This window comes from Protopterus annectens, chromosome 5.part0 (assembly GCF_019279795.1).
Source record: "Protopterus annectens isolate FY-2018-M chromosome 5.part0, PAN1.0, whole genome shotgun sequence".
NCBI classification, from domain to species: domain Eukaryota; kingdom Metazoa; phylum Chordata; order Ceratodontiformes; family Protopteridae; genus Protopterus; species Protopterus annectens.
Window position 1 is genome coordinate 1,499,914,116 of NC_056735.1, and position 72,089 is coordinate 1,499,986,204.

The window sequence follows — 72,089 nt, forward strand, 5'->3', positions numbered from 1 at the left end:
CCTAATCTATATTGGTTCCTAGGAAGTGGAGTAGGAATAGTCATAAAACACCTAGATTTTATTTCCAACAATTATAAAGGAAATCTTATACTGGGAGGAGACTTTAATTGTACCTTAGAAGCTTCTGAAACCACCAATAAGTCTTTTCTCACTGCAACTATTTCAAAATCCTTAAAAAGATGGATTGATTAATTTCATTTAATAGACACTTTTAAAGTAAAAGATGATAAATCCTTATTATTTTACCATAAAGACCATAGATTTTTTAACACACACCAAAACAGACAAATTATTCCTAGTTCAAGATTTACAAACAAAAATCCTCAACTTCTCAATAGTTCCATGCCCCTTCTCAGATCATGACTCTCTGATAATGAAGCTCCAAACAGAGTTTAAGCCTTTAATCCTCTCATCTAGAATTCCATCATATATCACAAAAATTAAAGACTTCAGACCCTGGATGTTGCCAGAACTACAATTATTTCTTGAAATGAAATTATTAATACAACAGAAATCAGTAGAGTCATGGTTTGGGACCCATTAAAAGCATATTTATTTGTAAAGACCCTTAGCTGGTACAAAAACAAAGTTAGAGAGTGGGAAACTGAATAATTAGACTTGCAAACCAGACACTTGACAGCAAAATCTAAAAAAAAAAAAAAAAAAAAAATCAGAATTGTCCAGAAGTCAAAAAAGAAATAAAGGAATTAAATAAAAAAAATAATGAAATTCTAACACACAAAACTTGCCTAGCCTTGGAAATTAAAAATAAACTCATTAGCCATCTCCCCCAGATATCTACATAACTGATCTACAAGAAATAAAATACAATCTAAAGCAAATAACATTGGTAGTATATACAATCTAAAGCAAATAACATTGGTAGTATATACAATCTAAAGCAAATAACATTGGTAGTATACATCATGAAAAGAAAGGGAAAAAAGTATCAGCTATTGGAGACATCCTTGAAGCATTTATGTTCCATTATATGGAACACTTCTAAAAAGAAGGGTTAGATACCAACCAAATAAACTTAGATACAAACCATACCAATATAAAAAAAAAATCCCGAAAATTTAAAACTAGACCTGCAAAAACCTATATCCTACAAAGAAATTGTTGACAAGATAAAGTAAATAAAACAAATCTCCAGGGATAGATGGTATAATTGCTGAAATTTACAAACTCTTCCCTTCAATAGTAATCTCCCTTTTTCATAAAACTTTGCTAGAAGTCCAGTCAGAAGCAAAATTACCATCCTCATGAATATATTCTCTCATAACACCAGTTCTAAAAGAAAATAAACCATCAGATCTTTGCACCTCATACAGACCTATATCATTACTGAATAATGATTACAAAATATTCATGTCAATCCTAGCTAACAGAATGAAAATCCCACTTTCAAAGACAATTAATAATGATCAAACTGGATTTTTATATAACAGGCATACCCATGATAATATTAAAAGGATACTTACTCTAATAGATTATGTGAGTAAAGAAGATAGAGAAACACTTGTAATCAGATTAGACATAGAAAAAGCCTTTGATTCCCTCAACTGGGAATATCTATTTAAAACTTTAGCATTATTTGAATTTCCTCATCCCTTCATCTTATTACTAAAAAATATATATATTAATAACTTAGCCTAAATTAAATTAGGTCCTTTCACCTCAGAATCTATCCATATAGCAAAAGGTACTAAACAAGGATGCCCCCTTTTCTCCTATTTTATTTGCTTTGACTATAGAAATACTTGCAGAAATAATACACAATAATCCAAGAATAAAATGAATAAAGTCTATGACTAGTACATATCTAAAATAATGCTTTTTGCTGATGATATTTTATTAACCCTATCAAATGCCAGAGAGTCATTAGGAGAGCTAGAAGAACTAATGGAGAAATTTTATAAGATTTCTGGTCTACGCTTTAATAGATCAAAATCAAAATTTCTATTTTTAAATAAGAAAAAAGAACTACAAGTTACAGATAAATCCATCATAGGAAAACAAGAACTTATGCTAAATTATTATTATTAGGAACAGTGTTATGCAAAAATATAAACGAAACAATATTAATAAATTATAAAAACATTATTGAAGCAATAAAAATATATATAGAAAAGTGGAACAAAATTATATTAACTTTTGAAGACAGATTGCAATTAATAAAAATGGTCTTATTGCCAAAAATACTATATGTAGCATTAGCAATACAGTTAATTCCTGAAAGATGCATTCTTAAAGAAATAAACTCATGTTTAATAAAATTTTTATGATATCCCAAAAAGAATAGAGTAGCTCTAACTCATCACATTAGACCCTAGAAACAAGGAGGATTGACCTTCCCAGAAATAGAAACATATATAAAAGCATCTGTGCTTAAAACTACAATAGACTGGATAAACCCAAATTATTCTGCTAACTGGAAAAAATTAACAACAGCTATATTAACAAATGAATTTAATCTGTTAAAAAAATGTTTAATAGTAGACAAATCAAACAAATCCTGGTACATACTATGCATAAGTATACAATATAATATAACAAAACCTTCTAAAACAACACTGATTAATCATTACATCAATTCCTTTAGTAAACTTATCAATGCAAACATAGATCTAAAACTTTGGTTTGACCTTTTAACCCCATTTACCATCACTAAGAACTTTCCTCACAAAATATATAGGGAAACAATAACCTCCTGGGAACAAAATGGATTCTTATGCTGGTTTCAATGTTTAAATAAAGTAAATGTTTTAGATATACATATGATAAAAACTGCTTACAATATTCCAACATAAGACTGGTTAATCTTACAAAGCATTCTAATGTACACTCAAGATTTATGCAGATTAATAATTCCTCATTTAAAGATATTCCAAATCTAATACATTTTCTGTATGCATTTATATATAATAGTTGTGAAAAGAAAAATTCAATTTCAACTCTATATAAAGAGTTAAGAACATATAAAACAATTCCTAAACCATCATACTGGCAGATCTTAACAAAAGGTCAGTCACTGCAGTTAACAGAAGAAATTAAAACTAATATCTTACTTTCAGTTAATTACACATCTAATACACAGTACTGGAAAATATTTAACTGAAAATACTTACATAGAGCATTTTTAACACCAAATAGAATTAAAAAGATCAGTACTACTACAAATGTTTTTTGCTGGAGGTATGAAAAGTCAAATAAAGCAGACTGGATTCATGTTTTTTTATGAATGTAATAAAATTAAAGCATATTGGAATGGAAGCAATCATTTTTACAAGCTTTATTTAATGAATCATTTACCTTAACTAAACTATTGATTATACTAAATGTAAATGAAGGTCCCTACCTGAATAAGACAAATATGTATTTGTTATAGACAATACTTGCTATATCTAGTAAATGCATAACCAGAAGGTGGAATTCAAATACACTCCCGACCTTGGAAGAATTCTACACTTTACTGAAGAGAACTGCATCGATGGAAATAAAAATCAAAGAACTACGAATCTATCCCAGGCCATTGGTAAATAATCCTTAGAAGAAAGTTATATCTTTGTTGGACACTCTACAATAATCAATATTGCATCTCTGATAACTGATCTGTTAATTCTGTATTTAATAACATACATTGTATATAACTGAAAGTCAGGCTATTGTAAATATTGTATATAGTTGTTTAAAATGGTGTTTAAAAATATTATGTAAATGTTATTTTAACTGAAAAAAAAAATATTTGAGGAAAAAAAAAAGGGAAATGCGATTAAAGTGTAGAACAGCTTTATTAAGAGGGAGATACTTAAGGAAGCCTCAGTTTGTGGAAGTGAGTCTGTTATTGAAGGTTCCTGGATTGAAAGAAGAAAGCTTGTGACAATCTAAAATGCTGGAATTTGGGTATTTGGAAAGAGTAATATTGGATTTGGATAGGGAGTTGAAGAGCTATTCCAAAGATCATACAATGACCATAATGTACCACCAACCACACACACAGCAGTAGACTGAGCTTGATTTGAACATTACACCTATGTAGACATAGAATATGAATGCCATGCAATGTCACAGTAGCAACCCATATATATATAACTGTAATACTGTCACATTGCACTTTATGGAGTATGATAGCCTCATCACATGCTGAGAAGAACATGTTGGAAGGAGCATAAGGCATGCATGTATAGTCAATTCCCTGTGTGAAATTGTCCCTAAAAGCGATAGATGTATATATAGACATGTTACCAGCTGTCAGATTACAACACCTATATGTGTATATGTATAGTTAAAGTAGTTTGCAAACGAAGTAGTTAATGTTACTGCCACAGCACAGGTTTGTCTTGAATACTGTCAAAGTGCATGTTACCCAGAATGACATAATCATTGTATTCTGTTACAACAAGATGTTTGGAAGAGGGTTGGATATAGCTATGTACTCACATATTGTTCTAAAAATTGTTACCCTAGTGATTGTTTAATGCATACATACATTGACTGTAGTGAGAACAGAACCATTACTTAATTATTTACTGAATGTAGTACTTAATCCAAGCATACTGCACAATTCTGTCTTTTATATTGCTGGAGAATACTTTATAGTTGATGACATCAGTAGGGTCTGGTGAGAAGAGGACAGTAATAGCACTGCCTCACATGTAGGTGTGAAATGGTCTTTTGAATGTCAACCAACTAAACAAACAAACAAACACACACACACACACACACACACACACACACACACACACACACACACTACACACACACAAACACAACAGTGAGAACAGAATTAATTAAGTACACTGACTAGAGAGCTCAGTATTTAATGCAAGTGCCACAGAACAAGTCTGACGTTTCTAATGCTTCAGGACAATTTATAGTGGACAACATCATCACTGGATGTTGGAGAAAAGATGTTGGGAGACCTGAATTAAATGGATTTGTAGGCATGTAGAATTCTTAAAATATTTGTACTCTGTGGGATTGTACTGATGACTGCAGTTTACACTGTTATGCTCTTCTGACTAGACACACACGCACACCAGTTGACTGCAGTGAAATTAGAACTCCTATCTAACTTAGTACACCAACTAGAGAACTCAGCACTTAACATGAGCACTACAGCACAAGTCTGACTTTTGCAAATCTGTAGGACAATCTATTGTGGATGACGGCAATGGATGTTTGAGAGAAGATGTTGGGAGGCCTGAAAGAAATTGATGTGTAGGCATCTAGAACTGCCAAAATACTGGTTCGATATGGGATTGCATGATACACAGTTATGCTCTTCTGATTAGATCAACACAAGAACACACACCAGTTGACTGTAGTGAGATTAGAACCCCTACCTAACTATACCATCAAGAGAGCTCAGTACTTAATGGAAGCACCATGGCACAAATAAGACTTTTACAACACTGCAGAACAATTTATTGTGGATGACATCACCAGTGGATGTTTGAGAGGAAATGTTGCGAGGCCAAAATGAAATGGATGGCTAGCCATGTACAACTGTTGCAACATTAAAAATCTGCATATTACCAGATTGATGAGTGCGCAAAGTGTAGTATTTAGTGTTGTATATCCAAGCTGCAGGTATACCTTAAAAAGACAGCTTTGCAAACTATATGCAAATATCGGGCCACATCACTACAATTATTGGAAAATCTGAATGTGTATTGTCAGTATAAAGATGTACATGGTATATAAGAAAGCATTATTTTATTTAGTTCTGTAGTGAAGTTTATATATTTGGGAACAAGTAATGAGAAACCAAGTTTAAAGTGCATGGGTGCAGGTAATATATGGTTACAGTGTAAATATGTGTTTTTTCCTTTAAAAACTGTCGTCCCTTTCTTTGTCTTTTCGCATGTATTTTCATTGGATGAAGATTAAATAGGCAATAAACATATGCAATGCATGTTAATGTGCATTTTCCAATGTTTCCAATGTGCACCAACTAGCAGTGGGTTTGTGCAATTGAAGGCAAAGTGGACATGCAAGGTACACATTTATACTGCTTTCCCCATTTGTGTGTAGTTAAAAGATGAGCAAACACAAGCCTCTGCTTTCCTGATAAAAACTATGAGAGTTCTGTTGGTTTGCTTAACTCTGCACAAACTGATGAAAATGAAAAAGACTGTCAGCAGTTAAATACATACAAATCAATGCACCAAGGTGTAAAAAAACTCACGTGAGCCAAAAATGGTTAGCACTTTCATTTAATCCAATATTAAACTTCTTCAGACAACACATACAGTTCATGACTTTCATTAAATAGACCTAAAACATTACATTGGCTAAGATAATTATTTAAAGTGATTAAGATAATTATTTAAAGTAATACTTCCTTAAAAAAATTTTCAATAGAAAATTTGTCCCTATTTATAAGAACATAAGACATCATCTCTACCTTAATAAAGTTGAATTATAAATACATATATACCCCATAAGTAGATATTTCTTAAAATTCCTTGTCGTTTAAAATCTAATAAATATTTATTCATATAGTTATACTAAAACCTTGCTATTTGATCTTTATAATTTCTTTCTTTCTAAAACCTTTAATTTTAACACTGCAGAAATTGAGGTATGTTCATTTATACCTGGCCATGAGTCTGCTTCCAGCTGCAGCTACCATTTTAATTCCTTTAATTCTAATTGCAGTCCCCATGGTTGTTTGTCATTTATAAGTGCATGGTCAATAATAATAAAGTAAAACTTATAGCTTGGAAATTCCATAATATGTTTAGATAAGGCATTATTTATGTTGAATTTTCTTATGGCATATTCATGCTCATAAATTCTTTGGCTAATCTTTCTCTCTGTTTTTCCTATATAAAATGCAGTGCATGAACTGCAATGTGCCAGTTAGACCACTGCTTTAAGAGTTACAATTGTACTTTCCTTTTAACTCATACTTATAATTTCTTATAGTGAAATGTTCTGTTTCTCTTATTTTGTTATACCACGTACATGCACCACATTTACACATTCCACATTTATTATTATAGGCAATAGCTTGTCCTTTCTTTAACAAATCTTTAAAGCTCAAGCCTTTTTTATATACAATGAGGTGTTTGTAGCCTACATGTTGTCTAACATAAGGGTCATGTAACAAGATGGTCCAGTTTTTCTGGAATATGGAAATTAAGAACTTATGATCCACACTAAAAGTAATAACTAAAGCTTTTGTATAGTCTGACTGTTTTTTGACAGTATCATGTATCACATTATGATTACTCTCATTTTTATCTTGTATAGGAGAAAGGGAAAGTTCTTCCTCTGTTGCTAAACTAATGAGCTGATCATTGCTACTTAAAATGGGTTTAAAAAAACTCTCATTCTTTTACGTTGTACTTCTTGAACTAAATCATCTAGTAGGTCTACTGGGTAGGCCCATTGAATGAACATAAGTCATAACGTATTTATTCATGAATGAAGTCTTCCATTCTAGAAACCATTCGAGCTGCCCTAACTAACTGAGCTTTAACCACAGATTTTTTTTCTGATGATACAGGTGGGAGCTGCTAAAATGCAGGAATGAGTTGGAGTATGTTTGCTTTCTGTATATATTAACAGCATATTTAGTACATGTATAATCTTTAAATAAATGTACATCCAAATAATCCATATATTCAGTATCAATTTTCCATGTGAATTTTAAAAATGTAGTTGTAGCATTAATATATGATAGGAATTCTTCCAGTAGATTCATAGGTCCATTCCATATTATGTTTATGTCATCTTGGAACCTATGATAGGTTTTAATGTGAATCCTGTACTTAGTATTAAATACAAAATTCTTCTCCCAAAAGCCATTACGGTATTAGCATAGGCTCCTCCGCAAGGCATGCCCATAGCTATACCTCTCTTCTGCAAGAAATATTTATGGTCAAAACTAATGAAGTTATTGTTAAGTACCAATTCAAGAAGTTCTAAAATAAGTATTGTTGTTACATGCGATACTTTAACTCTGCACAAGCACTTTAAGAGGAGAGGTGAGGCAGTCAGCAGTGTAGATAGTAGAGTATCAGAAACACACACACTGCTTAGCTGCCTCTGTGGCAGCATGTTTAAATGCATTGAGAGGATTTGTTTTTGAGCCCAGGTGATGCAGGGTTCAAATCCTGGTGTATCTAATAGTTTTAATATGTATTTATAATGCAATTAAATAATTATTTATTCTACTTTCACTGTGTGCTAGCTTAGTGCAGCATGTTTAAGCAGCATTGAACAGAGGTAACAACACCACTGAAGAGTCATTGACTGTCGGTCAGCAATGGTGTGTGATGTCAAACTCTGTGCAAACACAGAGAACAAAAAGTGAAGGGCTTGACTGGCGATTTATTATTTAAGTGTGTGGTCTGTGATTCTATTTTTTGACCAGATTAACTGTGTTAAAATGAGGTAAATAGGAAAGTGGTGAAATGTGAGGCAAGTCAGGGGAAAACAAAGGGAAAGCAATATATGAACATATGCAGGATGGCGGTAGAAAAGAACTATAGCTACCTACTTCTTCAACAGTGTAACATGAAAATATTTACAGAATATTAACTGAATTTGGGCTGTCATCTCAACAAAGAGGTGTGACAACAATGCAATCATGTTGTATAGCTAATTGGACCAAATCAAGTGTGTCAAGAAGACACGTGTGTGAAGAGGAGAGCTATCTATAGAACAAATTGTTTTTTTTTTGGCAGGTGCCCATTTTTTTTAACTTCAGTAAGAGAAGAATGTTGAGTAAGGGTAGGAGCAGTTTCTGGGTCAGGTAATTAGGGTAGGTAAGGAAGCAGATGCAAACAAATGCAACACACAAGACAAGACACAGGGATGGTGAGGGATATGACAGGTTGGGGGACACCACAATTGGAGTTAGGTTGGGGACAGGGGATGCCCATGCCTTTCAAACATGGGGACAGTGAGAATCTAATCCTTACCTGCAGGACTGTCATCACTGTCTCCTTACTCTGCTGGCTGTTGGAGTGCTTGACATCTTCTCTTATGGACCATAAAAGAGAAAATCATCTCTATCTGGCAGAGGTGTGCACCAATTGTGCTGTGGATGACCCTACACACCAAGCCTGGTAATTCTTGGTGGGTGATAAAATCACCACTCCCAGAGAGTACCACTGTACCAGCTGCTGAGGTAATGCTACCTGATGTGGAGGGCCCAGGTAGGACATGGACAGCAGATGCAGTACTGCCAAGTTGGGTCCCAGATGTGCTGTGTGTCAGTGGAGGAGCCATTGTATAAGAGGCAGGCTGCACCATGAGGGTTAGCCTACTTCTCTGTGTTTAAAGCATTTTTTGATTTGTCAGGAATGGATGACATGGAATTGTTTCGACAAAACCTAGAAAAATAAAAAAGAGAGATAAGTGTTGGGGTAAGAGAAAAAAAAGATAATTAGTACGAAAAGAGATAATTAGTACCACCACGTGACATACAGTGCCTTATCGCAAAAATAAAGTATGTATCTCTAATTTTACATTTAAGTATACTACTTAACAACTACAAACTATGAGTGATGATTGCTCAAATAAATCCTTGCAATGTGAATACATTGCACATATGCTTGGCCAAGTTATACAGATTACGTTAACAGCAGGGCATTTATGCCACTTCTGATGAAGTTATACTATGTAATATGTTTAAAGTATTTTACTATATATTTGTAACTTGTGGTTTTGGAACCCACAATGTCTGACTACAGTATTAGACTTGGCTCATAAAGTTGGCTTGTGCTACAGACCGAAGCATGCATGCTTGCTTTTAAAGTTAGGGTATGCATGCTTAATTTGCTGCTACTGTATAGAAGAACAGTACTCTAGCTAAAATCATAGTTATGTTGTCCTGCATACATATCCCTTGCTTCATTCAGTCTCACTAGATGCTCAGCATCGGCCTCCCTATTCACCATAATCTCTTGGTCGGCTGCGGAATAAAAAGAAGAGAACAACAGAAGAGCATTAAGCATACCAGTCTTGAATATTTGCAGCTGCCTATCTAGTTTTAATTCTCTGTATTAGAACACTTACACATCTGTGGGATATCATCAGTCCTAAACTCATCAATCCAATGGTTCAGTGTCTCCTGCTTGTGGCTTTTGAGGTCATTATAATGGTGCATACATTGCTCCCCAGTGCATGAAATGCCAGTCGCACTGGAGACAGCCTTGGTCAGACTATTTCATTTCTCAGACTTGTACTGGGAACAGGTTTAGTTCCCATGGAAGATACTTCAGCTGTGATGTTTTACAAGGAGTCCATTGGAGATTCTGGATTCCTCAACATCCCACATCTGCACCCTAAATTAGGCACCTTCTCTTCTGCATCCAGACATGCCTGACCAGTGAATAAAACAATAATTAAAAGTGAGTTCCTGCCAATGCATGTCATCACATTTACTACTAGTGAGAAAACCTGAACAACCATGCCAACCAAGTCTGCACAAATTTAAGCAGAGAGCAACACTGGCAAGCAGAGAGGAAAGCAGTTTATGAACTAAAAAGGGTAATGTGACAATTGGAATTAGTTTTTGGTTTGGATGCGGATGTACCTGTTACTTCATTTAACTTTGCAGATATGTATTGGGGGTATAAATTATATGATCTGACACATTTTTGGTGTAGCTTTACACACTAATAAAATTAATGTGTACAATGTGAGATTTAAATGTATGCATTAGAGACAAAAAATATTTTTTACACATAGGCATGCCACAGTATCTTGAGATGAAAATACTGTAAGTTAAAAGCACTAACCATGGAAATTATCCCAGGGAAGGTAAACACTTGCTCAAAACTACAAACAACATACCATACCATCATAAACCTACATAGGTGGGGGGGGGCTACACCACCCACATCCCTGATGTGGGGGTCAGTGCCACCAAACTATATATACCAACTCGAGGATTGTACTACTGTGGGGAAAAGGGCATATCTCCTCACAAAGGGCGAGTGTTTACGTGCCCTGGGATAAATTCCATAGTTTCTGCATTTCACTTTCACTATTTTTGTCTCAAGATACTGAAATTCAACAATTTCAGTATTTCTGGTTTGGAAGTCAAACTGTATATATATATATATATATATATATATATATATATATATATATATATATATATATCTGTGTGTGTGTGTGTGTGTGTGTGTGTGTGTGTGTGTGTGTGTGTGCGTGTGTACATATACAGATATATATATATATATATATATATATATATATATATATATATATATATACACACGATTTCACTTCATAAGCTCGAACTACTGAAATCTCGAATTTCAGTAACTCAAGACTATGAAGTAGAAAGTGCAAAATCATGAACTATCACAACCCCAACACTCACAATCCTGTACCCAGAACACCGAATCCCAAAATCTCCAAATAAGCATGGTATGCTTTATTGAAAACACAAAAGTGCCAGTTCCATGACTTGTAATGTAAATGTCCACAATACCATCATAAACACATCCGTACACTGGTGCTCGTAGCAACCCTTCATTGTAAACTGTTATAAACTTAAAGGATAAGTAAGAAAAAACAAAACACATGTTGTAGGTAACATAGGCACTTTGAAATAATGAAATAATGATTGCGAACATACATAGCATATGTAGCTTCCAAACACTAAAGCCGTCCGTGCCTAATAGTAGTAATAAAGCTCACCACTGTGAAAGATATATCGGAACTGACTTCAAAACAAAACCATGATGTGATATATCCTCTCACATGTCCTGCTGTAACAGCCATTATGAAATGCAGTACAAAAGAAAACTATGCTGTCAGATATCTCCTTACATTTTCAGAAGCCTGGAAATTGCCATCACAAACTCCAAACAGGTATATGATCCACTATTCTTCAGTAGAGCCTCAACAGACCCGCGGTGGTGGCGCTGCGGTAGCGTTGTCACCTCCCAATAAGACACTGTCCAGTTTGATTCTCAGCTAGAGCGTCTTCTGTGTGGAGACATGCATGAATGGGCGTACCTTTGTTGAAGGTTGTGCATCAGGGCTGGTAACTCGGCATGTAAAAATCAACTACCAATCATTAGAGGACCAGAGTTCTGCTGTGTTGACTCCTAACCGGGAAAAGCCGAAAGACACAACATTCTTCAGTACAGCCTCAAACTGGCTATGTCATCTAATCACGTACCATCTCATAGGGGAAGGCAGGTTTCCGCAAGCCATATGGACTTGCAGTTCAGCAACTCTATCTTGCTCTCTGGCTAATACAGTCATCAATACAGCCAGATCTGTTGCTTTACGACCTAACAGTGGTTTTAAGAGGTGATGCCATGCTTCTACATTGTTCTGGGTCTGGGGTAGGAATAACATATTCAGTTCATGTACGTTCCAAAAAGCAATAGGGAATAAGGGGGGAAACCTAGTACAGCCAGTAGTTCAGAACTTTCATAGCTTCCCCAGCAAATACCAATCAGAAAAGTATGTCAATAACTCCTTCCCCTCAATTGGAAACACCTGCTTCAGTTCATGAAATTAGCTTAATAAATTACTTTCTGGCAGGAATGCTAAACCAACCAAACATTTACAATATATCTGGAAACCCATATTAGTATTATACAAATGTGCTAGACCTAACTGTTGCACTTTTCTCCAAATGTTCTGAGCAAAGTGGAAAAGGCAACCTTTAGCTGTAACACCGTGCAAATTTAAAGCAACACTGCACTTTGCAGCTACCTCAAAGTCACTCAGTATGTATTTAACATTAATCTCGTACTCATGTTCGACCAGCAATTGTAACACACAATTCCACATGAAGTTATAGGATTTCAAAGACTTCCTGCTCATCAAACAATACAGAAGTGGCACACTCTTGTGAAAGCCACCGTACTTTAATACCCCGTGTATGCTGTAGAGTTGTCAGCAAATGATTCCCTTGTAAAAGACTGTACCGTCAACCAATCAGATGGTTGCAGTACTCAGATCTAGTAGATTCTGACTGGTTGTGAACCCTACAACTGTTGTTTCAGTTGCCACATCAGTTATGACTTTGCTAACAAACACAGCTGCCTTTGTGGGGAAATCCTTCATATTTATATCTAGCAGTGTAACTAGTTGCTCAGTAACGGACTTACATTCTGTCTGGTGGACCCTTCCTACTTGCTGTAAAAGTGCTTTCCAGGCAGGTAAGCTAGGTGTTATAGTCACAGACATTGAGGCTAATACATCTTCTACTATGAGGCAGGGTGTATCCCGGGAAACTTGTGACTTTAGCTTTAGCTCTGCACACATCTTATAGCATTCCACCTCACTCGGATCTCCAGAATGTGCATGCTTTACAGATTTTAACAACCTTTTCCCATCTGACACACTTTCAGATACTGCTCTTCCCATACATTTCTCAGATCGTTTTAATTTACAACTCCAGTATGTTTTGTCTTTGAAAACTTTTTCCCTTTGCATGATTTACCTGTCTAGCAGTAGGATGGGTTTTCCTTTCTGGGACATACTTGTTTTATAAATAGCACCAACAGTTCCTGGCGCAAAAGGTATTTCAGGTTGCATTGCCTGTTAGTGGTGCAATCAACTGCTATACTGTTAGACTCCTCTCACTTTTGGGATTTCAATATTCATGCTTGTAGGCATTCATGCTTGTGAAAGTTCCTCTTTATAGTCTCGAGTTACTGAAATTTGAGATTTCACTAATTCGAGCTTATGAAGTGATACCATATATACACATACACGTGAAAGACTGTGGGGTTAACCAGGTATGTGTGTGACCTGACAGGGTGCTAGTTTATACAGTCAATAGTGTATGAGTATCATTAAGGTCTGAAGGCCACTGAATGCCAGATAAGACAATTACAATTACAGAAATATAATATTCAGTATACCCTCTGTCATGCATATAATTCATATGAGCTCCACTGCTATACTTGCTTATTGTTATTTATAGTTATGTTTGAATTTGTTTATGTTTTTTTTTAATTGAGTAGATAAGCATTAATAAAATTAGGAGTATGACAGATTAGAACCCAGGATCATCTGTATTGCAACCCTATACTTACACCTGCTGCCACAGGAACAGATAAGGAATAGCTGCATATTTTCATATGCATTACTGAGTATGTGTTTTAAACGCCATGCAGAGCTGCTTAGCGTGTTTGCGCAGTGGCAGAAAAATAGAGGACACAATGGTTCTGTTTTGAAATTGTCCACTGTCTCCTTCTTGTCTGCAGGAGTTCTAGACTCCTGGTGTTGCCGAAGGTTGCTAACTGCAGAGCAATGCCACTTAGCAAATTTGAGTGACGGAAAGCAAAAGATGCAACAATGTATCCTTTTTCAAATTGAGAATGTCTGTATCCTTGTTGTAAGTGTTCTGTCTGCTTCATGAATGGGCCATTAGTTCAGGTTTGCCCAAAGATAAGTGATGTGCAAACATGACAATCAAAGCTCACCTTGTTTATCCTTGTGAGTAGTGTTTATTATGTTTCATCCTTAAAAGACAAATGTGGGACTTGAATTGTGATCAACAAATAGTAATATACTATGTGGGTGACTGTGTTTAGCAGATGTGCTACACAAACACGATTCATAAATATAGTTTATATATTGGTTATCATATACAGAAGTAAATTACATGACATTTATTGTATTTATCCATTTTCCACGTTTGCTTTAAGCTGTACGCCAAGCAAATAGTAGTATTAAAAATAAACAAATAAATAAATAAACATAAAATAAATGTTAGAACACATTTAAGATTTTTACACAAGTCTGGATTTGAACTGTCACACCAGTGAACCTATAAAACACAGTAAGGGTGTCTTAACCCTCTTTGCCAGAGAAACAGCTTTGCAGCAAGAATGAACAAGCAAGTCCCAAATCATCCACAGCATTCACAAGACATATGGCATTTGTACACTCTCAGTTGTTTGTACATGTGTTCATTTCAGATTTAGTGCAATGAGTGATCATACAACCATTTACAAATAGTGTTTGCAGCAATGCAGCTCTGTTTTAATTTTATTTTGTTAATTTTTCTCTTATTGTAGCATTAATCTGAGACATGCACTCTGTAAGGCATTTTGTATCTTTGTCCTTAAAATTTATGAGAATATTAAATGGTGATGATATACAGTTTTCAACAAAGGCAGGGGAGATTGGATATTACTAAAGAGAATATGAGAAATGTGTACTGCTTACTTACATTTAAAACCTTAATACAATTACTTCTACACTTTGTAAGTGCAACCTGTCTGGCACAACCACTGGAGGTAAGTGAGTCTGAATTACTGCTGTTTTTTTTTCTTTTTCCTACCAGTAATCATTCACAGTTGCAATTCATTAGCAAGAAACACTGAGGAAGTGCCTGCACTATGTTTACATTTGCTACTCAGAGCCAAGATTTTTGTATTCAACAATTCTAATAAGTTCACACCTCATTTGCATCTTCACCATGCATGCAGGCTTGAATCTATACTATAAAGAGGTAACAATTTAGCTAGGGAACCTGAAGGCAAGGAGAGTTCTGTATGTGGATAACACGGAAAAATATTGCTGTTACTTTGGATTTATCTACACAGAAGACTACTGATCTTGATAATGCATGGCTAAATTTTCTAGTTATATACTGGATTTGCTTACATGTAACTAAGAAAAATATATGTGTGTGTGTGTGTGTGTGTGTGTGTGTGTGTGTGTGTGTGTGTGTGTGTGTGTGTGTGTGTGTGAGCGTGTGTGTATGTGCATTAGCAAATGCAAATTTTGTCTGTATGCACTTCTTAGAAGTTTACTAATGGCATATGCATTTTTGTCAGGGCATTTTACTGTCTAAGATGCATAGTCTTATTAACTTTCATTACAAGTGTTACTGTTACAACTGTTTCCCTTTATACTCTTCTAAGTTATTTCAGTGAACTATAAATGTTCTATACTGTCACTGACACAGGGGTGTTAGCCTTCTAGGATGGCCCATATACACCTCTATGGGAGTGCTGGGCACAGTTAGATGTGACTAGAAATTGCATAAAAATGACTGTTTAGTTATAAATGTGTACTCATGTTTTTGGGACAGTTTGTTTGAAAGCACTTATAACACCTGAATAATGTATTATTCCTGGTTTAGTGTAAATATAATTTCCTGTTGTTTTGGGGTGGGGAAGTCAAGTTCCATTTCTGTATTACCACAGCCCAAAAATGTTTTTATAGAGGTTTGATTTTCTATGGTTAGTTCTTGTTTTGGATCAAACCTTGGTTTGTGTGTGACTGTGATATGTTACAACCTCATGACCCTTTTTATATTTGAATAACTGAAGTTTTTTGTTTCTCCAGTTGTTTACATTGAAAACTAATAATATGTGTTATATTGAAGCAGAACTTTTATTTGCATGATATTTATGTGTAATATCCTGCTTTTGTGTTTAATGTCACCTAGGAATATGGCACCCAAATGTCCCAATCCAAACAAACTCCTGTTTAGTGACTCAGACAACAGTGTGATTATACAAGCCTTTCATCAACTTGGTGCCTTTCTGCATGAGAGAGGACATGCGGCTATGTTTTGAAGAATGCAAATTTGAAACCAGATACTGAAGAACATCAATGCTGTTGAGGAGTGCAACAGGACATGTGATCAGGTGCATCATAGGGCCACTGATATGATTTCATTGGCTCGAAGTAGAGCAGTTACAGTGGCCCATGGATAGCTGACTATGGAGGGGGGCTGCTACAGAATCACCACTGACACCACATGAAGAGTTCCACTATCAGGGATCTAGAGACCTCAGTGTAAAGTGCACAGTAGCATGTGATTGATGCTGGTGCTGCTGTTTCAGGGAGAACAAGTATGTCCCAGAAGGAGATTACAGGTAGACTTAGATATGTCAATTTTTAAAGATTTCCAGTATAGTAAAATATTGAAAGCAACAGTTAAGGTTAATAATTGTTTTTTGGGGGTGGGACCTATTTATAAATTGATATGGTTAACGACACATTCTGGTTCATTACCCGTGGGTTTGGGGTGGATGTGTCATCCAAGCTTCAGTTAAATGTATTATTAATGGACATATAAATGCAACAAAAGTTCCCTCCTGTGTTATCGTTATTGTGATAATGTTGTCCTTACATTTTGCTTAACTTCTTCCAGGACCAACCTCACTAGTAAGTGTGGAGTTATCATCTGCACATGGTAAGCCAAATATTTTTATTTTAGTACTGATGAGCATTTGACAGAAGTATGCATTTATCCATATATGTAAGGTGGGTATCAGGACTGTGTGTGTGTATTGCTGTACTGTCTATGATAGTGGCACCAGTGGTAGTTTGTTAACATATATTAAATTGTAGTAGTGCAGCTATTAATTTCTTTCCTGCGTTTGTTGCTTATTATAGGTGATCATGACAGTGGAAGTGTAGTACTCTTACCACCTGATGTCAGAGTATCAGCAGACTCTGATGATGATAGTGAACAAACACAGGCACAGTCTGAGAGTGCAAAGTTTGAATCTGACATTGAGGTTGACATTCAGCCATCCCCTGTAATTCTACAGGACACAGTCAGTAGGCCTACGCAAACCCATTCCAGTTAGAATTCAGATATTGGACAGGTGTAGACTGAGACACTTGATCAAGCTACTGTGCTTCAGTGGCTGTTGACTCTGGCTGTAGCCAAAGTGTGGGTGAGATGTCATGCAGGAGGGTTGTTAGGGGTTCTTGAAGGAGGCCTGCTGTTCATCCTCCACCTGATCCTGGTGTGTCTTTCTGTAATACTCGACCTATGTTTTAAGTCATCATGGAGGTGCAGGCACATTCCAAAAGGGCTTCTGAAGAAATACTTAAGGTTGTAGATGTGGCACAGGTTGACATGCATGACTGTCTCCAACATGGTGCTGATTCAGTGGGTCGGATGAATGACACCTTGGAATGGGCAGTGTCTATGAAGATACATCTGCTGGGAGGGAGATGGCATCTACTTGGACATAGGTCAGCCACATTTTATTTATTTATTTTACATTTGTTGACCGGGCTAGTGTAATTGGATATATGTCCATTTTCAATAGAGCCTGAGGAGAAAAGCTCCGAGAAAGAAACAGTTAATACAAAATGCATAAAGATACCTATACAATCACAATACTATTATATAATTATACAATCATGTACAATTGATTTTCAGCAGCAGAAAGCAAAATAGGGTAACACTATGATGTTAGATATCTATACATTCAAAAACAATTTGATAACTATACATTCATGCAACTATACATACACATCTTCTGATATTAGTCAATGTTGCCATGCCCGATCATGCACCTGTAGTGGCACTACTTCACTGCTCCATCAGTGGTTGAGGTGTCCAGACCCAGACATGGTAGACCATGGGGTCATGGTCCTGGGCATACTCATGAGGAGAGCTCATCAAGCAGGCATCAGTGACATTCAGGTAGCAGCAGTGCATCTGACCGTGGGCATGGACATGCCAGTGCAACTCCTGGCAGAGCCAGTTCTCAGGATCAGGCACAACAACAATGAATTGTCACCTCTACCATGAATAGCTCACACCTGTCTGAAATGCCAGGATGTAGAGTTAGCACAGAACTTGAGTGTGTTCTTGCAGACCTCACATAGCAATTTAACCTAGAGTAGGAATACAGAAACACACACATAACAGTTATATGGGTCAGTCATGAGGCTTACAGCTCATTCTGTCTCGGTGGTCATTTGATACTTTATCCAAATGTATGCCTGTTTCTCTTTCTTATTCACATGCGCTCACTACCTTTTTTGTCAACCTAGGTCTCTTGCCCCCCCCCCCCACACACACACACACACACACACAACACACTGTGAAAATGGTAATAACTGTGTCATATCCTTGTATTCCATCTTTTGGATTCAGGGATACATAAGCTTTGTGTCTGATGCTCAGGGTGCATAGCTGACTTAGTGCTTAGTATATCTGTGTTTGTGATGCTGTTTTGCAAATTGTACTGCTTTCTTAAAGGTTTTTGTAATGTGAACATCCCTACCAACCTCATAGACCAACAAAGCTGGAACAAGCCAAAAATTAGAGTGTGACAAAGGTACAACAGACTGTGGTTTTACAAACTTAGGCAGTTGACTGAATAACAGGTTTTGCATTATGATTTTTATGTTTCTTCTGAGGAATATAAAGTCTGAAACTGAAATGTATGTCATTATTTTCTAACTTCACTCTTTAATGATTTGCCAGTATGAGGCCGAACTGTGAACATTTGATTAAAATCTGTACATTTTAGATGCATTAATGTGTGAATATTTCATACATGAGGCCTGTTAATTGATAGATGGCACATGTATTCACATAAGTCACTGCTGTCACATATTGATGTAATTGCTGTAAAAATCACCTACCTTATACTTACTTACAACACCAAGTAGCAGTATGCAAGGATATGCCACTCCTTTGTATTCTTAGATATGTATTGTTCTATTCCAGGTTCAACACTTACCTTGGCAATCCAACAGTTGCAAGAGTTTTAGATGGAGGTGACTCTTTCTGATAATAGTAGTACACAGCCATTACATGGGTAACTAATGGTTGTGAGCATTGCCTAGCATCAATGTTACTGTATGTATGTGGATAGGATGAATGTCTTAGCCCCTTAGGTGGTGAGTGTGTGTGCTGTCTATTGCTTCTTGGTCAGTGCAAGGGCATATTGTGCACACTGATGTCTGCCTGCACTCACAGTGGCTGTTGGTTCCCCCTCTGACTCCTTACCTGTGCATGGCTGTAAGTGACCTTGCTGGTGGTGGTGGGATGTGTCACCTTTCCCCTTGGTGTTCCTGCTGAAGCTGCTTTCTCAGGATAATGCTGTGAAGAATGGCACAGACAGTGAATATTTCAGTACATGTATGGGGATTCTACTGCAGGGACCCCTAGATGTATCTAGGCACCAGAACTGCAACTTCAGCAGGCAAAACACATGCTCTATGATATTTCTGGCTTGATCATGTGCCTCATTATAGCATTCCTCCATTGGTGTATGTGCATCATAAGCCATAGTTCCAGGGCATAACCTTCATCCCCCTGTAAATGTCTCTGTGGGATATTCCCCCTAGTAATTATCTCACACAGTTGATAGCAGTGCCATATATGTGAGTCATGGTAATTTCCTGGGTTGCTACCACACACATTTGGGATGATTCCTTTAGCATTATATACAATCTGTCTGTTAATGGAGTGGTAGCCCTTTCTATTTATGTACATCCTTCCCTCTTCCCCAGATGGTGCTTTGATTCCTATATGTACACAGTCTATGGACTCCATGACTTCAGGGTAGTGTGCTACAGAGTAGAAATCCTGCATAGTTCTGGCTCTGTCCTCAGTTGTATGGGGAAAACATAGTCACTGGCATGTGGTAGCACAGCATTCAGGAATTGATGAAGGGTCCTGGATGCTGATGCCTGTGACACTCACAGCATGTCCTGTGTTGGTTTCTGGAAGGTTCCAGTGGCTAAAATTCACATATACATACCTCGGTCTCCACTGGGATTGTTTTCCCTTGGTTTGCCCTTGTTCTCACCTGAGGATGACAGAAGTTGAAGAGTTTTTGTAGTGTGTCTCTATCCACCCTGTAGCAGTCTACAATTTTTACCTCATACAGATTGTGAAAAGTTAAGCAGGGTCTAAACACCCTTCTTCTTCTTGGCAGTCATCTATTAGCAGCAGCAGCAGCATAGACTTGGGCCTGTTGCATGTACACATGAATAAGAAGTACATCAGCTCCTAACATTCTTTCAGTGTAGCCTAGTTTCCATGGCTGTATTCCAATAGGTGTTGGAATTCACAGGGAAATTCAGCAGTGAGTTTACACTATTGCTTTATAGCTTGTTGAATAGCTCTTCCATCTTGGATTGGTTGATTATCATACAGTGCAGCTGCATATTCTGTAATTAGCATGCCACAGTATTTACTGTGTTTGTTTATCTCTACATGGTGTGTACAGCTGCTTACTCATTACAAAGCAGTGCACTGACACACACTCAGTTTTAATGGAATATGTAGGCTTTATTGAATCTGCACAACTCTTTTTCACTTTTTATTCTTATGCACATGGGACACAAACTAGAATTGATAGGATTTATGCCTCTTAATCAAGTGAATTATGTTAAAACTATTCCTTGTTCTTTATATGGTCATAATGTACTAAGTATTAATATATTAATGGCTACAAGGACATTTCAGATTGTTTACAGAATCTCAGTGTATATGATTAAATGAAAAGAATTTGTGTTACCTTAATGAACAAATTGAGAATTTTGTATCTTTGAATGATAGTGGTCAGTTAGTAAAGTCATGTTATGGGACGCCTTATAAATGCATATTAAAAAAGGATAGGAAGATGAGCTAGTAATAAAATAAAAAAAATGGGATAAAGAGTTTTTAGAAATACAAGGTGAAATGCATAAAGTAAGGTATGAAAAGCAAAGAAATGAGATAATACTGAAGTCATTAAAAATTAATGGTAAAATATCAAACAATTTAAATGCATAAAGTGGAAATAGCTTTAATAAAAACTATTATTGCACAGTTATGCGATGCCTTCACAAAATCTATATAGATTAGCTAATAAAGGTAAGATGTTAAGCAAAGAGGCACAAATGAATAATATCCAAAGTTCTCACACTAATAAGCTTACTTCAGACATAGAGGTAATGCTTACTATTTTAAAAAAATCCATGAGGATCCTAATAAAGATAAAAATAATAATCCTAATGATTTCAAAATTGATAAGCATTTAAAGAAAAATGTTACTAATAAACTTAACACACTTAAACTGAACAACACCAGTGGTCACCCCCTCATTGGTCAGGTCTGATCATAAGCAAATCACCTTTGACATCCACATCCCACCCCCACCCCCAATAAGGAAACCTCCTTAAAAAACTTCTCCAAAGCCAACTTCATGCTACTGAAGTCAGAAGTGGCAAACTTCACAACACCCACGCAGATGGGATTTGGAAGTTCGACTGCAGAATCCTACACTAAGGCACTGTACGAGCACATCCACTCGTGCATGAATCGTGCAATCCCAAATAGAACCAAGATGCTCTTCTCCAAAAAAGGAAGCCAATCTGGTGGTCCCCTGCTATAAACAAACTATACAACAGAAGAAAGAAACTGTTGCAGAAAAGAGAAAAATCCCAGGATGCAAAATGCTCCCTCACCAGCCTCAGTAAGAAGCTGAGATCCCTCATAAAATCCTCAAAAGCTAGTTACGAAAATAAAATTGCCAAAGATTCCAAAGAAACACAAGGCATTCTATAGTTATGTCAAGAATCTAAATGACAATGTTCAGATCTGCTCAGAGCTACAACAGAATGGCATTAAATATACTGATCCCAAGTATATTGCCAATATCCTGGCAGATCGATTTAGTGCCAACTTCACCCCCATCTCACCCCCTAAAGGCCCCATCTCAATACCAAAAGATTGCCAAATTCCGATAATCATAGCCAAACAGGTAGAAACTGCACTCTCCATAACTAAGAATACAGCATCCATGGGATCAGATGACATCCCAGGCTGTGTACTACATGAAATACAAAATGAACTGGCACCTCACCTAAGTGTCATGTTTAATCATAGCCTCACCTCAGGTTTCGTGCCCACTGAGTGGTGCACAGCTACAGTTATCCTGCTCCACAAGAGAGGATCTGCCTTGGATCCCAGGAACTACCATCCCATCAGTCTAACAAGCCTGATCTGCAAGGGCATGGAACGGATTATCATGGAACTTATAAACAAAGACATTGTCAACCTTCAAACACTGGACTCCACCCAGTTTGGGTTTGTGAAGGGCCGATCTTGTCTCCTGAATCTGATTGACTTCTTTGAATCAGTCTCCATAGCTGTGGACACAGCCTATCTGGACCTTGCCAAGGCCTTTAACACCATCCCCCACTCTGGAATCATAGATAAACTTACTAAGCTGGGGGTAAATCCCTACTTCACTTGATGGGTTGCCAACTGGCTTACTGACAGAACCCAGACTGTAAATGTAGCCTACTTCAAATCCACCTCCAGACAAGTGACAAGTGGAGTACCTCAGGGTTCAGTCCTGGGACCACTCTTGTTTGGCATCTACTTCTCTGAAGTACAGGCCAACATTAAGGGACTCTGGCTAACAAAGTTGGCAGATGAATGCAAACTGGGAGCCATTATTGAATCCCCAAATGATGTGGATATTCTACAAAATGCCTTACAGAAACAGATGCCTGGTCCCAGAGCCATGGGCTCAAGCTCAATGCCAAGAAATGTATAGTTATCCCCTTTGGAAAAAAACATGTACCCATGAATTACCACATAGGTGGCAGGGCACTAAACATCAAAAGTGTGATGAGAGACTTAGGGGCACAGGTGGACAGTGGTCTCACTTTCAATAACCACTTCACCACAACAGTCAGGAAATCCTTCTATGTGGCACACCTCATCACTAAGGGCTTTTCATTCAGAAAAAAGGAGATCGTTGTCCCACTGTACTCCTCCCTCACTAGATCCATTATAGAGTATAATGCCCCATTTAGTATGTGCCACACAAGACATCTGCAACAGCTGGAAAGGCCACAGAAATACCTCACTAAAAGAATCACAGGCCTAAAGCAGATGCCATATGCTGACCGTCTAAAAAAACTCCAGCTATACTCTGTGGCATATCGTCTACTCAGAGGCGATCTCTGCTTAACAGACAAGACCATGTCAAACCCTGAACTGTTGGACATGCTCCACTTAAAGAAATCCCAATTCCTCAGAGCCACATGCTCCAGGGATCTAAACCTTGTCATCACAATCAACAAAACATGCTGGAGGGATAGGTTCCTGACCTACAGACTCCCCATACTCTGGAATAGACTGCCCATACATGTTAAGCAGAGCGCCTCCTTGGCCCTCTTTAAAAGGAACCTTGATGATTGTATGGGAGATATGAAATTCACCCTGGGGATCACGTCAGTCACCCTGCTAGACAGGGATCCAGAGAAGTAAATATTGTGGGAAGAAATATCCAGGGAATTGTTATGGCTAGGCTTGCATAGGCCCTAAGGCCGATAGCCTAGTACCAGCCTATGAACCTATAATGAATGACAAATATCTCTATTGAATAAGCCTATTAGCATAACAGAAGTAGAATCTTTAGAAAAGGGGAAAAATGTTAAAGCTCCAGGTTTAGATGGTTTAAATGTGGAATTATATAGTCTGCGTCTATTAAATATTTTAGAATTACTGAGTTATATTTTCAGAATAATTCAGAGTGATAAAATAATTCCTCCTTTATGGACAATTTCTGTAAGCTTACCTATACTTAAGCAAGGAGAGGATAATAAGTTAGTTTTCTCATATAGATCTATTTCATTATTAAATGTAGACTACAGAAGAGTTATTTCCATCTGCACAATAAGATTAAAATATATAGTAGATTAATTAATAAAGTTCAAAAAGGATTTATAGTCAATAGATAAATGCATGTTAATACAAAAAGTGTAGTAGCAGTCTTAGATTTACCAAAGGGAATGAACAAATCATGTCTGTAATTAGCTTAGGTATTGAGAGAGCTTTTGATTCTGTAAATTGGAACTACTGGTTTAAAACTTTAGAAGCATTTGCATTTCCAGAACAATTGATTGGAATATTAAACAACTGGTACAGAGACTCCAAAATATATCTCAACATTGGATCTTACATGTCACAAGAATTCACTTTAAACAAAGGCACAAAGCAAGGGTATCCCTCCTCCCCTCAACTATTTGTACTAGTTATCAAACCCTTAGCTAATACAATAAGAAGCTATGAAAAATTATATATATATATATATATATATATATATATATATATATATATATATATATATATGTACTGTATTCAATTGCTTTAATACCTGACAAAAAACTTTAAAAGAAAACAGAATAAAATGCTAACTTTATTCTTATGGTACCCTAAAAAGCTGAAAATTGCTTATAGAAATCATATAAGATTATGGGAGTGTTGTGGTATTAGCTTTTCAGATATAGAATCTTCTTCCATTGCTGCAAATTTTAACTCTATTATACTCTGAATGGACTCAACCTATACTAGGCAAAGAAAAAAAAAAAACATTCGGGAGCAGTATAATAATACATTTTTATAAGTTTATTAAATGTGATAAATTATACATAGGTAACAATCCTTTCATCTGGTTAATAAAATGTACCTTAGAAAGAAATGTATTTCAGTCTTTAGACTCTGAATATATGAAATAATTTCTTAAAACATTTAAGAAATATGTTTTTAAAACTGCATTAATATCAAAATGCAAAATTTTGAACCTTCCTATTGTACACATCTCTAGATTTAAGGAAACTCAGAACAATGTTAAAGTGAACTTACTAAAGCGGAATTGATTAGTATTATGGTCTGATTGCTAGGTAAAAGTTGTCAGAATATTTAGTGAAAGATTATAAGTTGGATAAGTCTGTTAACCAGTTAACATTATCCATCAGTAAGAAATTAAATGAATTTGTAGATAATATGAGTGAAGAGAAACCAAACACTATTCCCCATTATTTGAATATATGAATGCTATAATTGAAAGTAAATTGACTTACAAGGAAGCATGTCCAAGTTATATAAGTTAATTACAAACAATAATAATTTGCATGCAACATTTTGGAACTTTTAGACAGTAGTAGATTGAGCAACTCAATAGATGGCAAGAATAAAACTTTGTTACTTAAATCAGTTAGTCAGACTTTTCAAGTTTATACTGGAAAGTTTTGTGTGGAAATATTTACATAGAATGTCTGTTACTCCCTATAAAATCTCTAAGTTTAGTAAAGTGATTTTGGTTTGTTGGAAATGTAGTAAAGATGTAAATGCTGACTGTATACATGTTTATGAATTGTGAACAATTAAATTTACATTTGGAAGACCTAAGTTTGTTTTCTAAGGGGTTATGGTCTGATAATTGTTCTTTAACTAGATCAATAATACTAATGAATGTTCCACTTCCTCTATCTGTAAACACCAAACAATAAATAATGCTTTAGAGTTTTTTGGCAGCTGCTACAAACGTTATTACAAATAAATTGGAAATCAAAGTCAATTCCTTTGTTCAAAGAATTTTTAAGTTTCATAGAAATGCTATCTAAAACTGAAAAATAAGTGATTAGTATAAGATCTTTATATTATACTTAGACTTTTAGTTGTTGGGATAGCCTTAAAATGTTGCTATTGATATACCAAGACTTTAACTGTACTGCTGATCAAACCAGCGTATTCTATATCTACAAAGTTCAACTCTACTTGATTCCTAAGTAGACTATTCTCTATCTGTAAAGCCTAGCACTTGCTCCTAAAGTATTTTTTTACTTTGATATAGCACTTTTATTATACATAGTACCCCACCAGCCTAAAACCTCTTTATCGATCACCCACATCCCCCGGAGTCTTTTTAAAGTTTTTGTCTATTCCTTCTAGCATGTCGAGGGATCAGTTGCTAGTGTCCTCTCCTGCTCAGCTGGTGAATCTGGGAATATTGAGGCAATGTTACAATTGCCTCATGTACACAGACAACCCTCTCCTTCTCCCACAAAACACAAATACATGCGAGAGATGCAACTATATAGCCAAACTTGAGGCTGAGCTCTCTCAACATAGGACTGGCAAGACCAGACAGGAGGAGAAGGTAACCACACACACCACAAACCCAGTCTCACATAGTACCATCACAACTTCAACTCATACACATAAACACACAAAGACATACTCGGAGGCTCTGATCAAAAATCTACCAAAATAGCAGAGGCCACCAAAGCAGACACCCAAACAACTGCCACCACAGGACACAATACATGCAACACATAGACCACATAGTCAGTGTGTCAAACAGTCACAGCCCTTAAGGCCAAACACAATGCCAGACACACTCGTCATTGGTGACTCCATAGTCAGACACACTGATGTCCCGCTCACCAGATTGAGTAAGGAGAAGGTCACAGTAAGCTGCCTGTCGGGTGCTAGAATCCGCCACATAACGCAAGCACTCAGGTCTCTCAACAGTAGGTACAAGTACGACTCAGTCATTGTCCACGCTGGTGTGAACGACCTGAGACGTACCTCCTTGGACTACATGAAAAGAGACATAGAGGAGCTCTCTGATTATGTAGCCCAGGCAGGTATGACGCTGACCTTGAGCGGTATCCTACCTTCACCAAGAATGATGCCACAATACAGAGACAAGATGATCAGCTTTAATAATTGGCTTAAACTCTGGTGTCATTCAAAGGGGATCCAATATCTGTCTGCCTGGGATGACATGCTGGACAAGCCACGCTGCTTCGCAAGAGACAGCTTGCATCTGTCACCCCTGGGCTTCCGGATATTGGCAAAGGCTCTTGCCACCCCCATAGTGCCTTTTTTAGGCAAGGCTCAAATTCTAAACCTACCACCCTAGAACACAAAAAAGGAAAAAAACTAAGGGTAATGCTGCTCAATGCCAGAAGTCTCAACCTCAAGATGCACGCACTCGAGGCCCTTCTCAGTATGGAGAACATCGATGTCTGTGCTGTGACTGAAACCTGGTTCAAGGCTCCTGAGAGCACCCCGGCACTATCAGGTTTTACCTCATATCATGCGTTCCAGCCCCAAAATCCGGACACCACCAAGAAAGGAGGGGGGGTGTCCATATTCATCAAGGACACCCACACCTCAAGGTTGGTGGCAACGCACGATGCATTGGAGACCATCCAGGTGCAATTAACCATAGGCAAGACTGCTCTGCAATTTGTAGCATGTTACAGGCCACCCTCTCAAACTCAGAAACCTCACATAGCTTTCCTGAAAACACTGGAGGGGATAAATGTATCTCCAAACACCATCATACTAGGTGACTTCAACTACCCTAATATAGACTGGGATCACTACTCAAGCCCCAACACTCTAGCCCAAAGGTTCAAAGAGTTCATAAACTCAAATGCCATGGAACAACTAGTCACCATCCCCACAAGAGGAGAAAACATACTAGATCTCATCATCACGAACATGGGGTCACAATGTTCAACACCGGAAGTATACCCCTCACTGGTGAGATCAGATCATAAACTAATCTCACTGGAAGTCCACATCCCGCCCCCACCTGAGATAAAAAAGACCACAGTTTAGAACTTCTCAAAAGCCGTCTTCACACTTCTAAAGACTAGTGTGGTCTCTTTTAAGGCCCCCGAGCCTGCAGAAACCATTACTCAAGTCGCTGAATCACTTACAAATGCCTTCTACCAGCACCTACAGGACTGCATGGATCAGGCAATCCCAAACAAAACAAAAACTCTTGGTACCAAAGGCAAGCGTCCAGTCTGGTGGACCCCAGCCATAAACAAGCTCTACAACAAAAGGAGGAAGCTACTACAAGATAGAGCAAAATCCTTAAAAGGGAAGACACATTTGATCATTATAAGTAAAAAACTAAGATCTCTCATAAAATCATCCAAGGCAAATTTTGAGAGAAAAGTTGCTAAGGACTCAAAAGACAACCATAAGGCCTTCTTTAGCTATGTTAGAAACCTGGGAGGAAACTCCCAGATATGCTCAGAATTAGTTCAAAATGATGTAAAAATCACTGAACCTACAGACATTGCCAACATACTGGCTGACAGGTTCAGTGCAAACCCCCCCCCCCAAAAGGACAGATATCTATACCAGTGGATTGTAGCCCCCCAAACATCTCTAACGCTCAGGTGAGAACTGCTCTCTCCAAGGCGAAAAACACAGCATCCATGGGACCAGATGGTGTCCCCGGTTGTGTGCTCCACAAACTCAATGAGGAATTAAACCCACAGTTAGGGCAGCTGTTTAATCTTAGCCTCACCTCAGGATACATACCCAAGGAGTGGCATACGGCAACTGTGGTCCCACTGCACAAAGGCGGTGCCTCCACCGACCCTGGAAATTACCGTCCCATCAGCTTGACAAGCCTGATCTGCAAAACTATGGAGAGGATCATAATGGAACTCATAAATAAAGACATAGGGGACTTGCAGACTTTGGATCCAACCCAGTTTGGATTCATCAAAGGCAGATCATGCCTTTTAAACTTGGTTGACTTTTTCGAAACAGTCACTAAGGCCATTGATGAGGGAAAGGCAGTCCACACAGCCTACCTCGACCTGGCAAAAGCTTTTGACACAATACCCCACTCAGGTATCATTGAAAAACTCATCAGCTTAAATGTAAACTCTTACGTCACAAGATGGGTTGCAAACTGGCTAAGTGACAGAACCCACAGGGTCAGAGTTGCTGGCGCCATGTCAGACTCAAAGCCTGTCACAAGTGGTGTCCCACAGGGCTCAGTCCTGGGCCCACTCTTGTTCGGCATCTACTTCTCAGAAGTACAAGCAAACACAGGAGGGTTATGGCTGACAAAGTTTGCAGATGACTGCAAACTGGGAGCCATAGTCGAGAACACATCTGTCACAGATATCCTTCAGAAGGGTCTCAAAGAAACGAATAACTGGTGCCAGAGCCATGGCCTAAAGTTAAACGCCAAAAAATGCATAGTCATACCCTTCGGGAAAAACAAGGTTACCCCCAGCTACCATATAGGTGGCAATCCACTAAGCACAGAAGAGGTTATCAGGGATCTGGGGACCCAGGTTGACAGTAACCTTTCGTTTGACACTCACGTTGCCAAAGTAGTTAGGAAGTCCTTCTACATTGCCCACCTGATCATGAAGAGATTTACATCTATATCAAGGGAGGTCATCGTCCCCCTGTACTCATCACTCGTCAGACCAATGATTGAGTACAATGTCCCATTCGGGATGTATCTGACCCGACACCTGCAGCAACTGGAAAGGCTCCAAAAGTTCATCACCAAAAGGATAAAGGGTCTCAAAAATATGTCTTATGCTGCCCGACTGAAGGAACTCCAGCTCTATTCAGTCGCTTACCGTCTGCTCAGAGGTGACCTGTGCCTGACATACAAGGCCATGTCCAACCCGGAATTGATGAACATGCTTCACCTCAAAAAATCTAGATCCCTCAGAACTACAAGGGCGGGAGACTTAAACCTTGACACGGTTATTAATAGGACGTGCTGGAGGGACAGATTCATCACTCACAGACTCCCTATGCTGTGGAACAAAATCCCGGTACATGTGAGGCAGAGCACCTCGCTGGCCTTGTTCAAGAGAAATCTTGACCAATGGATGGGAGATCGCAGATATACCCCAGGGATTACCTCAGTGTCACTGCTTGACAGAGGCACAGCAAAATAATGGGCATAGTATCCCTCAACTAAAGGGGGTGGCAAAAGCCACAAAACTCTGGGCTAGGCTTATAAATGCCCTTGGGCAGATAGCCTAGTATGAACCTATGAACCTATAATTCAATGTATTCCTAACATTGTATATCAGTGTGTGATATTGAATTTCTTCCTTTCAATGTGTATATTGTAAATATGTTAAATCAAGAAAAAAGAATTTAACAGTATGACTTTCTAACATTCCTATAGGACACTTTCAGGCACTCCTAGTTTAACAGATGACTAGTATTGTTAGTTTTACAAGTACAAAATGTCTACCATTTGCTGTACAATACCTTACTTTTTTGTTCCTGTGCTGGAATATTTAAAACAAAATAGTTCCGGTGACAATACTGTTTATTTGTTTATTGGCATTGACACATTTATGTGAGGAATTGTTACTAGTCCATGATGTGGTTAAGGCAGTTTTGGAAGTTGCAGTTTAACTTAATAACACATGGATTATTAAAGCAATTAGGTATTTAAAAGAATTGAGGAAACACTGAAATACCCCCTTTTTAAGTGACTAGAGATTGACAGTTTAAACTGGTATACAGTTAAAATTTCCAAAATTTTATTTATATCATTTACATTATGTTATAATCCTAGTATCAGAACATTAAGTAACTCAATTATTGTCCAGTTATGGTATTTAAGGGTCTGTTTTCAGATAATTTTGCAGTGAGGGGCTTGTTGGTTTAGATGTATGATTACCACTTAGGGCGTGAGAGGTTCCAGGTTCAAATACTAGAAAATTCCAAAGTGCTGCAGGTTATCATAATGGTTAAGGCATTTGTCTCACAGATACAATGCACAGAGTTTGATTCACACCTTCGGATTGGGAATTGGCATTACAGTTAAGGTGTCTACCTTACAGACATAAGGTACAGGGCTTGGTTATCACATATGGTCACTGTATTGGTATTTTCTAGGTGTGCAATAGTCTGCTGGTTGATTGCCTAGTATTTACCTAAGAACCTCTTTGAAGTGCCTGCCTTGGCCAAGATGTCATTAGCTTCATACAGTCATGTGTATCACTGTTCCCAAGATGCATTGAAGCTCTGAGGTGGTCTCTAGTTAATTGTGAATACAAAATTCTCACTGAGTCATACTGGGGCAACTGCCTCCAGTTACATACCTTCAAAGAGCTTCAAGCTTTAAAGAAAGCCATCCAGATTGTGTCCAGCTTCCATTTTTTTCAGGAATATGCTGGATTCTGGCATGTCTGTTGGGTGGAGGACTGTTTTCACTATGATGACTACCTCCTGATGCAGACTGAGTCACTGTTGCTCAGTTCTTTCCTGCATATTAAATAGGAATTGGTCAGTTACTGTGATAACTTTTACCAGGGAGTTTCTATTTTGAATACTGATACAGTCTAAATATGGTAGCTGCAGCATCCATAAAGAGTGAGACAAGTTTTTAGCAGTAGCACTTTCCCTTCCACGAGAACAATTTTGGCTGGTATATCTCCTTATTTTGGCACAAGTGTGTTTTTTTCAATCTTTTACTAGCATTTCTCTCTGCCACAAGAGCATGTACCCAAGAAGACACAAGATTGCAATATGATTTGCTCATATGCCATTACCAACAAAGTTAATAGGCAAAAACATAGGTTTCAGTCATCACAGCTATCAGCTCTTTCCTTAAGCATTAATCTATTCACAGATGAGGGAATTGCCATATAACATGCAGGCAGCCTATTTTCTTAATAGAGTTTAGTTGTTGAAAAATAAACTACTTTTCTGCTCATATTATCCCACAACATGAGGCTGACCATGATTTGCTTTTTTTGTTACCTTAAAACTTGGGGAGGGGGAACTCACTAAGTTCGAAAACAGTGTTGACTTTAGTTCAAGTCACCAGCTTAAAAATGACCTGGTTGCACAATCAGTTCAATAGTCTTCCCAGCATATGAACATCTTTCCATCATCAATTCCTAAAAACATTCCCTTTCCACTTTGACCAGGTTACTGGTAAGAGCTGGCATCTTTCCTTTGGCTATAATATTCCTTTGCAGACTCACCAAGATAAAGCCAACAGGCTGGAATATTCCATCTGACTTGTGTAACTACACTTGTCTACACCGGTTTGAGTTGAGTTCCACCTTTAACTTGGGTAGAGAATCTCGAATCTCACTCAGTGACTTACTATCACACCTAATATTCAGCTCAAGGCAGGGAACTGACATTAGTCACTTAGAAGATTGGCTTCCTGCTGAGCTTGTCTTGCTGCAAGGAGTGCTCTGTATTTTCCTTCAGTAACTTGCTTCTTGGAAAGAACCATCCCAGTTACTGTGCATGTAGCATACTATACATCAGATAACAATTTATACTATATGTTGTTGTTTACATTATTAGGTTGAACAGGGAATGCACACAAACAGCAGACCAAGGTTTTGTACAAGTTGTCTTTTTCAAGCTATAGTGAATTTTTCTACATGTGCAATAAATTATCATTCTACAGTTACATGGCCAGACTTGAAAATAAGAATATAAGATGTAAAGAATATAAAAATATTTGTAGAAAGAAATGGAAACAGCATTTAAATCACAAAGAAGAAAGCAAAACATACCAGACAGGAAAATGTGTAAGACCCATGTATTAATGCCAATATAAGTCACAATTGTTATTTGTTTTTCAAAGCACATCACCGAAATTGTAAGAAATCTTATCAAATTGACTTAAATAGCAATATCATAACTCTCTAAACATTATTTACTATAGTGTTTGTATTAAGAGTACTGACAGAACTCAAAGTTAAATGATCATACCCATTTTAATACCAGGTGATAACTTGTACTAGTTTATTCTGAAAGATAAATTTATCTTAGCAGGACTTGTCAGTTATGCCCAGTTTGCAATCATTAGCAAATTTGGTCAAAGAGAGATCATCTTAAACAATTTTGACATAAATGCCAAACAAGAGAGCAACAAACACAGATCCATGGGGCCTTCACTGGTCACCATCTCTCTATTTGAAGAGGTGTAATCTACATAGACAACGTGTGTTACATCCTTGAGCCAGATGACTATCCATCTTGCCACGTAAGGATCAATGTTTAGCACCATTAACATATTAACAATTTCTTCATGTGGTGTGGTGTCAAATGCCTTGGCCAGATCAAGATAGGTAGCATAAATGATATGCATATTCTCTACTGCTTCAGAGACCTGCTCAAACAAGTTGACAAGATTTAGTAGATATGATCTACCCTTTACATGGCTTATTAATAGTATGATTTCTAATGTCAGTGATGATGCACTCCATAGGTTTACACATTAGACTCATAAGGTTGATGGTATTGTAAATTCCTGGGTCTGTGGTAGGTCCACCCTTGAGGAGGGATATCACTGCAGCAGTGCATGATGATATGGTCACATGGCTTGTAGCTAGGCTTATGTTACACAATTTATGGAGAGGGTCTGCAAGTAGTGTGTGTTTGATTATATTAATAGCAACCAGTTATTATCAAAACCCGTAAAAGGAGTGTTTTTTTTTTTTTTTTGGTCTTTGAAAGTACCTAAAAGACATGTTCCTTAGTAATGAGACGGGGTGGGGATGACTCAGATATGATTGCCATTAGGATTGGAGTTTCAGAGGAGAAGTTGGCAGAAAACATGTCTGCCAGTATGTTTGCAATCACTTGGGTTTGAGTGGGAGGCTCCATTTTATCAGAGCAACTCTGCATATTATTTCTTAGTTTTATAACATGGCTGAAGAAGGACTTGTCCTTTTTCTTTGTCTCAGATGCTAGCCTCAGCTCATGGGATACTTTGCTGGTCCCTGTAGTGGCCTACAGTTTCTTAGTGAGATTGTTTATACTGTTCCCATACTTCAGAGTTCTAGCCATACTTTGTAAATCAAGCAGTTTCTTCCTTTTGTTATATATATTGTTTATATCAAGTGATCACTGGTGTAGTTTATTTTTGAATTTTCCAATGTATTTGGTACTAGTTGAGACAGCTAGATCAATTCATTTATCTGAATGGGCATAACATTTGTTAGTGTATATCTGAGGTCAACTGCAGAAATCTTTGGGGTAAATTTAGAGATTTTGTTTCTTAATTGTATGAGGTTGGCCTTTTTGAAGTCCCTAAAAAGGGTGGTGTTTGTTACTGGGGGAAAGTAGGTAATCAGAGTAAAGGTACACACAGGTAGTTTGACTTTACCAGTGAGCAGCAGATTTGGGGAAGCAAACAGGCATGAGTTGAGTTTTAGAAATCCAGGTTGAGGCTGTTTCTGCCCCTGGTGGGTTTGAGGAGAATTTGATTCAGGCAGTTTTTATTTACCCAGTTTAAAATGATTGTGCATAACCTAAATTGGAAATGTTGATAGTACAATCTTTAGATGGATAGTTGAAGTCAGCAATGATTAATGGGATGTTGCTTATAGGGTTATCTTCTAGGAATGAAAGGAATTTTGTATGTCATCTGGGGACATGGAGAGAGATTAATAACAAGCTATGAGTTGACAGTCTGACTTACCCCAATGTAAGATGGAGATCTAAGAGCTCACTCTTAAAATTGCAGGTATAAGTGAGGAATTTAGAATATAGCAGCCAAAGCTGAGAAATAAAGTTTGAAATAACCTAAAAGATGTCTTCTGTAAAACATAATCATCTCATATTTTGGGATATCTCCTACAGTACCACAGGTAAAATGATCAAACTGTGAATACTGAGCTGACAGTAATTAGAGATGCACACTATATATGCATCAAAAGTTGTACGGCAGCAGGGATATGGTAAAATATATATGCTTTTACTCTAGGATAATGAAATTAGTGGCAAACATAATGGCAAAATAAGAAAATAATCATGAATACATATCAAAATACATCATTATGATTATATAGCCTTTTAGACAAAGAATAATCAAGCCAAAATATGTTACTTTGTGGGAATATGCAGCTTGATCTACACCCTACTAATGGGTCATCCTGACAAAAAGCAAAACTCAAAAATGCATGATGACCATGCCCTATACATGTTTTATTGTAGTGCAGAAGTAGGACATCTCTTACTTGGATGAGATTGCAAGCAGCTGCCTATGGTTTTATTGTAGTGGTTTATTAGTCTTACTTAAAGTCATGCCATTATTGCAGAAAGGCTTTCAGGAAGTAAAGACACACCACAAAACAACTGTTGTATACATTATAAAATGTATTTAGAAAATGCTGCAGATTCTTTAAAAAGTATGACAAGCACCACAGTAAAAGTGATGCATGCGGTGAGAATTCACAAACAATACAATGGGAAGCAGAAAAGAAATGCTCCAAAAACTAAGACAACTTCAGTAAAAGTCAATATGCGGTCATAACTTCATAGTTAACTACAAGGCTATCTACTCTTGTTGACCATTTTAAGCCTAGACAATTTCCCTTTTTTTGTTTAAAATAGCCTATGCTATTTGGTTATAGATTGGCCTTACTCATCCCATGGTCAATAATTATAAATTACCCCTAATGAGAATAACTGGGATCATACCATAGTTAATTTAAAGGGATAAAGCATTTAGGAGTGGCATCTGTTCATTAATAGAACAGGGGGCAGTCCAGGGGTAAATTTTCTGTTTCCCATCCAGAGATCTAAGTTGGCCTTGAAAATGGACAGGGATGAGTTCTGTTTTATATGGTTGGGGAGTATATATATATATATATATATATATATATATATATATATATATATATATATATAGATATATTCATATTCAAATGGCTCTACTTCAGTAGACCAAAATCCCACTTACCAGACTTTCAAATCACTGAGACAAAACACCCAAAACTCCAGAAAACCTACCATGTGGAACACCAACAGATCACTACAGGTAAGTAACTGCTTGGCCAGCATGTTGACCTTTGCCTCTTACTTCTGCAGTAGTGCAATCTTGGACTTGGTTTATTTAGTTAGGGTGGTGTGGGGGGCACAGCCCCCCACAATGGTGTTTTTTCTTTGCTTCAGTGTTAGGGTGTTTGCAGGGTTGGCTGAGCAGTTACTTACCAGTAGTGATCTGTTGGTGTTCTGAGCAGTCTATCTTCTGAAGTTTCGGGTTTTTTGGCTTAGAGTTTTGACAGTCGGGTAAGTAGGATTTCGTTCTACAGAAGTAGACCCATTCAAATATCTATGTAAATATAAATGTGTGTGTGTGTATATGTGTGTGTGTGTGTGTGTGTGTGTGTGTGTGTGTGTGTGTGTGTGTGTGTATATATATATATATATATATATATATATTTATATATATATATATATATATATATATATATATATATATATATTTATATATATGGTTCCCCTTTACATCATTGACTTACCATAACGTCAACTCACTTAACAGTGAGACAACATCTAAAGTAAAAACGAGTGAAGTCCCAGAATGGCGACTTTTACCTCTGTGAAACTAACCACTTGCCCACCACTGACAACCATTGCCCTTTTTGCCACTGTAGTGCGATCTCAGAGTTGGAATATTTCAGTAGGGGGTGGTGGGATGAAACACCCCACTTCAGTGCGTTTAATTTGTTTAGTTTTTTTTTTTTTTGTCAGTGGTGGCCAAGTGGGTAGTTTCCCGGAGGCAAAATTCACCGTTCTGGGAGTTCACTCTTTTGAACTTTACTTTAGATGTTGTCGTCTTGCTGTTAAGAGAGTCAATGTTATGGTAAGTTGATTAGTGGACAATAAGTTAAAAGAGGTTCTCAAGACAGAACCTCAAATCTGCAAAGATTCCTGGCATGTGCTTGAAACTCTGAATCGTATTCCCTTTGATATGAGCCTCAATTTTCTGACAGCAGATGTCAGAGATTTATACACGGTAATCCCTCAGGACACCGGAATGGATTGGGTTAGGGACTTTTTATTATACAAACGTCTTCCAGGGAATGAAATTGATTTAATTATTAATTTACTAGAATTGGTGTTAAACAATAATTTTTTTATGTTTAGGAAAGATTTGTACTTACAGTTAACAGGCATTGCAATGGGCTCCCCTTGTGGGGGCAGCTTTGCAAATTCAGTAATGGCTCATTGGGAACGTACATTTCTGTTCCCACACCAGTTATATAAGGATGTCGTTGTATGGTACACTCGGTACCAAGACGACATCCTAATAATATTTAAGGGTGGTGAAGACGAAGCCAAAAAGCTTATTGGAGTTATGAATTCATTTATTCCTTTTTTGACTTTTACTTATAATTTTGACCAAAATTCGATAAACTATTTAGATATTTTGATCCAAAAGGACTTGGAGAAAAGTATATTTTGTACCAGTATTTATCGTAAACCCCATTATAGTAATTCTTTTCTCCACTTTTCTAGTTGCCACCCCTTTTTTCAAAAGAAAGGGGTGGTGAAAAGTCAATTAGTGCGAGCTTCTCGCATGTGTTCCAATGAAAAAACATTTGATGAAGAATGCTGCAAGTTAGCAGCAATGTTTTTGAACAGAGGGTATCCAAGCAAACTAGTTAACTCTGTCATCCGAGAGGTTACATACAAAAGATGTATTGGTTTGCTGGGACCTATACTAAAGACATATTACAGTGCTAGCTTTTTAGAAAACAAAAATTTGACTAGTGAAGTGAACTTAGTAACAAATGTGAGTAAGACACAAGTTGATTACAGCACTAGTCTTCTAACCCAATTTAATGAATCATCATTAGAGACAAGACGTATTCTTAATAGTAATTGGGAATTCATTACTCGGGATGTACATACTCGAAACATCTTAGGACTAAAACCATTAGTAGTTTTCAAGAAGGCACCTTCTTTAAAAACTCTGTTGGAACGTCCTGTTAGGGAATACAAGGTTAATAATGGGATGTACAAGTGTGGCCGTTGTAGATACTGCAAATACATCAAAACAGGGACCACCTTTTCAATTCGGCATGTTAAATATCATATAAATAATAGATGTGATTGTAATAGTCAAGGAGTAGTTTACCTCGCCACTTGCAAAATCTGCTCTGTGTTTTACTTGGGGAAAACCGAACGCCATTTAAAACAGCGTATATATGAGCATTTATACGCAATTACTAAAGGTATAGTAACAAATGCTTTGGCAAAACACATCGTTGAAAATAAAACCCACAGTTTTTTATTTACTGTTGTACAAAAAATAGATTTGAATCCTAGGGGTGGACCAGGGCATCTTAAACTAGAAGAATATGAGTTGCTGTGGCAACTCAAAACCAATGCCTATGTCCACCCAGGAATTAATGAAATGTGCTCTATAAAATGTTTATTAAAATTAAGAGCCCTTATGAGATGATGTTGATGACTTTATATAGCAAAGAAGTTTAATAATGTTATCATTTTTGAAACACTCTAATTATATAACAATGTTTTTTGACATTTAGCTGGTGTTATTTAAAGATGTAGTTCTTATTTTTATATTTGGAAAGTAAGCACTGAGTTTGGTGCATGTAACAAACCATTTTAGCCATCTTAGTTTCTATTTTTACTTTTACTTTTTGAATTTTAAGGTCTGGCCAAGTCTTTCAATTGAATACTCGTTTGTATAACTAGTTTACCTATGTTTATGTTTTTTACTATTTCTTATTTCAAATGCTATTTATATATCTATTATTCATTTTTACATGCATTGATGTATTATGAAATATAAACAATGGGTAAAATAGAAATGTTTGAGCTTAATTTAAAGTATAATAAGAATTTTGTGTAAGCTTGTACTTTGATATAATATTCTAAGTTCCCTGATTAGAGAAATATTAGAAAATAGTAATGAAGTTTAAATTGTATAGGGCTGTGTATATTTATTTAATTATTTAATTATTCAATTAATTAAAATTAGTGGGAATATATAATACCCATAGTAAATGCAATAGTTTGTCTGAAGAAGTGCATGTATCTCATTGCATGAAAGCGCTAACAAACAGTAAAGCATTTTGGATTTTATTCATCGACTAGTGTTATTTGTTGGTTTCACTTTGGCGTGTTTTTCCTGGTTTTGTTCGTTTTAATTTTTTTCATGGTAAGTTGATTATTTAAAGTAGAACCATATATATATATATATATATATATATATACACACATACACATATATTTACACATACATGCGCGCGCACATAGACACACACACGCACACACACAGACACACACACGCATGCACACACACGCACACACACACACACACACACACACACACACACACACACACACACACACACACACACACACACTCTGGTGCACTACATGTTTGAGGAATGCACAATTTCCGATTTATATATTTTCATGCTCACCGATAGGTTTTGTCAGAATACCTGCTTTGATAAATGTAGGTGAAAAGGCACACTTGGAATTCTGTATTACTGACAAGAGAGAAGAGTAGATCCATCTTAGCAATGCACTGTTATCTCCTTTAAGCAAAATTATGCAGAATGAATGGAATAACAGTCAGCATGAAGATTAAGAGAATAAGAGTTAACACGAAGATTAAGGAATTAGTCTCTTTTCACTGTCTATTGACAGATAGAAACAGTGCTGGGTGATAACCTGAGGGACTAGTAAATCTAGAATGACGTCAGTAAAGTGTTCTGTTGTAACTGTCTTCAGCCAGGAAGACATGTGTTTGGGTGATGGGCTGAAATTAATAAAGCTATCATGATATTAATGTATTTTCTTCCCATTATCTTTAGCCAGATAGGCACAGTGATAAGCTAAGATTAATAAAGCTGGCATGATATCAATAATGTATTCCCTTGTCACTTTCTTTAGCCAGGTAGATAAATGGTTTGGTGAAAGCTTGATTAGTCACAGTAATAATTGCTACTCATACATCATCAGGTAGCTGTTAGTTATAGTAGGGACACCTTATCTGCTTAGCTTCAATTCAGATTATAAGAATACACCTAAAATGTGTAAAGGCACAATAATTAAAGAGAATAATAAAAGCTTTAAGTGCAGCAGTTTTTACATCAGAATTACAGTGTTATTACCTATTCAGATGCATCTGTTTTAGTAATAATATTTGTTAAATGTTACAGATGTTAGAATTAAACTAATTTCTTCCAAAAACATACTTCATATGATGGCTGAAGACTAAGGATGTTGATTCAAGTTATAGTCCCATAATTAATTTTTGCATCACATCACGGAAAAATGAAAACATGTAACTAACTATGTGTATTAGTTATAATCAAGCTTCAGAGATAGCCATCTCAGAATACCCAACATGTTATGTAGCCATGATACTTTTTAGTATCATATGAGCAGCACAACATGAATTGGCACTTTTATCAGCAACTAGATTCTATGTTTAGCAAAAATATAGTCAATTCGTTTGTTATCTAAACTGTTTCACTTTTCTCTTCTATGAATGCAGACTTTTTTTAATGTAGTTTGCCTGCTCAAGACTAAAAGTACGCTTTCAAATATTTTTAAAGCAAGTGGTTCTAGAATATGTATAGTTAGATCAGAGAAAATAAGGTAAGAGGAAATAACACGTTGCAAAAATATTTAATTTTTCATTGGCAATTCTGAATGAAAAAAAGTATAATTTATACGCATTTGATGATATGCCTCAAGTATTGCATAGCCTTGCATTTCTGTGTTTGTTTTGTGCACCCTGAGTCAGATTCCAATAGTAAGATGTGGGCAGCACAGCTCAAGAAAGGAAGAGGTCAGTGCACCAGAAGTGGACACAGTTATATAAAGTACACTAAAACAAGGCTGAGCAATTACCTATTCAGCACAGAATGATTAGAGTCTCTGCACTCAGCCAGTGGATTTCAAGACACAGTGTGTGCACCCAACACAACTTAAATGCAACAAAATGCTTCACTAACAACTTTATGAAACCACTCGACAGAGGCCATATGTGCTGTATTTGTACTTCATGATATTAATCAGATTATTATGGAAAAAAAAAACACCAACATAATGCAGCTAGTATTTAATGAATTACAACAGGCTGGAGAACTGAAAGCTATAGAGTTAGATAGATATGCAAATGCATTGTAGAAGGTACCCAGCTAGGTGCCGAGCCAGGCTACATTTTGCCAGCTGTTTTACCAGAAAAAAATTGGCATGTACCAATTAGACAGATAGAGCTGGTACAGGCTATGTGTAGTATGTGTGCCCCGCACATGCATGCACATACTCTGGGAGGTAACCCAGTACCTATACAAACAAAAGCTTGTTTGAGTCTAAGTATACTGGCCTTTGGGAAATTTCAATTGCATATGGTAGATGGTGTAGAGGTATCCTAGGCAATGCCAGTTGCAACCTCTCTCATTTCCTGGCAGCAGTGTGGACCAATATGGATGAGTCTATCTACTCCCCAGCTACAATCATGAAGTGAAGAATTGCCGTGCAACAGTTCTATGCCATAGCCAACTTTCCCCCATGTCCTTGGTATAATAGACTGTACCCATGTTCCAGTTAAGCACCCCGCTGTACCTGATGCAGAACTGTACACAAATAGAAATTGGTGGCCATTGCTCAATTGTCAGGTAGTGTACTCAGTAGATGGCCTCATTATACATATCATGGTGAAACTCCCTGATAGTGTCCATGGTGTTGCAATATGGAAGGAAAGTGACCTGATGGCTGCTTTCCATACCTGAAGGACTACTACTTGGTAAGCACAGGACCACAGCTATGACATAATCAGAATCCACACCTGTCAGCAGTTAGCATGAGGGCAACATATGTATTATCTTATTCCCACAAACAGGACACTGCAGTTATCCACTGGATCCTTGGCTAATGGCATCATACATAGCTCCTTCAAACCCTCCTGAGTATGCATACAACAAATCCCACACCATAACATGAGACATCACTGAGCATTTGTTTGGTGAGCTGAAATCAAGATTCAGATGTCTGGAAACATTTGGAGGGAGAGGTGCACTACAATATACACCAGAAAATGTAGCACAGATGATTACTGTGTGTGCCATGCTATACAACATGTTAACAGTAAAGCATGGTGGTTTTCCAGACACAGGTGTGTGTGACCTACCCAAAGAACTCCAGTTGTCTTAAGATGATATATTGCAGCTGCCACAGGATGATCAGGAGGATATAAGGAGGAGAAGAAATAGGGTGGGCAAAGGGGAAAGCAGCCATATATCCTCACTCAGGCAACAATGCAACACACAGCTTTGAATCATGACAAGCTGCATGGACATAAGTACACAGAGTAAACAGTGATGCTCATGTGTTGCCCCACAGCAGCAGCACAGATCAGAACTAATGGAAATATCCCATTAGTTGTACACACTGATCATCATACATACCATAAGCTTATATTATACCAGTAATAACATATACAAAACACTGAGAGCAAATATCAGTACAGGAAGACTGTTTACATGGCACATCATCAAAGAGTAACACAAAGCCAAATGTATGGGATGCAGGAGGTGTACACAAAAGAAGTTGTCATTGGACAGGTAGGATATCATTCTACAGATAAAGTGCATGGAACACTACCCATTAAACAGCCACTATCACAAGACATCTCAGTCTATGACATGTAGTGGAATGTATCAGCAAGTACATGCTCCAAAGGAGGGGGTGTACACTAACAGTCCTGCATCACTTGAACATGATATTGCTGCAACATGACTTATGAGTAAACATGCAGAGTGTTAAAGACAGTAACCACACAACATATATGAAACATACATCAATGTTGGGGATACAGCAATATAGGTATAACTATACGTGTGCAAATTCAGTTAGATATGGGAGGACACACATGGGGAAATAAAAGTCAGTATGATAGTTGAACATGGAAACAGGTACACAGAAATGCAGTGAGTGTTGAGGATAAGGAATGTGCAGTAACATATTAAAATGCCACAAGTGACATAAGTATGCATACAAAGGCATAATTGTGCATGTGGGAATGGCAGACAAGGGGTAGTATAATGTAAACATCAGTCCAATGCACCCGCTAGCAACTGATGCAAACATGAAATAATGATGTCACATACTGCATACTGCTGTCAGTACTATATGCCAATTAAAAGAAGTAATACATATCACAAAGTCAAGCTAGTTACCTAGGTCAGAAAAATAATCAGAAAATCCTGTGGTACCAGACATTTGAATGACCACCTACAGATTAATTTGTTAGTGGTCACTACAGTGGTCATCACTGCCATAGGGAATGACACAGCAGGACACACACTACATCAACTGTCATTGTTAATCTAATGCAGTCTAGGCACCCATGCTGATAGCTGATACCATGGTCCTTGGTTGCCCCTGCCACATCAGGAAACACTTGGCCCATGATGCTCTACTGAGGAGCTGGAGGTGGTAACAGTAACATGTGGGGACACAGTGTGGTAATGAGCATGACAGTGATGTGACCATCTGAATGTGAATGTTGGGCTCAAAGTGAAGTGAACACCAGCAGATTTGTGTGCACATTACAGCACAGATATTGATGTCCATGCTGTAATGTGCACACAAATCTGACAAATGAGACTAACAAAAATACTAAAACCTACCTGATGTGTGCTCTTGTGACTTCATCGCTAGAGGTGAGGGTTGAAATGCAAAGGTCATGTGGAAACATGGATATAAAACATCACCATTAAGCACATAATGGGTATCATGTAGCATTGCAATGGAGGTATAACAAACAGAAGATAATATAGATGCATACCATATGGCCAAGGCTGATATGCCGATTGTAGGCATCCTAGGCAGGTGAATAATGCAATAGTCATGAAGGACACAGATGGAATTATCAGTAGTGACATAGTAAACAAATGTAATACCGTACCATTTATATCCTCCCTGTTTGGGGAGCATATCCATCTGTCTTAATGTGGATCCTGTAGTATAACAAGGTACACAAACATCATCATGTGAGAATGCTCCACAGTAATGAGCGCAGGCAGAGGCATAGGACAACTGAGGCACACACTAACAGGAGATGGAGACATTTGCCTGACACATGCTGCACATGTAATCTTGATGTACCTGTGTATGGAAAAAGGCAACATAAATATCATACATCACATGTGTTCTAGAAAGTACTGCATCAAATAAACAAGATAGACAACCATACCTGGTCTGTCAGTCCATATGTATGTATGTATAGCTGCATGACTCATGTCTTGCAACAATGTATCTGTAGTTTGAAATTGAAGAAGAAAATCAATATGTGAGTATACTCCACTGTCTTGACAGAAGGCAGAGATACAGCAGCTATGGATCACACTAGCAGTATTTGGAGGCACTTAAGTGATGTGCTGCTGCTGTTCAGATGCTGATGGACCTATGCGACTGAAAAACAAAAACATCACACATGTTGCTGGGAGAGTTATATATGTACTGTGTTGGTAAGATAACAGGCAGTAACACTGATGTTGTGCATCCACAACATGTGTGTTTCCACATTTATGGTGTAAATCTGCTGCTGGTACACAAAGATAACAATACATTAATATTTGTGAAATAAAGACTCTCAATGAGGTAGTGTGTATCCTGCATTATTTTAGAATGTAGAACAAGATACCTAATTAAGGTGAGAGAATAAAAAAAATATATAAGAAATTGAAGAGATGACAACGTACAACTTTGAAAACTGAAATAAACAAACTGGGCAAACAAATTAAGCATTGTGTGAGACAAGATCATGAAAATTTGATGAAAATAAGATATATATTTTTTCCAAACACCTTTATTGACATCAATTGTGACATAGGCAAATTTACATGCATATAAAAGTAATCACACTATAATTAGCATAACAAAGATTTTACTTCACACAATAATTGCCATAACAAACATTTTACTTCAGATATATTGCTATATATCATATAACCTAAGTAACATTACATAAATTATTCAGTTCCTGCCTCTTTTTAAACAAGAAACATGTGTATTAAACCATCACTTATGACATAGGCAATCATACACATATATAAAAGAAAACAAACCACACCGACACAATCCTAGTTGCAATCATTTTACATTACAAACCATACTGACACACTTCCAGTTGCAAAAATTTATATAAAGATATTGAGCATAATAGGAAACCTTTTCATAGATACATAAGATGTGAAAGGAGTAAAGATATACAAATTGATAAACTGTGTGTAGATTCTAACATTTATTCTCAGACACAACAGATTATAGATGTATTTAAGTTGTCCTAGTAACATCCAGGTAACCCCAGAAACTGGAATCAAATTAGATCATACTGAAAAAGAACTGCACAAAATGGGTCCCAATAAAGAACAGGGAAGAGACGGAATTAGTAATAATGGCCTGAAAACACTTCAGCAAGAACTTACAGTACCGTTATATTTATTATTTACTAGGTCATATAAATATGAGGAAATTCCTCAAGATTGGAGACATGCACTTATTAAATCTGTCTTTAAGGGACAGGGGAGTAGGAAAACCCCAGCATCATATAGACCCTTAAATTTACTTTCATGTTGTAGAAAAATAATGGAGAAGGCAATATTGGATAAGTTATTGTCAGAACTGGATAGGTTGGGGCTTGAATCCATATGTCATCATGCATATGTTGAAAATAGATCTATTACCACCTGTAATATGACATTTTATAACAATATATTAGTTATGAATGAAAATTGTGCTATGATGTAACTTATATAGATTTACCTTCAGCATTTGACAGGGTCATGCACAACATACTGATCAACAAATTAGAACAACTGGGTATTGATGGATAGCTGCATGGCTTACAAGTAGGACATGGCAAGTATCATACAGCAATTGGACATGTTAACTTCTTGGTTACAGTCTGGGTGTCTCACATGGGTCTTTCATAGACCCTTACTTGTTTTGATTGCATCTTACAGAACTAACTTTTTCATCTGAGGTGTTCTATAGTCAATATGCAGATGACCTGAAATCGGGTAAAATGATTGTGTTTCAGATAAGGCATGCCTACAAAAAAGCTTGATTAAATTGACCATTTCGGCACAGGAGAATAATATAGGTTCATAGGTTCATAGGTAGGTACTAGGCTATCAGCCCTAGGGCCCATACAAGCCTAGCCAAAAAATGTACCCTGGCTTTCGCCACCCAAGAAATTTATTTTCCTGTGCCCCTGTCGAGCAGAGCCACAGAAGTGATCCCTGGGGTGAGTTTCCCATTTCCCATCCAATCATCAAGATTTTTCTTGAAGAGTGCTAATGAGGAACTCTGTTTGACATAGATAGGTAGTCTGTTCCAGAGTATGGGAAGTCTCTGGGACAGGAATCGATCCCTCCAGCATGTTCTGTTTATTGTGGTGACAAGGTTTAGGTCCCTAGAGCATGTAGCTCGGAGGGTTTGGGATTTCTTTAAGTGGAGCATGTCCAACAGCTCTGGCTTTGACATAGCTTTGTATGTTAGGCAGAGACTGCCCCTGAGTAGGCGATATGCAATGGAGTAAAGCTGTAGTTTTTTGAGATGGTCTGCATAGGGCATCTGTTTGAGGCCAGTAATCTTCTTTGTGAGGTATTTCTGTAGTCTTTCCAGTTGTTGTAGATGTCTTGTGAGGTACATACCAAAAGGGGTGCTGTACTCTATAATGGGTCTAATGAGTGATGAGTAGAGGGAAACATTGACCTCTTTTTTTCTGGATGAGAATCCTTTTGTGATGAGATGAGCCATGTAGAAGGATTTCCTGACCACTGTGGCAATGTGATTATCAAAGGAGAGACTACTGTCCACCTGTGTCCTAAGGTCTCTTATCACATTTTTGGCATTAAGTAGACTACCAGCTATGTGGTAGTTCATGGGTACAGACTTTTTACCAAAGGGGATGACAATACACTTTTTGGCATTGAGCTTCAAGCCATGGCTTTGACACCAGGCATCTGTCTCAGTGAGGCCCATTTGTAGGATGCCCACATCATTAGGAGTTTTGATTATGGCTCCTAGTTTGCAGTCATCTGCAAACTTTGTTAGCCAAAGACCTTCTGTGTTGGCCTGCAATTCAGAGAAGTAGATACCAAACAGGAGAGGACCCAGGACTGAACCCTGTGGTACTCCACTTGTCACTGGTCTGATGTCGGATTTGGAATCCGATATTTTCACAGTGTGGGTTCTGTCTGTGAGCCAGTTGGCAACCCATCTTGTGACATAGGGATTTATACCTAGTTTAGTGAGCTTATCTATAATTCCAGAGTGGGGGATGGTGTCGAAAGCCTTGGCGATATCTAGATAAGATGTGTGAACCATTTTACCCTCATCTATGGCTTTGGTGACTGCTTCAAATAAGTCAATCAGGTTTAAGAGACATGATCTGCCTTTTACAAATCCAAACTGGGTAGGGTCCAGAGTTTGGAGATTACCAATGTCTTTGTTTATGAGTTCCATGGTGATACGTTCCATGGCCTTGCAGACCAGGCTCGTCAGGCTAATGGGGCGGTAGTTCCCGGGGTCCGTCGTGGCTCCCCCTTTGTGGAGTGGGATAACCATCGCGGTGCACCATTCAGTGGGTGCAAAGCCTGAGGTGAGGCAATGATTGAACATGGTACTTAGGTAGGGTGCCAGTTCATTCTGTAGTTCATGTACAACGCAGCCTGGGATATTGTCAGGTCCCATGGATGCTGTGTTCTTGGCTTTGGAAAGTGTGTTTTTTACCTGTGCCGCCATGATTATAGGAACTTTGCATTCTTCCAGTATAGAGATGGGCCCTCAATGGGGGTGAGAGGGGGGTAAAGTTAGCACTGAACCTATCTGCTAGGATGTTGGCAATATTAGTTGGTTCTGTATATTTAGTGCCATTGTGCTGTAACTCAGAGCAGATCTGAGTGTTCCCATTTAGATTCTTGACATAGATATAGAATGCTTTGTGGTTGTCTTTAGAGTCAGTGGCAATTTTGTTTCCGTAACTAGCTTTGGAAAATTTTATGAGGGATCTCAGCTTCTTACTTACTGAGGTTGACCAGGGAGTTCCTAAAGTCATGGGATTTTACTCTTTTTTGCAACAGTTTCTTTCTTCTGTTGTACAGTTTCTTTATGGCAGAAGACCACCAGATTGGCTTCCTTTTTTTGGAGGATAACATCTTGGTTCTGTTAGGGATAGCATGATCCATGCACTTGTGTAAGTGCTTATAAAGTGCATTTGTGTAGGATTCAGCAGTCATACCTCTATTGTCCGTCTGCATGGGTGTCATGAAGTTTGCCACTTCTGTCTTAAGAAGTGTGAAGTTGGCTTTGGAGAAGTTTTTTACGATAGTTTCCCCTAACTGGGGCTGGGGGTGGGATATGGATGTCTAGGCTGATTAGCTAGTGGTCAGATCTGACCAACGAGGAATTGATCTCTGGTGTGGAACACCAGTTTCCCCTGTTGGTAATGACCAGGTCTAGGATATTGCCGCCCCTGGTGGGGGTGTGAGTAAGTTGATCCAAGGCGTTGGAATTTATGAATTCTAGAAAACGTTGAGCAAAAGAGTTGGTACATGAGTAGTTTTCCAAGTTAATGGTGGGTAGTTGAAATTGCCCATTATTAGGGTGTTGGGTTGCACCCTAATACTTTCCAGTGTATCAAGAAATGAGGAGTGTGAATCCTGGTGCATGGTGGGGGGTCTGTAGCAAGCTACAATTTGGATTGCAGTCTTGCCCTGAGTTAGTTGCACTTGGATAATCTCGGATGCATTACACTGTGCAACTAGCCTGGAGGTGTGGATATCCTTAATGAATATGGACACGCCTCCGCCTTTAGTGCTTCTTTCTGGGTTAGGTGGCCGAAAGGTGTGGTATGAATTGAAGCCTGGTAATGCAGGGGTGCTCCCTGGAGCTTTGCTGATAAATGCATCAAAAACTAAGCATATGAGATTTGGGAGACATAAATTTAAAGGTGACACACATCATAACAAATGTTATCATACAGTATGCAACAGACATAATTGAAGTTATACAGAAACAGTGAAGAAAATAGTCATTCCTATAAAAATGAACTGCTATTCACTCATGGCTACATATCAACAATATAAACAGTGAACAGTCAAAGCCATTCTCATGTTGTTTCTTTCAAACTAAATGTTCTAAAAAACTACTACTATAAAGCTAAGCATCAGAGAGTATCTGTAAACTAGTCAGTGAACATACAATTTACAGAAATCTGTGTAATCCGTTAGTTTTCATAAACATTCCACAGACATTACAGGTTAATTAGAAATAACAACAGATATATTTTCATTCCATCAGTATCTACAGTAAATATATTACTAAGCATTCGAGAGTGTCTGTAAACTAGTCAGTGAACATACAACTTATGGAAATCCTCAGCAGTCATCAGTTTCGATAAACATACCAAAGACATTACAGGTTAATCAGAAATTATTACAGATATTTTTTTTCATTCTTTCCTTATTGATTGTTCACTGTGGCTGTTTCCTTCTTTCCATACAACTGCCTATGGGGAAAATGTCCTAGTCACTGATGGCCATTTATCTAGCTGTATGTTCAATTCTACACCCCTCCTTTATGTTACAGATTGTAATGCAGACAGTTTACCAGAAAAACGGACTGACAACCTGTATAACCTGATATGTACAGATTAATGATAATGTAGGTATGTGACATTAGTAATCGATTCTACCTCAGCAATGCCAGCAGGTCACAGCTTAGTTATGAAGTTAGCTGTAAATCATTGATAACTTAAAGTGACTTGGCTATGTACAAATCATTTTAAGTACCATGCATAATTAATGAGGTTCATTAACATTCAGTGTTTTTGGAATCCCATTTGCAGAAGTCTGTGTTAGATACTTTTTTAGTAAATTATGCAGTACAGCTTTTTGCACATCTAGTATTTCATGGTGCATTGGTTTTGCATGACTGTAAATATCTCCATTATCCACAAAGTTTCTGGAATCATCCTGCCTATATCAATATGAGTGTATGTATAAATGTGGGTAATACATACATAGGTTACTTGTTCATTTTGAATGTCACAATATTATTTTATAATCCATTCTTGTTTAATATTGACTGCCCTATTAACTAACTTACATGTCAATATATTAAATACCACTGGTGAACAGTAATTTCTATAATGGGTAGTTATGTCTTTCAAGTTCAAGTCAGAGGTTTTATTGCAATGACACTTTGAAATCTGAAGTGTTATACCTATTTGTTATTGCTGTGAGCAATGTGCTGTCATGCACTGAAGACTGCATGCTTTTGTGGTTCAAATGCACAGCACATGATGGAATTTGTACTATTCTTTTACTCATCCTATAATTTAAAAGCACAAATCCAGTGCTTATTTCTTTCCTGAATAATCATGCAGTTGAGTTATTTAACTTCTGTCATTCCATATAGTCTTAGTCAAGTTGGATTAGCAAGGCAGGTAGGAGTCAGCATTGTAATGCAAACACAGATAACATTTGCAGGCTTGAATCTCAGTTCCTCCAGTTTGCATGTTATTACATGTATATAGTACAGAGAATGACATAATAATAATAATAACTGAAAATGAAATTGTATTTCATGTTAAGGCTAGCTGACTTTTTCACTGTTTTTTTGTACATAGCGAACATCGTATATTTACCTGACACAATCCTTCTGTGGCAGCAAAACTTCCTTTTTGACTTTTTGCAAGTGATGATAACCAGACCAATAATCACACTCTAGACATTGAGCATATGCATAGGCTGGAGGAACAGCAGAGGGAGAGAAGTTTGAGTTATAACAGTCAACATTTATTTCCCTTGGAGGACTCATAACATAGTTAGAAAATCAATTTGGAGTGCAGCTTCAGGTATACTAACATTAATGCCAGACTACCCATAATGCATCTGCATGGTAAGTGCAATAGTCATTCCTTTGCATTCAATAAACTCCATGTATGCTTTATGCAAAGCCTACATGGAGTCTACAAGTTAGAGTGATGAGCACCAGTTCTAATAGCATATTCATGCTGGTCATCACACTTACATGAATGCAAGTACAGTTTTGTGGCCAGCAGCAGTTTCATTGGCCAGGAAACCACGCAAAGCAGCAAGAGCACAGAAAGAGGATGTACTTAAATTTGTTTAAGCACAGACAGCCACAATTACTAACAGGGGTAAAAATAATAATATCACTAATAACAGTAAAGAAAAGTGTTCCTAGTGCAATGTACAAAAAACAATTATTTGAATAATAAAATAATGGAGGAGGGGTGGGTTAAACTGGAAAGGCAAATATCAGGTAACCTACACTGGGCAAGAAAGATGTGCTGATGAAAATGGGGCACAGAAATGTATGACAGGAATGAATAAAGAGTAAGAGGCCATGGCAAATATGTAAATGTCCACAAAATTGGATATGTAAAGTTATGTACATTTACAGCACAAGTCAGTAGCATAACATTAAGCACATATGTAGATAGCACAATACCTACCACTGTTTATATCTCTTGAGCAAATATATTATAATATAAACACACACATTATATTACATGAGGTTACATATCAATGGAGGTGATTGGTTGTGATATAAACATCACTGGCATGATCATTGGAGATGACTTTAGCAAGGATGGTATATAAATTAGGGGTATGTACATACTCTGAAGGTCGGAAAAATGACTTGCTTGAATATGACTGACATTTCACCATAACTGTCAAATAATCAAGGACACATACTTGACAAGTGGAGACAGAAACAGGCACAATCAGGGACACTTTTACAATATTAAAATCATTAATCTGGAGCATTTACAGAATATGCAAGTGTAACATTATACATGTTCTTCAGGACCAGACATCTACGACTGTAATGATTGTCAATATTCTATAAATGGAATTCACCACCCCTTCCTCAAAATGACCAATTTTGGAGGGGTTAAGAGGAATAGTGTTAAAGGTGTAGTTGAAATCAGGGTCAGTCATGGTCAGTTTATAAGGTTTTCACGATGCAGAAACCACAATCATTACCTGCAAAAATCAAACCCATGCCATCGATGTTGTCAATGAGTTGTGTATTTACTGGGTTCAACACAGAAAGATGTATCACATATGTATCTAGTAAAACACCTTGAAGAGAAGAGTGCACTGGCAAATCTTTATGGGTATATATCCAAAAGAATAATTGTGCATGGTTTACCAGATGTATGGGAGCTCACTGTACTGAATGTGATATATTTGACTAAAGCAATCCTGGCGGACATGGTATTGGCCATAAGGATAACAACACATACAAACACTGCACTGTTATGAGTAGATTCCCAACACAGCTAGTTACTGTATGTACCTGACAAATGTAATATCAATGGATATTATCTGAAACCCCTGCATTTGATGTGTGAATTAAGAAGTGATCTGTTATAATGAATGAATAAGCAGTGTGTGAGAATGATGACAATGCATCGGCTAGGCCCTTGTGCACAGAGAGTACAGCAGTCAATGATCAAGGAAAATGTCACTGTAATATTGCACGCATACCAAACAATACATGGAGCACCCTCTATAAACACATGCCAAACCTCAAGAAATGTGACACATGATCACTGTCCCCCTGATATCACCATTCAAAATATTATACTGACATTAAATCCATATGTGTTCATGTAAACTATCAAATAGTAATACTGATATGATGCAGTGGTATGTCTGTGATGCAGTACAGTCACACTATAGCTGTACATAGGCTACAATCACTGTTCATAGGTTCAGATGTTCATAGGAGAGTACTAGGCTAATGGTCCAACAGCGCATACATGCCTAGCCAGATTTAACTTGAGTTTAACAATTTTCAATAGCTAGGTGAATGACATTCACAGAGGTATGGGCCTATACTATGGTAAGTAAAACTAACTGCATCTGTCCATGAGAGTCATGGGACCCATCCCATGAGTACATTTATGATTACACATCCATTGATCTAGGTTGCACTTGAAGGGGACCAAGGAAGGGTTTTGCTTTACATGAATGTGAAGCTTGTTCCACAGAAGGTGTAGTTTCTGGGAGAACTATCTATCACTCCAACATAATGTATTTATGTCAGAGGCAAGCTTAAGATCCTTGGTATGAGTGACCCTCATACAGTTTGATTCACGAATGTATAACATTTTCATCAAGACCAGATTTGACACTGCCCTGAAGGTCAGACACAGATTGCCCCTAAGTATTCTTTAGGAGGCAGAATACAGTGATAGGGCTTTCAGTATTCCTGAATAGGACCTGTTTTTTATAACCTGTATCTTCCTAGTGAGAAAAATTTGGGTTTACTCTAGCTGTTGCAGATGTCTAGTGAGGTACATTGCACTTAATTATTTGCATGATGAGGACTGAGTACAATGCAATTATAATGTCCTTTGATTTGGATGCTATGCTCTTGCTTATGAGTTTGCCACATAGAAGGATTTTCTCACTACTGTGGACACAGGGTGGTTGAAGTTCAGATAAGTATCAACCTGAGTACCAGTTCATGTACCACTAGGTCTACTCTTAGAGGGGTGCTGTCTATATTGTAATTAGGTGGGGTATTTGCTTTACAAAAGGGAATAATTATAATTTTATTTGCATTTACTTTCTGTCCATGGCTCTGGCAACAATCATTTGTGTGTGTTAATCCTTTCTGCAGTATAGCTGTATCATTCATGTATTCACTGATTGCCCACAATTTGCAGTCATCTGCAAACTTGGTCAAACAAAGACTATGTTTGCATTGACTTCTGAGAAAGAAATACTGAGAAAGAAAGTACATAGAATACTGTTGTATATCCCTGGTGACTGGCCTCTTAATAGAGGTGATTTCACCCACTTTGACAGTATGTTTCCTGTCAGAGAACAATTTGGCTACCCACCTGGAGATGTAGGGATTTCTGGCCAGTTGAGAGAGTTTCTCTGTAATACCCAAGTGGGGAATTGTATCAAATGCTTTAGCTAGGTCAAGTTAGGTGGGATGCACATTCTTTCCCTCATCCATGGCCTTAATGACCTTCACAAAGAATTCAACCAGATGTAGCAGACATGATCTAACCTTAACAAATCCATACAAGGGTGGTTCCAGGGCTGGGAGATTGCTTATGCATTTGTTGATAAGCCTCTTACTCCATGGCCTTATTGAGGAGGCTTTTCAGGCTTATTTGTCTATAATTCCCTAGTTATGTTGACAGTCCCCCTTGGGCAGAGGGATGACTATTGCTGCCACCTTTATGCCAGAACAAAGCCTGTTTGGAGGCTGTTGTTAAATAGGGATCCATTTTGGTATGCTAAATCATATTTGAAGTTATTTAAAAGGCAACCTGGGATGTTGTTTGGATCCATTGATGCCATGTTTGAAGCCTTAGAGAGGTCATACATCACTTGCTGTCTTGAGATAACAAGCTGAGGAATTGTGGTAGTTATACTTTGGGTGACGACCGGTTGGTACAGGGGATTGAAGTTTGATCCAAATTTGTCATCTAGCCAGTTGTCTATTTCCTTTGGTTGAGTATGGGTGGTGTCATCCACAACCAGCTTTGCACGTAGCTGGGTATTCCCCTTAATATTTCAGACACTGGTAAAAAATGCTTTGTAACATCATCTCCAAATATGACATTGGGTATGAATCACATGCAACACAGTGGAACTGTTAACACATTTGTACAACTCAACCTATTTCATGTAATTACATCAGTTGTACATCATATGCCTATATTTTTATCAGTGTAAATATGTGGGTGATTGCCCTAACACCATATATGGACACATTACAACTGAGGTGGATGCGGTTCATGCAGAATAATTTATGAAACAAATGCTGATTGTTCCAAAATGCTTCTGCAGACTACCTGAATAATCCTTGTGAATAGCAACACAATTGTGCATACAATGAATTCCCCACGTTGCAAGTGAATCTGAACATGTCATATGTTTTTGTATATGACAGAGTTGAAACATGTGGATGAACTCATGCATATGTGCCCATGTAATCTGCATGTCAGCTAACATTTCCAGATGCTAGGTATATACATCTGTGCCATACTGCAGCTGACATTGTGATGGTTGAATGAGAACTGTGTCGAATGTTGATATGCTACACTACAAGAACACATGCTTTAGTATGGCAACAATACACATAGCATCATCCGATGTCAACAGTCCTCAGGAGTCATATTACTACAGCTGTTATGGAAGGAACACATAACTAAATGGCAGCAGCAGCCATCAATACAGTAACTTAAATGAAAGACTGAAATACACTGTCATAGGGTGACAGTGCATTCACACCTCAAAATAGCACATGTGGATGACAACAACATTGATATGTTCAATCTTCAGAGGGTCATACAACATTACTAGGGTAATACTCAAGAGCACATACAATCCTAATCATTATTATACCATTCAAAACAAAATCATTATATCTATGTGATGGAAGATAGATGGTATATGTGCATACATTTGTATATGTTTGATTTTTACTACAGACTGCCTTTGTTCATATGTAACATGCACACCACCCCATGGCAGAATTATCAGTCGCACATCCAGTGGTCCGGACATGGCTTGCAGAGGGTCATGGAGGGGTTCTGCTTCACAATGAGTGTATGCATCTTTGAGATGATAACATCCTCAGTGTTCCACAGAAAGGATGTTATGTGGACAGAGGGTACAAGGGACGTTGGACATGGGGCTATGTAAAATGTTCTTCTGAACGGGAGTCAATAAAAAGACATTCAAAACATCATACCATGACTGGAGTATGCAACCAACTACACACACTAGTTGATTGAGAGCAGATTTAAACCCAGCATGTGAGTAGGTACACATGCTAGATGCCATTCAACGTAAGACTAACACCATTACAGATATCTGAATTTAGGAGTCTCATAGTGCACTTTATAGAAGATAACATCATCAGTGTATGCTGAGAAGAAGATGTTGGGAAGTTTGTGTGACATGGATGTTGACTCACCTACCAGTGTAAAATTGTCTCCAGACTGACAGTTGAATGAACACACACACACACACACACACACACACACACACACACACGCACGCGCACACACGCACACACACACACACACACACACACACACACACACACACACACACACACACACGTTGATTTCTGTAAGATTAGAACCCCTATCTAGTTAAACAATGTAGAAAACGTAGTACTTAAAACACATACCAACTCATATGTCTGAGTCTAATTCTGTCAGAGTACACTTTATAGGGATGACATTATCAGTGTATTCTGGGAAGATAATGATGGAGGATTATGTGATGTGGACTCGCATCCAGGTGTAAAATTGCCTCAAGAGTGAAAGCTGAATGATTATACACACACATTTAAGTTAGATGCTGTGAGATAAGAACTCATACCTATTGAGTTACACAACTAGAGAACTCAGTAGTTAACACAAGTGCCACAGTACAAGTCTGAGATTAACACTGCCAGAGTGCACTTTACAGAAGAATGCATCATCAGTGTTTGCTTATAAGATGATGTGGGGAGGGCTGTATGAAATTACTGTGGAGTCATGTGCCAGTGTAAATTTTTTTTATGAATGATGCTTGTGAGAGGGCAGCAGAACATGGAGCAAGCACTTCTGACTCTGCACACACGCAAGTTGACTATCATGTGATTTGATCTTCTTCCTAACTAGTTATATAATCTAAAGAACAGAGTACTTAATGCTAGTGCCACAGCACAAGCCTGATGGCAGTAGTGTCAAACTGCACTTTATAGAGGATGACATCTTCAGTGTATGGTGAGAAAATGATGTGGGGTAGGGTGTATGAATCTGCTGTGGAGTCACATACCAGTGTAAAAGTATTTTATGAATAATGCTTGAGAGAAGGCAGCAGGACCTGGAATCAAGTTCTTCTGACTATGCACATATATACAAAGAAGTTGACTGTCATGACATTTGATCCTCTTCCTAACTAGTTGCACAACATGGAAAGTAGAATACTTAACTCTAGCTCCACAACACAAGTCTGATATTAATAGTGTCAGACTGCACTTTATAGAGTGACATCACAAGTGTATAGTGAGAAGATGATGCTGGGTGGGCTGTATGTAATTGCTGTGGGAGTCATGTGCCAATGTAAAAGTATTTTATGAATGATACCTGAGTGAGGGCAGCAGGAGTTGGAGTTAAGCTCTTTTGACTCCACACATGCAGTCTCAGACATACAAACATGCAAGTTGACTGTTGTGTGATTTGATCCCATACCTAACTAGTTACACAAGTTGGAGACCACAATACTCACGCAATCACAGACATCTGATTTTTATCATTGCCACATGGCTCTTTATAGAGGAGGAGGATATCATCATAGTCTCACAGGTAACATATACTGTTATGAGACGTGTTAAAAGGCAGGACTTGGGATATAAATGTGTGATTGCAATTTGCAAAAATAGAAATTAAATACATCCTGGTAACCTATTTGAAAGAAGCTGGCATGAATGCATGGGAAAGATTCCCATTTTTTACTTCAAGAATAGAGTAATTTTGGGACATATAAATGTCAGGATCAAGTAAGTAGGGTAGGTGAGGAAGCAGATGCAGACAAATAAAACAAACAAGACAGACATAGGGATGGTGATGGGCACAAAAGGGTAGGGGCACCTTGATTGGAAATAGGTAGGGGACATAAGAAGCTCATGCCCGTCAAGCATAGTAACAGTGAGAATCTAGAACTCACCCTCAGAACTGTCATCACTATCCCTTGCCTCAGTTCCTTGGGAGACTGCTTGGCATAGAAATCTGTTTTCCATTCTAATGAGAAACATCTCCAGGTGACTGATGTAGGCAGAAAGGTCAGTTTCTACCTCCTGGTAGGTGAAGTAATCACCACCTTCACCAATACTCCTGGAGAGTACCAATGCACTAGCAGCTGAGGTAATGCTTCCTGATGTGGATGGTTCAGGTAGTGCAGGGGCTATGGAGGCAGTATGGCCAGGTTGCATCCCAGAGGTGCTGGGTGTTGGTGTGGCACCCAGTGTATGGTTGGCAGGCTGATCCTCTGTGGTTGGCTTACCTCCCTGTGTTAAAAATCATTTGGTTTGCTGGCAGAAAGGTATGACATCATAAAGGTGTGTTTCCATAAAAAAAAAGAGAGAGATATAAAGGGTATGGTGATGCAAATAAGAAAAGAGATTATTAGAACCATTATATGTTACATTCATGGTTTATTACAATAAATATATGTTTATTGCTATAGTAGCTATACTGCTTTCCCAATGCAAAAAAGGATTGTGGAATGTTACAAGTAATGCTTGGAATATGCAGATATTCCATATACACTTTTAACAACATTACAAATTAACATAACAACATGGCATTAAAGCCAGTATTGTTGCATATTTGTTGAATGTATAGGTCACTTGTGGGAATTGACTCTCCCTACTCTGGATACAGTTTTATACTTGCCTAATACAATTACCAAGAGCTACAGAAGAAAGCATGCATGCTTGTTTTTTACAGTTAAGATCTACATACTTAAGTTGCTAATAATCTATAGAATAACAATATATTTAATAAAATCATGTTCATTTGTGCTGCATACATACCCCTTGCCTCTCCAAGTCTGTCCAGTCTCTCATCATGTATCCCCCTGTTCACTGAAATTTCCTGTGTAGCTGTAAAATAAAGAAGGAGAGAAAAAGAGAACTAAAGAGACATGAAAGCATTATGCATACTAGTCTTGGCTATCTACAGCTTTCCATCACATGTAATGTTGCTTTATCTGTATACTTGCACCACTGTGGGATGTCAGCAGTTTTAAATTCATCCAGCCTCTGGTTGAGTTGTGCCTGCTCTCACCATTTCAGGTCAATGTAATGGTGCCTGCACTGCTCTCCAGTGCAGGGTATACCAGTTGCATGGGAGACATCCTTAGCTAGGCTGCTCCAAGCCTCCACCTTATACAGAGACCTAGTATAGTCCCCCTGCAGCAGCCTAAGTCAGTAGTGCTGCAAGAGGAGTGTAACAAATATTTCTGACTCCTCCATGGCTCACTTCTGTGCTTTGAATTTGGTACCGTCCTTCCCATATCCTCCCATGTCTGCAACTACCCTCCAGTAATAGTACAAGTGTTTTCCTGCCAATTTTTGATATAGCATTTTACGACCAGTGAGCAAACACACACAGCCATGCCAATTGCATTTTGGTAAGTGAGGACAGAAACAAAGAGGAAGGGAGTTTATGAAACAGCAATGAATTTTGACATTTGACATTAATTTATGGCATGGGGGCTGCTATACCTGGTCACTCTCTTCAGTGCTCAACACTGATATGGTGAATGACTTGCCTTTTAATCCATGATGTTGGAGGTATGAATGTAATGACTTGACACATATTTTGTGGGTCTACACACACTTAAAATGAATTTGTATAATGTGGTATTAAAACCTAAGTCAAAAAAGGAATACATACATTTCCATACAGGTGGTTATTCCTCATTGCCGCAGAAGAAGGGCTTGCTGATCATGGTCATCAAAGGTATGCAGTTTAAAGAGTGACTGGTGCTATACTTCAATTAAGCCTGTATGTATATGACATTACAAGGTCCTGCTTTATGCATTCTCAGCTATGGTGCAGGAGTAATGTCTGACAATATACTGAAAATGTACAGACTTGCATTACTTTATTAAAAGATTTGTGGTACATACCTCACTATACATTCTGTTTTAAAGTTATACTTGGGTTCAGGAAGGCTGTAGATTATTGTTAGTAAACTATTTTGTCCATCAGACATATGCAACTGCATTTTTATTACAGTCATTGCAATGATAAACCAGTTACACACATAATACATATGATACTTAAAAAAAGTATCCTGGGGATTAAATACATTTTGTGTAGGCTTAGCATGAAGCCTACATGGTAGTTATGTGTTTGTGTTAGTACAATTAGCAGCAGAGCTACTTTCATATGCCTCCTGCTCAGCATGATTACTTGCATACAAATGCAGTTTTATGGCCAGAAATGGTATTACTGGCCAGGAAACCATGTAAAGCAACACGGATACCTACAGACACATAAACCTGTTTACTGTGGGAAAACTAGGTCTGTTTGTGTTTGTGTGGAAAGCCATAATAACCACCAAGGTTTAATAAAGTAATGTGCACATTTCCAACACATTGTATGGAAGTGCAGTCAGTGCAGAGTCCTGTGCAAACCTGTTTTAAACATACTGAATAAAAGGTTTGCAACTGATCAGCAAGGGTACATAGACTGCATTATAAATAATTATTCAGGGGAATTGTGTGTATGGAAAAGGGTCACACACATGAATTGTAGGAATGAAGACAGGGGAGAAGGACAAGTGAAACATTGTAATGTACAGCAGATAAGGGCATGCCAATTTGCTTACACCACAAAGACAAGACCATTGTAATGTACACGAATCACATGTCTACATGATATAGTGCATGCTGGTATGTACACCTCCAGTGTGGGTATAGTCATAAACATCATGCAGTTATTGTATAATCTGTGACTGTCACACAAGGTGACATAACAATGGAGAGGATTGATCCTGATGTGAACACTGGAGAGTACCTTTATCAAGGATGGTATCTACAATAGGAGTTAGTTGCATATGGTGAAGCTGTGCAAAATGAGTTGCCTGAATATGACTGCAGTGTCAGCATAGTTCTCAACCAAGCAGGACATATATCAACTGGCTCATGGAAAAAAATAGACAGAAGGATGCACAATCATGGACAATATCAGCATAATAAAACAATTAATCCGTGTCATTGACATAACATATGTGAATGTGAGTGATTATATATGGGTCTGTAAGAACACACTTTTACAACTGTCATGATTTCTCAGTAATCTATTAGGGGAATCAAGCAAACCTTCGTCAAAAATTCACATCTGTTAGAGGTGTTAAGAGGGATGTTGTCACATCTGTATTTGAAAGTATGATCAATCCTGGATAGTTGATAGGTATGCATGGCATATATATGCCACAATCCACACTTTCAGAAATGTAACACATGCCATCAATGTTGCATCACAGGAACACGTATCACAAATGCATCTTGTACAGTACCTTAATGAGGGATTTGCACCATCAACCCCACATGTGTATGCACCAAAAAAATACTTGAGTATGGCCGATAAGATATGTGGGAGTTCACTGTGGCAAAAGTAGTATACATGAGTAAGTCATCCCTGGAAGTTGTGTTGGGAGGTGCATGCAAAATGATACATTGTGCTCAGTTATTGATGTGATGAAGGCTGAGAACTATGGAATTATAATGCCCTTTGATGTGGATGTCCTGCATATACTCAGAAGTTGTGCTACATGCAAGGGTTTAGTCACCACTGTGGGTACATGCTGGTGGATGTTCTACATGCCATCTGTTTGAGTACACAGGTCAGATACCACTTGCTGTACTCACAGGGTGTGCTGTCTATGTTGTAATTTTCTTGTATATTTACTTTCGTAATGGAACTAACCCCCCTATGCTTTTTCTTCATCTACCATGCCCCCATGGCTGTGACAGCAATCCTTTGTGTGCTGATACTGTCTGCATTATATCAACACCACACTTGGATTCCATGATTGTCCCTAATTTGCAGTCCTCCACAAAGCTGGTTGGAGAAGTGATGTGTAAGTCAGTTTTGGCATCTGAAACTTAAATAATGAACAGAAAAGGGTCTAGCACAGAACCCTTAGGTATTGACATGGTCACTGCCTCTAGATAGAGGCGACTTCACACACTGCAACATATTTATATGTCACATATGTGATCCTATTTTCCACCCACTTAGTGATGTAGGTGTTTATGGCCATTTTAGACAGTTTCTATGTAATACCTAACTATGTATTTGTGCGAAATGCCTTGGCCAGGTCAAGTTACACAGGATGGTGTGTCATCATGCGTGCATGCTGTTGGCAACCATCTTGAAGACAGTGAACAGGTGTAACAGACAAGATGTAGTCTTACCAAATCAAACATGATTTTGGTACACAGTTGAGATATTACCTGTGTCCATTTATAGAAGGTCCCTGATGACTTGTTGGCCTACCTTACAGATGAGGGGAGTACGGATGGGTCTATAACTCCATACATTAGGTCCCCCCATATCAGAAGGATGCATGTTGCTGTACACTCTTCTATGGGAATATAGGTTGTCTTAGAGTTTATGTTGAAGTACAGATGCAACTGTGTCTTTTAGGTCAGATTTTAAGTCATGCTATAAGCAACCTGTGATGTTGTCAGGGCCCATTTATTCTGTGTTATCAGCCATAGAGAGTGCACAGATGAACTTCCCTCCTGAGAATAAAAGCTGAGTAATGTCTGCATATATACTTTGGCTGATGGCCAGTGGCAACGAGGATTGATTTGAGAGACAAACTGTCAACTAGCAGATTGCCTGTTTTCTCTAGTTGGGTATGTCTGGTGGCATCCACATACAGATCTGTGCTTAGTTGTGTATTACCCTTAATATTTCACATGTATTGTAATAAATGATTTGTGAAAAGACCTCCGAATACAACCTGATCATTCATCACATTTCACACACTTGTACTACTCATACAGTCATACAACTGTACCAATGTCTCGTGCTTACAACAATTGCACAACATATGCCTATATATGTATATGTATATATATATATATATATATATATATATATATATATATATATATATATATGTGTGTGTGTGTTTTATGGCAAAGCTGGATTTTTAGTGGCCTGATGCCATATAGGGCACATTACAGATCAGTTGTTTGTGGCTCATGCACAACATTTCCTGACAAAAATGTTAATAGTCATACAATGGTGCTGTTAACCACCTCAATAATTCTTGGGAATAGCAACACAATTGCACACACAATGAATTCCACAAGAATGTATTTGAATCAAAACATGAAACGTGATACATTGTTGTGTATATCACAACATAACAAAATGTGTATCAAGTAAGACTTATGTGACCATGTAATCAATATGAATTTGTATTGATGTCTGTCACAGAGCATGTAATGATGGTATGTAGATATATGCACACCTGTGCTACACTGTAAGTGTCACAATGATGGTGTATTGTGAATTGTGTAGAAAGTGGATCTGCTCCACTATGTCCTAATACTCCCAACAATATACATAATAGTGTATCATACCATGTCAACAGTTCTGAGGAGGCATATTACTATAGATGTTAAAGAAGGCTTATGTAATGAAATGACAGTGATGGACATCAATACATTAGCTAACATCATTGATTGTAATACTGTTTTGTAGCCATATTGTACATCCAAACCTCAGTATAGCACATGTCAATGGCAGCAACATTAACATGTAAACTGGTCATAGGACCATAGAACATAATTAGGCTAATGGCCAACACAACATAAAATCATAGCCTTTATTATATCATTGAAAACTAATTCTCTATATCTATATTATGGAAGATAGTAAGACTATTGTGTGTATGTGTATTTTTGTTGGATTGCATTATATACTGCCACTGGCCACAAGGGACATATGCACCACACCGTGACAGAATTAGCAATCACACATATAGGGGTTTGGAGATGGCTTGCAGATGCTCATCGAAGGACTCTGCTTCCTCATGTGTGTATGCATATTTGACATGGGGACATCCTCCATCCCTCTACAGGAAGGAAATCATGTGGCTAGAGGAAAAAAGAGGATGGTGGATGCATGGGGCTATGTGAAAGATTCCCCAGGTGGTAGTAAAATAAAGAGTGATTCCAAAGATCACACAATGACGATAATGTACCACCAACCACACACACACACACCAGTAGACTGGCCCTGATTTGAACATTACGCCTATGTAGGTATAGAATATGAATGCCATACCCTATAACAGTAGCAACATCACATATGTCACATTCCAGTTTAAGGAGTATGATATCATCATTGTATGCTGAGGAGAACATGTTGGGTGGAGTGTAGGAAATGGATGTTGAGTCACATCCCTGGTGAAAATTCTCAAAAGTGATATTTGTATATATAAGCACTAAAGTTGCCTTCTCTCAGATTGAAATCCCTTTAAGTGTAGGTAAAGTAGCTTGCAAATCGAGTAGTTAATGGTACTATCATGGATAAGTTTGCCTTGAATACTGTCAGAGTGCATGTTGTGCAGGTTGATATCATCAGTGTGTGCTACAATAAGATGTTCATAGGTGTGTCTGAAATTGCTGTGGACTCACATATCATTCAAAAATTGTCAACATAGTGATTGCTGAATGCACATACAACTGAATGCAGTGAGAATTGTACCCATACCTAACTGTTTACAAAACATAGAGACCCACAGCACAAGTCTGGCTTTTGCAATGTCTGACAACACTTTATAGCTGATGACATCAGCATTGTCTGGTGAGAAGAAGATTGCAATAGCAGTATCTCCCATGCTGTAGCTAAATGCTCTCTCGAATGTCAACCAAGTGACTGCACACTAACAGACCAGTTGACTGCACTGAGACTATAACCTATATCTAATTATTTAGGAAGCACACTACTTAACACAAATGCCATAGCACAAGGCTGGCTTTTATAGTGTCTGACAACACTTTATAGCTGATGACATCAGCAGTGTCTGGTGAGAAGAATCTGGTAATATCAGTGTCTCACATGCTGGTGTAAAATGCTCTCTCAATTGTCAACTAACTTAACACACACAGATATACCAATTCACTGCAGTAAAAATAGAATACCTATCAAACTATTTATAAAGCACAGTACCTAATGCAAGTGTCACGGTACAGGTGGGCCTTTTATATTGTCCGACAACACATTATAGCTGATGACATCAGCAGTGTCTGGTGAGAGGAAGATGGTAATGGCAGTGTCTCACATGCTTGTATAAAACCCTGTCTGAAATGTCAACCAAATAAAACACACACACACACACACACACACACACACACACACACACACACACACACACACACACACACACACACACACTCGCCAATTGACAACATTGAGAATCAAACCCCATACCTAAATATTTCCAATGCACAGTACTTAATGCAAGCACCACAGCAAAAGTGTGGATTTTATGGTGTACAACAACACTTTACAGTTGATGACATCAGCAGTGTCTGTTGAGAAGAAGACTGTAATATCAGTGTCTCACATGATACTGTAAAATGCTCTTTGGAATGTCAGCCAAGTAAGAACACACACACACACACACACACACACACACACACACACACACACACACACACACACACACACACACACACACCAGTAAGATTAGAGCCCCCTAAGTACACCAGCTAGAGAACTTGGTCTTTAATGCAAGCACCACAGCACACCTCTGACACTTAACTGTTGCTGGTCAATTTATAGTGGATGTCATCATCACTGGATGTGGGTGAGAAGGTGTTGGGAGGTCTGAATGAAATGGATGTAAAGATATGTATAATTGTCAAAATATCTGTACTCCATGGGACTGTAATGCTGACTGTATATTTGTGCACTATAGGGCTGTAATGCTGACTGGATATCTGTACTCTGTAGGACTGTAATGTGACTGTAGGAAATACACTTACACTCTTCTGAGTACACACATGCACAAGTTGACGGCAGTGAGATCAGAACCCCTTCCTAAGTACAATAGCTAGAAAACTCAGCACAAGTCTGACTTTTGTAATGCTGCTGGACAATTTATATCTTTAGATATTTGGGAAAAGATGTTGTGAGGCTAGTATGAAATGGATGGGTAGCCATGTATGACTGTCAAGATACTAAAATTCTGTATGGTATCAGAGTGATGATAGTAGGATATAGACTGATGTTCCTCTGACCATACACATATGTAGAGACATACACATAATGTTGCCTGCTGTGGTAATCTATCAAATGTGTAATTAATTTGTTTCCATCTGCAAAACACAGTATGTTATGATTGTAACACCACTGAAGTATATATTTTCCTTGTCAGAGTTGTCTTTATATTTTCCTCAGCCATCATCATTGATCTGGTGGACAATCATGTAATGAAACTGGTGTGCAAAGTGTGGATGCAGTATTTGCTGTTCTGTTTTTAAGGTGTAGGTATAGTCTAAAAGACAGCTTTTCAAACTAAATGCAAGCATATGTCAGGAATGCATGTAGCAGAAATGAGACATTTTCTGCTTTTTCCCAGTATGTTGTATAAATTACACATTTAAATTGTCACATATAGACACACACACATACACACACACACACACACATGTACATACATTTTTTGTGATCATATGTGTGCGTCCCGATTTTTGAATACTTACTGTCCACATTAGTACTGTATTATACAATCTGAATGTTTATCGGTATAAAGATGTACATGTTATATAATAAAGCATTTTTGGTATTTATTTCTGTATTGTAGTTTATATTTGGCAACAGGTACTGAGATGCCAGGTTTCAAGTATATGGGACAAGTAACACATGGCTATAGTGTAAATATGTGTTCAGTCATTAAAAAGGGCCTTTCCTTTGGTTGTGTTTTTACATGGACTTTAATGGGATAAAGACTATGTAGTAAACTTACACAAGTAATACATGCTAATAAGTACTTTCCACAGTGCACCACCAAGCAGCTGGTTTTCAAAATTGATGGCAAAGCATTTGAGAATGTGAGATACACATTTAATTACTCTTACTGAACTTAACAAATATTTATCCATACTGGCTATGGTAGACACAGCTAACAGATACTATGGCGTTCATATGGTGCTCATAAATAGTTCATATTATAAATGTTCTATCATAAATTGTATAACCATAACAATTATTAATACTGATTTCTCCATTTGTGTATAGTTGAAGGACAAGCAAACGTGGACCTCTGCTTCATGGATAAAATTATAAGAGTTCTACTGGTTTGCTTTCCTCTGTGAAAACATTATAAGTATGGAGGCACAGCAGTCAGCACTTTGGATAGCACTGAGTATAATAAACACACCTACTGTCTAGCTGATTTTGTGGTAGCAGATGTAAGAGCATTGAACACTTATTTTGAGCCCAGATGATACAGGGTTTGAATCTAGATCAATCTAATACTTTTAAATATGTATTCATAATGTAATTAAATAATTACATGTGACAGTTATTTGAAATGTGAGAGGGAATGATTACAGTAAAGTACTGTATAAAAGCAAACAGTAGGCAAGTGATTTATGTCAACAGTACATGTATGGAGTTACATATTGAAACAGTCATCAGGTTAAATAAAATAATTATTTAAATGAAACATTTTATATAGGTTCCTTTATTCTACTTTAACTATGTGTTTACTTAGTGCAACAGGTTTAAGCAACATTACACAGAGGTAGTTGCACCATGCCATTGGACATGAAGAGCCATTCATCATCGTTTGCCATTGGTGCATAATGTAAAACTGCATACAAACACATGGGAAAAAATGAACGGCCTCATTGGAGATTTCTTATTTTATGTGTGTGGTGTGATTCTATTTTTGACCAGATTAAAGGTGTAAAAATGGATAGACAGGAAATTGGTGAAATGAGGGGCAAGCAAGGGAACGAACAAAGGAAAAGCAATATGGGAATGTGCAGGAAAGAGGTAGGAAAGAGCCATAGCTATTCATTTCTTCAACAGTGTAAAACAAATATGTATAAAATATTGACTGACTTTGGACTCAAAGATGGGTGACAAGAACACAGTCATGTTGTGTAACCAATTGGACCAAATTAAGTGTGTCGAGAGGACACATGTGTGAAATGGAGAACTATGCATGGAATGATATTTTATTGGGGACAGGTGCCCACTTATGAATTTTTATTTCAGTAAAAGAGAAATTTTGGGTAAGGGATGTAGGTATTTCTGGGTCAGGTAAATATGGTAGGTGAGGAAGCAGATGCAGACAAACAGGACAAACAAGAGGGTCAGGAGGGTGGCCTAATGGTTAAGGTGTTTGCCTTACAAACACAAGGTGCAGGGTTTGAGTCTCACAAGGGATAATTGGCTAGGCTTAAAATGGCTCACAAGGGCAGTTAAATTAGTATGAACCTATGAACCTATGAAACAGGTTGAGGGGTACAACAGGTTGGGGACACCATGAGTGTCTATAAGGAGGGGACATTGGATGCCTATGCTTGTCAAATGTGGTGATAGTGAGAATTTAGTCCTCATCCCCTTCTCAGCTTGCTGTTGAAGTGTTTGACATTTTCGTTTGCCCACCATTCTGGCAAGAATAAATGGTGCTTTCCATAGCATCATGCACCATGCCTGCATCTCCTGGTGGTTGAGAAAATCCCTTGCTTCCCTAAGTCTTTCTAAATGATCAGCATGGGCTTCCATGTTCACTGCAATCTCCTAGTTGGCTGTAGAATAAATGGAGAGAAAAAGAGAAGAGCTTTATGCATACCAGTTTTGACTATATCCAGCTTTCAATGTAATCTAAATTACCTTTATCTGTATACTTACACAACTGTTTGATGTCAGCAGCCCTAAACTGATCTTGCCACTGGTTGAGTGCATCCTGCTTGCACCTTTTGAGATCATTATAGTGGTGCCTGCATTGCTCTTGCTCTCCTGTGCATGGAATGCCAGTCACACTGGAGACAGCCTTGGCCAGACTATTCCAAGCTTCAGATTTGTACTACCCATTATAGTCCCCATGCAAGAGCCTTCAGCTGTGCCACTTTACAAGGAGTCCAATAAAGATTCTGGACTCATCCCCACCACAACTTTGAGCCCTAAATTGGACAACTTCCTTTCTAGCTACACACGTCCAGGCATGTTGCTTCAGGTCAAACAGAGACAAATAAGACTGCTTTACTGCCAATTCATGTCATCATATTTAATGCTAGCATGCAAACCAAGCAACCATGCCAACTGAGTTTGTACAATGTTAAGTGGAGAGCAGCAATGCCAAAGAGACAGGAAAGCAGTTTTTGAAAGAGTAAGGTTAATCTGACAGGTGGAATTAGTTTATGGGTTGGCTGTTGGTGTAACTATTATTTTATTTAACTTTGCAGACATGTATTGGCGGCATATATTTTATGACCTAAACAGTTTTTATGTGGCTTTACACATTGATAAAATTAACTTGTACAATGTGGGACTCAAACCTAAGCAAAATAGACAGCCGTTCTACAGACGGGATTTTTCATCCTTGCCACTGAAGAAGTATTTCTCAGACATGTCCATTAATTATATATAAATGACAGAGTGAGGGGTTAACCATTTATGTGTGTGACCAGACAAGGTCCTGGTTTATGCATTCATGTGTGTATGAGTATCATTTAAATCTGAAGGCCATCCAAGACCAGAAAAGACAATTATAATTACTGAAACATAATTGCCAGTATACCCTCAGGCACACATATGATTCATATATGCTCCAGTGTGCTATACATACATATTGTTATTTATAAATATTTTTATATTTACATTGTTTTATATTTTTTTTTTAAATTGAGTGGACAAGCATTAATAAAATTGGGAGTGTGCTACATTAGAATGCTGGTTCCCTTCTATTGTGAGCATTGACTTATACCACAGGGAAGGTCAAACTGTTAGTGTATTTTTTATGGTCATTGCTGTACAGAGTGCTCATTGCATCTGAGCACTCTGCACAGAGTGCTCATTGTATCTGAGACCTTGTCTTTCAGACCTGCTCATTAGTTATACATATACAATAAAGAGGTGAGTATTTAACCATGAATGTGTGTGACATGAAAGTTCAGAAAATAAATGTATAATTTTAGAACCATAATTGTACTAATAACCACAATTACACATGTAATATATCTCTGATATCCTGTGTATGCCCAATGCGCCTGATATAGACTAGTATTCCTATGTGTAAGTATTTTCCTACTTTTAACTTTTATATAAAGTAAAGTGGAATATCAGTAATAAAAGTTAGGCCTTAGCTGGATTAGAACCCAGGCTCACCTATACTATAATCCTTAACTTACAACTGCTATCACAAGAAAAACTAGGAGGCAGTTGTATATTTTTACATTCATTACTATGTGTGTATACTGACTGCCAGGCAATACCACTTAGCATATTTGTGTGATGGCAAACCACACAATACTATGTATCTGTATTGAAATTGTCTATTGTCTGCAGGTGTTCTGGACCTGCAGGTGTTGTGGGAGCTTGCTGATCATTGTGCAATGCTGCTTTGTGGTTTGGACAATGATAAGCAAATGATGGAACAATGTATCCGTTTTGAAATTGTCTACTATCTCCTTTCTGTCTGCAGGTGTTCTGGACCAGCAGGTGTTGATGGCCATCATGCAATGGAAAGCAAAAGAGGTAACAATGTATCCTTTTTAAACTGACAATGTATGTTTCTTGTTTGAGCCATTAAACCATGTTTGTGAGAAGGTAAGCAAAGCACAAACTGACAGGCAAAGCTCACCTTATATTACTCTTGTAAAAAGTGTTTTTTTTAGGTTTTTTCCTTAAAAGATACATGTTGGACTTGAACCATGGTCTACAAATGGTTTATACTCTGTGGTTTATGGTGTTTACCAAGTGTGCTACACATACATCTTGTTCACAGGTATAATTTATGCAGTCTTTATCAGAGAAGTAAATTACATGACATTTAATTTAATTCTCTATTTTATCATGTTTGGGCCAAGCTGCTCACCACACAAATATTAATATTAAAAAAGAACATAAATAGCATTACAAAATACATTTTAGCACACATTACACATTTTTACATAACTCTGGAGCTGAACTGCCAGACTAATGAACCAACAAAACACAATAAGAGTCCCTTATCCCTCTGTGCCACAGAAATAGCTCTGCAGCAGCAATGCAAGTCATTGTGCATGGAAACAACTCACGTTAAATCCACAATATTAATAAGAGATATAACACTTGTACAGTCTCAGTTGTTTGTACATGTGTTAGTTACAAATTCAGTGCAATGACATGACTGATCACATAACCATTTATGAGTATTGTTTGCAGCAATACAGCTTCTGTCTTCTCTTTGTATTGTGTTCATTTATCTCTTATCTGTGCTGTAATCTCAGACTGTAGATCAATCTGTAGAACATTTTGAATCATTGTCCTTAAAATGCATGCAAATATCGCATGATAATAATATACAGTTTTCAACAAGGACAGCATAGTTTGGCTATTAGTGAACAGAAACTGAGAAATGTGGCTGCTCACTTCTATTTAAAACCTTGATATAATTACTTCTACACTTTGAAAGTGTAACCTGGGTGACACACCTACTGAAGGTAAGGGAGTCTGAATTGCTGTTGCATTTTCCTTCTCCCTGCCAGTAATCATTCACAGCTGCAATCCATTAGCAACAAACAATGAGGTAGTGCATGCACTATATTTATATCTGTTACACAGAGCCAGAAGTTTGGGATTCAGCAATTATAGTAAGTTCACACCTCATTTGTTTCTTCACCATGCTCACAGGCCTAAAACTGCATTATAAAATGTAACCATGTAGTTTGGAAACCTGAAGGTGAGGCGTGTTGTGTATTTGGACAATAAAGAAGAAGATTATTAATTTGGATTTATATGCACTGAAAATGTCTGATCTTGTAAGTTATTTATTTTTTTTCAATTACATACTGGATTTGCTTACGTTACTAGGGAAATATTTTTCTATACATATGGAACTTTTATCTGTATGCACTTCTTGGAACTTTTCTGTTGGCATAGGCTTTTTTGTCAGGGCATTTACTTTCTTAGACACACAACCTTATTAACTTTCATCACAAGTGTTACTGTTACAACTGTTTATCTTACACTCTTTTATGTTATTTCAGTGAAATGTAAATGCCCTATATTGTCAATGACACAGTGTTGTTAGGACCTTAGACACCTCCAGAGGATTGTTGGTCACAGGGAGAGGTGATCAGCTATCATATAAAAATGGATGTTTTGTTGTAAATCTGTACACATTTTGTGAATTTT